Source organism: Myxine glutinosa, chromosome 3 (assembly GCF_964187855.1).
Source record: "Myxine glutinosa chromosome 3, kmMyxGlut1.1, whole genome shotgun sequence".
Taxonomy (NCBI): domain Eukaryota; kingdom Metazoa; phylum Chordata; class Myxini; order Myxiniformes; family Myxinidae; genus Myxine; species Myxine glutinosa.
In genome coordinates, this window is record NC_136263.1 from 192,060,646 (window position 1) to 192,132,734 (window position 72,089).

At 41.3% G+C, this 72,089-nt stretch overlaps 1 protein-coding gene and 1 pseudogene across 1 annotated transcript; both read left to right on the forward strand.

The window, feature by feature from the left end:
* Positions 1-11,617: 11,617 nt before the first annotated feature.
* Positions 11,618-45,531, forward strand: LOC144891240 (uncharacterized). The gene is made up of 5 exons (XM_078773647.1): positions 11,618-11,677; positions 11,974-12,092; positions 44,335-44,485; positions 45,112-45,317; positions 45,411-45,531. The coding sequence occupies exons 1-5, from the start codon at positions 11,618-11,620 to the stop codon at positions 45,529-45,531; spliced, it is 657 nt and encodes a 218-aa protein (XP_078629773.1).
* A 22,239-nt stretch (positions 45,532-67,770) lies between these two features.
* On the forward strand, positions 67,771-71,181 carry LOC144891241 (uncharacterized; annotated as a pseudogene).
* The last annotated feature ends 908 nt before the right edge of the window (positions 71,182-72,089 follow it).

Here is a 72,089-nt window from a genome sequence, read left to right on the forward strand (position 1 = left end):
ACCATTCTCAGAGAGCCTCCTCAGCGTCGACGAGTCTGGCATTTCACTCAGGCCAACTGGCACGGTCTTCAAGCAGCCATCAATCATTTGGACTGGTCTCCCATCTCTACTGCCTCTGACATCAACTCATCCTGGGAATTCTTTCAAAGTAAATTGCTCTCTCTCATGCACAGATTTATCCCATCTCGTCTTCAGTTGTCATACCCGTCCTCCCGTCCATGGTAGCAAAGGACTTCTGCGACTCACTGGGACTGACACAATCTGTCAATTTCCCGACCCGGATCTCAGTCAACGGAGCATCTTCTCTTCTGGACTTGGTTATGACTAACTTCCCTGAAAATGTCTGCTGCTCTTCTTCTGCAGCTCCCTCTTCTCCAATGGCTTGATATCTGATCATCAATTTGGTTTCAGAGGAATCCATCAATGGAATCCATCAATCTTGTGGTGAGGCCGTTGCCCTGAAACAACTTGCTTTCGTCTCCTGGAAAGCAAATCCAACGGAAGGAAATCTCATTTCCTTTCACAAAGCTCGAAACAAGTGTTTGTCCACACTCAGGAGAGCCAGGAAACAATATCTCACCGTTCTCAAGACCGAACTCTCTTATCTGTCTCCCTCTTCCAAATCCTGGTGGCGTCTGGTCAAATCTGTTTCTGGTGTTTGTTCCCTCTCCATCCCCTCCCTCACCTCAAACGGCTTAACGGCTGTCTCCGCACGTGAAAAAGCTGAATGCCTCAACTCTGTGTTTGCCTCTAAATCTTGTGTCCCAAACCCATCCCTCTCTGTACCCACCGTACCCAGTCGTACCCAGCTGCTCCTGGACTCTGTGTCCTTTCCTCCTGACAAGGTGGAAAAGTTTCTGTCAACCCTCGACTCTGATTCTGCAACTGGTCCTGACGGCATCAGCCCACGGGTCCTAAAATCATGTTCTTCCGCTCTTTCACTCCCTCTTTCTGTTCTCATCACCCTCTCTTTTGCTCAAGGTCATCTGCCATCTGCTTGGAAATCAGCCAACATCACCGCTTTGCACAAAAAAGGTGCAAAAACAGATCCTTGCAACTACAGACCAATCAGCCTTCTCCCAATTATCAGCAAAGTCATGGAATCCATCATTGCTTCGGATATGAAATCTTTCCTCTTCTCCAATGGCTTGATCTCTGATCATCAATTTGGTTTCAGACCTGGTCACTCTACTCTGGACATGCTGCTTCTGCTTTCTCAACAATGGATGGAGGTCCTCAACACCAAACAGGAAATTAGAGCTGTCTCCCTTGACATTTCACGTGCCTTCGATACGGTCTGGCACCCTGCTCTGCTCACCAAACGCTCCTCCTTTGGTATCCATGGAAATCTCCACGCATGGCTGGTGGACCTCCTCTCTGGTCGTAGTCAACGTGTGGCCCTGAATGGGTTTCTCTCATCTCCTCTTCCTGTTCAGGCTGGAGTTCCCCAAGGTAGTGTTCTGGGCCCTGTGCTTTTTCTGGTCTTCATCAATGATCTCTCTGACTCGCTTGAAAATCCTCTCTATCTCTTTGCTGACGACTCTACTCTCTGTCGCTCCATTCCTCATCCCTCAGATCGGCAGTCTGCAGCCTCCTCGCTCTCTGCAGACCTGGACAAAATCACAGACTGGGCAAACAAATGGAACATGTCTTTCAATCCTGATAAATCTCACACTCTTACGATGTCTCTCTGAAAAGACCGACTGGACAACCCTCCCATCCACTTTCTGAATAATCCTCTCCAAGAAGTTCTGTCACTCAAGCTTTTGGGTCTCACTATTTGCCATGATCTTTCCTGGGAAAACCACATTTCAAATCTGGCCTCCAAAGCCAGTCGCCGACTGGGCATCCTCCGTCGTGCGAAGTCCTTCCTTGACACACCTGAGCTCCTCACCACATACAAGGCTTTCATCCGCAGCTCTATGGAATACTGCTCTCCCCTCTGGTCTGGTGCTCCTGCCTCACACCTAGCTCGTCTTCACACTGTTGAAACCAAAGCGTTCAGAATCATTGGAATCTCCCGCGATGAAGCTAACTCCAAGGGCCTTTCACTCACTCACTCACTCACTGGTGGTCTTTCCGTCTTCTACCGACTCCTCTCTGGCCTTGCCCCCCCCCCCCAGCTCTCTCTGGGCTCTGTCCCCCAAATATTCCTACAGGTCGCACAAGATCTGCCTGCAACCCTCTTATGGTTAAACTGCCAAAATCAAGACTTTCTGCTCACCTTCACTCCTTCATTCCTCTTTTCTCCCGCCTCTGGAACAAACTCCCTCACTCTCTTCAATCCCACTCCACCCTCCAGGTCTTTAAAACAGCTGTTCACCACCATCTCTTATCCTCCCCCATCCAAAACCTTGATCTTTTCTACCCCCGCTAATTTCGGTCCCCTTGTGTTTTATACCTCTCCCCCCCCTCCCCCCCCCTTCCCACGCCTCCTCCCCCCAAGCCCTCTCCCTCCCACACTTCTCCCTGCTCTCAAATGTTGTGGTTGTGTGCTTCCCCTTCTCTCCCCATCTTGTCTTCCGCTCCCTCTTTTTGTATATTTTGTTTGTCTGGTTGATTTGTTTGTGAAATAAATGTTAGCTCTTTCACGAGCCTCGATTCAGTATACAAAAAAAAAAAAAAAAAAAAAAAGTCCCTAAAGACCCAGATGACCCAAAATTAATTAATGACCCAAAAGCCCCCAGGACCCAAAAATACACAGATGACACAAAAGGCCTTGATGACCCAAAAGTCCCTGAGGACCAAAAAGACTCAGATGACCTAAAACTCCCCCGTGGACCCAAATCACCCCAAAGTCCCCAAGGACCCAAAAAGTCCCTGAGGACCCAAATCATGTAAAAGTCCCCAATAACCCAAAAAGTCCATGAGGACCCAAATCACCCAAAAGTCCCCAAGGAACCAAAAAGTCCTTGATGACCCATAAGGACCCAAAAGACCCAGATGACCCAAAAGTCATTAATTACCCAAAAGTCCCCAAGGTCCCAAAAGACCCAGATGACCTCAAAGTCCTTGATGACCCAAAAGTCCCAGAGGACCAAAAAGACCCAGATGACCTAAAAGTCCCCAAGCACCCACATCATCCAAAAGTCCCCAACGACCCAAAAAGTCCTTGATGACCCATAAGTCCCCAAGGACCAAAAAGACCCAGATGACCCAAAAGTCATTAATTAACCACAAAAGTCCCCAATGACCCAAAATAGCCAGATGACCCAAAAGTCCTTGATGACCCAAAAGTCCTTGAGGACCAAAAAGACCCAGGTGATCTAAAAGTCCTTGATGACCCAAATCACCCAAAAGTCCCCAAGGACCCAAAATACCCAAAAGTCCCCAAGAACACAAAAAGTCCATCATGACCCAAAATTCCACAAGGACCCGAATCACCCAAAAGTCCCCGGGGACCAAAAATACCCAAAAGTCCACAAGGACCCAAAAAGTCCTTCATGACCATAAGTCCCCGAGGACCCAAAATACCCAGATGACCCAAAAGTCTTTAATTACCCAAAAGTCCCCAAGGAACCAAAATATCCAAAAGTCCCCAAGGAACCAAAAAGTCTGTGATTACCCAAAAGACCCGAGAACCCAAATCACCCAAAAGTCCCGAGGACCCAAAAATCCCCAAGGAACCAAAAAGTCTGTGATGACCCAAAAGACCCAAGGACCTAAATCACCCAAAAGTCCCCGAGGACCCAAAAGTCCCCAAGGACCCAAAAAAACAAAAAGTATTTAATGACCCAAAAGTCCCCCAGGACCCAAAATACCCAGATGACACAAAAGGCCTTGATGACCCAAATGTCCCTGAGGACCAAAAAGACAGATGACCTAAATGCCCCCATGGACCTAAATCACCCAAAAGTCCCCAAGGACCCAAAAAGTCCCTGAGGACCCAAATCACCCAAAAGTCTCCAATAACCCAAAAAGTCCATGAGGACCCAAATATCCCAAGGACCCAAATCATGCAAAAGTCCCCAAGGATCCATTTAGTCCTTGATGACCCAAAAGTCCCCACGGATACTAATCACCCAAAAGTCCCCGAGGACCAAAAATACCCAAAAGTCCAGAAGGACCCAAAAAGTCCTCGATGACCCAAAAGTCCCCGAGGACACAAAAGACCCAGATGACTTAAAAGTCTTTAATTACCCAAAAGTCCCCAAGGACCCAAAATACCCAAAAGTCCCCAAGGACACAATAAGTCCTTGATGACCCAAAAGTCGCAGAGGACCCAAATTATCCAAAAGCCCTGAGGACCCAAATCATCCAAAAGTCCCCAAGGACCCAATAAGACCTTGATGACCCAAAAGTCCCAGAGGACCAGAATCACCCAAAAATCCCCAAGGACCAAAAATACCCTGTAGTCCCCAAGGACCCAAAAAGGTATTGATGACCCATAAGTCCCCAAGGACCCAAAATACCCAGATAACCTAAAAGTCATTAATTACCCAAAAGTCCCCAAGGTCCCAAAAGACCCAGATGACCCAAAAGTCCTTAATGACCCAGAAGTTCCTGAAGACAAAAAAGACCCAGATGACCTAAAAGTCCCCAAGGACCCAAATTATCCAAAAGTCCCCAAGGACCCAAAAGACCCAGATGACCCAAAAGACTCTGAAGACACAAAAGTCCCCGAGCACTCAAACGACTCCGAAGACCCCAAAGTCTCCCAAGTCCGGCAGGCAGGTATGCCACAAGGCCGTAAAGACCAATTAAAATTTGGTCCAGTGGACCAACGAAGCGCCCTAGTCGTGTAAATGATGGCATGAAGCAACTAACTCTTAAGTCATCTCTCAAACAAAATCACAAACTCCAATGCAGTACTTTCTTTTCCAGGAGCCTCGACAATGTCAACAAACAAACAAACAAAAAATGCTCCAACTCATTCCTGAATCGTTCTCTCAAATCAACTCACCCATTCCTTCACCTTTCCTTCTCCTTTCCACACTTTTGTAGTCAATGATCACAAGGAGTTCTTATTCACGATTAAAAGGTCGGATAATTTGGGGGATTGCACACATTGGAAACAATTTTGTGGTTTGTGGTTGCTGACTGTGATGAGGGCTCTTCACCATCCACCATTGCTGACCGTGACCCATTCTAGTTCCCTGGGTCTGGCGGGAGAGGAAGGAGTGGCCGGCTACTCCAGGTTACACAAATAGGAGTTGGCGTGGTGGGTCAAGGTACAGTCACGTGAAAAAGTAAGTACACCCCTTGTAAAGTTTTGACTTTTTCAACATATTTCAACATACAGCTATTTGATCTTCATTTCAACAATATTGATAGATAAAGGTGATATAAGATAACAAATATCATGAAACATTTACATTTTGTAGTCCATTGTATAATTTAAATAAACATAAATGCAAATTTCGCATGTGGAAAAAGTAAGTACACCTCAACATTTATCACTACTTCAAATACCTAAAATTAGAATCAGGTGCACCAGCTCAGGTGCAAATGATTAGAACATCGTTAGAGAGGATCTTGGAGGAACCTGTCTTATTTAAACCTCAGACATTTAGTTTGGTTTGCTCTTTGTTGTTGAAGTGTGCGGCGTCACCATGCCTAGATCAAAAGAGCTCTCTGAGGCCTTCAGAAAGAAGGTTATAGATACCTATGAGTCTGGTAAGGGATTTAAAAAGATCTCCAAACAATTTGAAATCAATCATTCGACTGTCCAGAAGATCATCTACAAGTGGAGAAGATTCCAAACAACTGCCAACTTGTTCAGGCCAGGCCGCCCCAGCAAGTACAGCCTGAGAGCAGACCGCAAGATGCTGAAAGAAGTCTCTAAGAACCCCAGAATGTCATCATAGGACCTACAGGTAACTTTTGCCACTGTTGATGTCAAAGTGCATGAGTCTACCATGAGAAAGAGGCTGCACAAATTTGATCTACATGGGAGGTGTGCCAGGAGGAAACCTTTGCTGTCCAGAAAGAACATCAGGGCAAGACTAAAGTTTGCCAATGCACACCTAGGCAAAGACCAGCACTTCTGGAACAATGTGCTCTGGACAGATGAGTCAAAGGTAGAGCTATTTGGCCACAGTACCAGAAGACATGTTTGGCAAAAACAAAAGACAGCATTTGATCACAAGAACCTGATACCAACTGTAAAGCATGGTGGTGGAAATATTATGGTTTGGGGCAGCTTTGCTGCATCAGGGCCTGGGCAGCTCACCATCATAGAATCCACTATGAACTCTTCATTGTACCAGAGGGTGCTTGAGGATAATGTGAGGCCATCTGTCAGAAAGTTGAAGCTCAACCGAAAGTGGACCTTGCTACATGACAATGACCCTAAACCTACCAGGAAATCCACCAAGGAATGGCTGAAAAGAAAGAAATGGAGGGTTCTGGAATGACCAAGTCAAGGCACGGATCTAAATCCCATCGAGATGTTGTGGGGGGATTTGAAACGAGCTGTGCATGCAAGAAACCCCTCAAACATCGCACAGCTGAAAGAATTCTGCATGAAGGAGTGGGAAAAAATTTCTCCCAATGTCAGAGACTGGTAGACAGTTATAAGATACGCCTACTTGAGGTTGTTTCTGCCAAAGGGGACAATACCCCTATTAGAGCCAAGGGTGTACTTACCTTTTCCACATGCGAAATTTGCATTTATGTTTATTTAAATTATACAATGGACTACAAAATGTAAATGTTTCATGATATTTGTTATATATACCACCTGTATCTATCAATATTGTTGAAATGAAGATCAAATAGCTGTATGTTGAAATATGTCGAAAAAGTCAAAACTTTACAAGGGGTGTACTTACTTTTTCACGTGACTGTATATATCTGCATGGCTGGCCATGCTATGTGACCCAACCGGTCACAATTTTAACACCTCACCAGGTAAGGTGCATACCTCCTGAATTCTAAATTGTCAAAATTTCATTAAAAGAAAGAGACTTTACATCAGGATGGATTTCCTCGATTCTTTCAGATGATTTATTGCTGTAGATTTTTAAACATCAATATAATGGTTACATTTTTGATTTGGCAAAAGCAGTGTAACATTTTGTTGCAAATGTGCATCCCAATATTCCATAAGTGATAAAAATAACAGCAACTATCTTTGTTGCCGTGGAAAACTTTCCTTGCGTGCTGCTGTACGCAGGAACAAATGCAAGAAACACCAGCATTGAAAACAAGATGCCAAAACAAATGAACCTCGCTTCACTTGACTGTGTCGGAATCTTTTGTGCTTTCATAGCAAAAACGTAGCTAATAATCGTTAATAATCCCAGGTAGGCCAATGCAGAAACAACCCACAAAGGTGAAGGCCCACCACACTCCAAAATGATGACGCCCACATGGGCAGTAACATTGAACGTTGTGTGAGGTTTCCCCACAGTTATCCAGATTATACAAAATGCTAATTGTGGAAATGTAAGAAGCAGACCAATACATTTGGAGATAATGCTGTTTGAAATGAAAACTGATGATTCATCTGAAAATTAAACAAAAGGAAAAACACATTCATGAAAATTACAGACAGGGTTAAATCAATTGTTCTTTTCAATTTTCCCTTCAGCAGGTGGTTTTTATTAGGTAGTTCGGATATGTTACGTATTGGACTCTAACCTTTTGAAACCGTGGGGAAATTTTTTTACAGAGATTTTTTAAGATTTTTTTTTAAAGATATGTTGTTCATCGTTTGCCTTTCAACATCTACCAATCTTTTATAATACTTTTCTTCCATTTCTCTCAAAAAATCTTCAGACTGTCAAAACTTTTTCATCTCACATGACACGAACACTCTAACTTTCGTTGGAGATCCTCCATCAGCCTCTCAAACGTGAGGGGATGGGAGGGAATTACAGAAATCATACTTCCACATTTGATGCAGTTGTCTACAATTAAAGAAAGATTTGAACAGGCACATTTGATTGAGATGAAATCACTAAGAGTACACAGATTCCCATTCATGTATGGATGCATTTAATCAGATTCATCTGTGCGTCGGTAACAGGTCTGCATTTCCTGAATCTTCAATACCATCAATTTGAATTTGTCTCAGGCAGATCATGTCTCAAGTCTGGCTGTAGTATGAAGTTCTCTCAACCTGGTCAAGTTCTTCCTCTGTCATCCTCAGTTCACCTTGGTGTTCAAGGCTGTAATCCAGACAATTCTGCATTGTGGATTACTGGAACTGGTCCACGTATTTCCTCCCTTTAGATCAATCAATCAAAGCCTTTCCTTGACATTCGTACAGTATATTACGACAGAAGCCTGACTTTGTTTCCTTCTTGCTCACCGCAGGCAAGTGTGTGGCTCTGCAATGTTTTTCACCAGCTGAACATCACTCTACCACCTGGAACTCCATCCACCTTTCATCTGCGACTCCTTTCCTCATTTTGTGCTGCACCTGCATATTTTGTCCCATTTCACTGATTCTAGATGACCAGTCCACTGTGTTTCTGTTGACCCTTTGGTCCCCTTGTTCAGGTGTTCAGTGACATTCAAAATCTGCACATAATAAAAAGGATTTGGGTTTTGACCCCACCTGGGAGCGAATGACAGGACAGGACTATATTTGCAACCATGTAAGAATTTGTTCTGCAAGTGATGTCTGCATGTTCTTCCAGGAACTTTAAAGCAATTTAAGATGAAACAGAAAAGTCAAATAGATGTTAGTTGTTGCAGAGAGAAGACGAGCTTGAGAAAGGTTTGAACAGCATTTGATAATCATGAATGTTCTTGTGAACCAAAAGGAAATGAAGGATTAAATTATCTTGTGAAAATGGCATCAAAGGTTTTACCATTTACCTTCAAACATTTGCAAAGTCACAGTGATCACAGACCCAACAGTAAGTGTAAGGAACACAATGTTTGTGGTGTCTCTGAGTTTGCAGATCAAGTCCGATGGAGGTCCCACGTACAACAGGTTACCGACAATGCACCCCCAGAGTGACAGTAACAACAATCCACTGATTTGTGGGTTTGAGTTTTCAACATTGTGGCGTTTTCTGTACAAATACAAAATAAGAGCCACAGCAAGAATATTCACCAACCCAAGGAGCATTAAAGAGAGCAACGTGATCACCAAGGGGTCGGAAAAAGCGAGGAACTCCTTTGGCATTGGGACACACATACTGCTCCTCTCAGATGACCACATCTCTGGTGCACACCTCTGGCATTCATAGGAGTCTTTTAGAAAAGAAATGTTACAGGATGCAGTCAAATTCATTATGCTCGAACTTGTACAATCATGCAAAATATTATACATTCTCCATTTGATTGAAGTTCCAAACCTGTAATGTTGGAGAAGGTTCTTGCCGTGCAGGGCATGCAATGAAAGCAGCAAATTGGTTCCCCTTTTATTGCAACTTTCCGAGTTCCTGGCGGGCACGGTTTGCTGCACACAGACTCAGGAATCTGAAATATTGTGATTGATTTAATCTCCCAAGCCAATGGATTATCATCATCGTTATTATGCATCAGTTACATTAAATATCATGGAAGAAAGTGCTTTTATTACCTCCACCACCAAAGGTGGACGAAGGTTTTGTTTTCACCCCTGTTTGTCGGTTTGTGAACAGGATATCTCAAACAGTTGTGGACGGATTCGGATGAAATTTGGTGGAGAGGTTCGGTGTGTGACGAGGACGAAATAATTAGACGTTTGTGCCCAAGAAAATGGTGTCAGAGAAAATCCGAGAATTTTAAAAGTGATTCTTCACCAATCGAGTGACAGGGCTAAAAACGATATATAGCACGACATCTCAAAAACTTATGGATGGATTAGGCTGAAAATTGGTCGACGAGTTGGTTAGGCAACGAGAAAAAGCTCATTGAATTTTGTTTCAGATCCAAATCCAGATCTAACCTACCAGTGGAAAACAAAACATAAACTGTTCAGCCTGACGGAGGTGTGCTCTCTACTGAGTGCCGTTCCAGTTCCCATTGAAACAATTCCCTGAAATTCGCGTATTTGAGATTCGCGGCAGTTTTCAAGAACATATCCCCCACGAATGTCGGGGTTTTACTGTATTTTTAACGCTTTTCCAGGGTTTGAGCTGCTGGATGGAACTATAGTTTGATGGAGTGAAGCCTCACCCACCACCCCTTCTGCCCCCTACACAGAGACACACACATAAAATAAATAATCATCGTGGTAGATGTAAATGTAAAAGGTTCTGTTGAGGATGTTTACATCTATTACATTTAGAACAAAGATATTACAAGAGGTGTACTTTTTCAGGGCATCAGGAGAATTGGGCAAATACACATGGTCTGTGTGATATGAAACTGCGTTCTCTGCATCATGCGACAAAGGTTCAAATCAGAACGTTCCTGAATAGCCCCCCTGTCCTCCCCCCAATTCAGTTAAAAGTCAGGAAATCATTTTTAAAAAATAATAAAACACTTACTTTATTTTCTCCACCTTTCCATTTAATCTTGTCTTTCTGGATGTGCATTTTTTCTTCCTTGACTGAATTTGATTCATAAATTCCAACAACAAAAGTCTCAATTTCTTTTTCACGATTCATTTGCCAATTGAGAAGCTCGTAAATTGGAGGTGGATCTCCATTTTCATCAAAACTCAACACATTTCCCATGTTGTTTTGAAAAGACACTTGTCGCAAATAAATTAATAACTGCAATTACATGAAAAAAGTTCTAAATTTTGATCATAATACAATGTTAAACTTCAGAGATAAAAATGGAAGTTTTCATAAATGTTAGATTCAATTAGTGAACTTCACTGAGAACTTGCCTGGGATGCAACCCTAACTTGGAGTGATTGTCACCCATGCTTCACTTCAAATGTTGTACTTTGATAAAAATGCCTTTCTCCTCGATTCTGCTGTTGAAATGTTGGAATGTTTTATCCACTGTGAAAGACAAAAGGGTTCTGACGTTTCAGGCATCAATCACCCTTTGTTGAAGAAAAAGAGAGGGCAGCACTCATTTGCTTCGGCAAAGGGTTTAGGCCAGAAATGGCAGCATCTTTTTATTTTTCATGGCAGATAAATCAATTGTCATTTCTCCTGCCACCTGCTACACCATTCCAAGAGAGACTTTCACCATGAAGCTTGGGTTTAGAGTTTTACGGTAACTAATCATCATTTTTCATCCCTGGAGGTATTTTGTTTTCGGGTTGCCATCCATTTGTACGTTCATCCGTTATAGGTTTTCGTTAGCACGATAACTTAAGAACAGCTGAAGTCAAACTTTGTGCAAGTATGTATAATGATGTAAAGATAAAGGGATTGGATTATGGGGTCAAGCAGTCTAAGGTCAGAGGTGCCAGTAGGGGGGAAATGGGGGGCCTGGGACACATTTAATTTAACATTGAAGTCAATGGGGCGATTAACTCACACCTGCATTTAACTTATTAACTCTCCCCATTTTTCATTATACTCATACAGAGACCCGACGAATATTTGTTTATGTTTCATTTTTAGACAATAATTTAATTCTCTCAAAAGAACAATCACCATCTTGAGCTAACATTGCATCATTTCCAGTTAAGGCATTGCATTGCATTGCCCAAGCTTGCCGTGGGAATTTCCAGGGCAATTTCCACAGGAAATGACACGCACCAACCATTCTTATAAAAGGCACCGACCACACAGGCTTTTTAAAAACAGAATTCCTGCTTCTCTCGAGAATGGCTACTGCCCCTAGCTTGAGTGGGATGATTGTGGCCTACCTTGTGGTCCTACTACCTGTGTGGAACTAAACCTTCAGATTGATGAACTGGACTCGAACCTCTTATTAATGGAGGTGTTTGTTTGTTTGTTTCTTTATTTGTTTGTTTGTTTATTTATTTATTTATTTAATTATTCAATTTGTTTTTAAATATTTAATTATTTAAAAAAAATTCTTTAAAAAAAAAATAGATTGAGACTCATGCAAGAGTTAGCAAAGTTTCTTTTAATATTCACAGAGCTTGATTTATCCATATACTAAACTTGTTTTAAATTAATACATTGTTATTTTCTCTCACCGGAAATTGTATCTGAGATACAAAATGAAAGTACTGCTTTCAACACAACTTGGAATGAAGTTATTGATTTGTTTGAAGACACTTTGAATAACCAAGACCCAGAGAACGAGTTCTACTTTGATAATCCAACGAAAGAGTTTTACCTTGGAGGCTCTTTGGATTCTAAAGCAATGAACAATGTTCTTTGTATGATGACGTCTGATTTAAGGTAAGTTCAGTTGACTAAAAATCAATTAAATTATATATGTTATTTAATTCAATATTAGATAAGTAATATATATATATATTTTAAAATTTATTTTAGCAATATCAAGAAAGTTCGGGGAAGAAAATGCTGGAAAATTCTTTCTTCCCATTTCTACTTCTTCAAACTTGAAAGCCTTGCAAGACAGAATTGGAAAGAAGAGGAAAAAAAAAAGATTGAATTGTTTAAAAATCTTTATCATTGAATTGTTTTAAAAAGTTGGAAAAAGATGAATAGAATTGGAAGGTTATACAAAGAGATGGAGTTAAGAACTTTTTATATGGTTGATGTAATGGATACAGTTGTTTAGACTTACAAATTTGGTGTTTTAATGTGGGGGTTAAGGGTTCAGTTTTTCTCACACTAAACAAAAACCAAAGTATACACCACCTTCTATACACAGGGTTGGGGTTGGGTTAGGGTTCGTATATTATTATGACTCACTCAAACACACACCAACAAACAAAATTGTGTGCAGAAGTTAATCCCCAACTGAAAAGTTGAGGGATTCTGTGTTTGGGGTTCACAGATCTCAAGATCGTATCACCATTGCACACACACAAAAGTAAAGCCCCAACTGAAAAGTTGAGGGATTCTGTGTTTGGGGTTCAGAGATCTCAAGAACGTATCCCCATTACATTTTATTATTTATTTATTATTTTTAATGCACCCTCAAGTGTCCATATGTGGAGGATTGTGAAGCGCCAGCCCATTGCTTTCAAATCTGCTTATTTGTGTCTTTTGTAATTCTTGTGAATAAAATGAACCCAAGATTTCTTCCCCATTCAAATCATATAATTTGTATGTCAAAGGGACGGTACCCATTACATCAACGATTTTAAAAAGTTCATTAGTCCATCTCTTTGTATTTTGACTTTGTACCTTTCTGTACCTTTCTGAACCAACGTGTACCTTTCTCAAAATGACTTTTCCATCTGTATATTCTTACAATATCACCAACTTTGAGCTTGGGTTTTCTCAAATTAATCTTCTTTTCATATTCTAATTTTGTAATTGATTATGAAAGCACCGATTATGGTGAAGATGATTTTTAGTTTAAGTAATCTTTTACTAGATAAATATGATAAATCCAAACGACATACCAGATATTGAGCCTCTTAAATTCCCTGATTCTCCAAATGATAAATTAGAGAATTGTCCGGCTTGTGATAGAGTGGGATTAAATACAGAGTCAAAAGCCCATAAACAATGTTTATTCTGTGATTATCTTTTAATTAATGATGATAAAATATATAAAATATATATATAACTCTTTTAAATTAGAACCAAAAATGAATTACTTTACAAGATTAATAAGAGAGATTTTATTCAAAAATAAGATGATATTTTTGATGATGATGATTTTTGATGATTTTTGATGATGATATCAATAAGATGATATTTATTATTCAAAATATTTTTAATGGAAATGTTAATACAAGATACTATTGTTACATATTTATGGGAATGTATGTGAATTCCTATTCAGGTCTTTGCTTATCAATGTGTAGTCGATTAAGGGTTGTTGTGGTTGGAGGGTCAGGAGCCCTTCTGGAAAAAGAGACCGGAAACGGAAGAAGAAAGACACGAGGGAGAGAAGCGACGAGGAGTCTTCTTCCTCGCCCCGCTCCGACGAGAGGTGGGACCGATATTGAGCCGTGTGGAAAAGCGGCGTTCCTGAGCCCGTCTGGCGAGATGAGTTACCGGGACGGATACCTGCCCGGTGGACACGTCAAGCTACCGTGTGGCCGTGCACCGACCCAGCGTCTGGCACCGTTCGCGGCACCGTCTACAAAGACGCGTACGGGTCGCACGTTGGGGCCTAACCCGCGTTGCAAACGGCGTGTGGCTTTTGCCTGCTGTACAGTACCCGCTTCGCGTGGCCAAGAGGGAGCTGCAACCTTGGTTCCCGGTACGATACATGCCCGGTGGGAAAACGTCCACCCGGGGTTCGTTCAACCGCCAGAGAGCGGCGAAGCAGACCATCATCTTGGTCAGGAGGGGCCCAGAGACATTCTGAGGGACAGAGACCAAAGGGGGTCGTGAGTACAAAAGGGGACACACGTATGTAAGATGGCCATCTTATTCATCTAGGGGATTGATTGATTGTTGAGTGTGAATTGTGGATGGTGGATTGCTCGGGGAATATATCCTTGATTGTATCATTGAAATTGTATGGTATCATTACCCTTGAAATATATCATTGAACATCAGTTTTCTCTTGGGTGGAATTCATAGGGATTGCGTTGCGAAAGCGCATATATAATACTACTTTCTGGCAAAGTTCCTCTCACGGTCCGGGGGTCACCGAGACCAGGTAGTCACCGAGGGGACCACGTAACAGAATTGGGGGCTCGTCCGGGATCTAAAATTGTATAAAATAATAAAATAATATTTTTATTAATTAAAATTTATTAATTAAGTATTAATTGGTAAATTTTTGGGGAAATTGGGGGTAAAGTATTGGGTGAAGGTTAACAGGTGTTAACGATAGGCACCATGGCGTTTGTGGCACAGAACTTTGCGGTAACCCCGAGTGAGGCACAGTTCCGAGCGTTACTAAAGTCGGACCTCTTGAAATTGGCCAAACATTTTAACTTGGAGGTCCAAACTAATTTGAGGAAGGCAGAGTTGCAGGCCACGGTGATACAATCTATGGTGGGATTAGGAACATGGGACGAGTTAGCCTGGGAGTGGCTACCCGAAGAACCAGAAGACGTTGAGCTCCGGAAACTGGAGTTGCAATTACGGAGCCAGGAACGGATCAAAGAAGAAGAAAGGAAAGCAGAAGAGAGGAGAGAAGAGAAACAAGCAGAGGAAAGGAGAGTGGAACGAGAACTCCAGGAAAGGTTAAAAGAAGAAGAAAGGAAAGAGCAGAAGAAGAAAGGAAAGCAGAAAAGGAAAGAGCAGAAGAAGAAAGGAAAGCAGAAAAGGAAAGATCAGAAGAGGAAAGGAAAGCAGAAGAGAGGAGAGAAGAGAAACAAGCAGAGGAAAGGAGAGTGGAACGAGAACTCCAGGAAAGGTTAGAAGGGAGAAAAGCAGAGGAGAGGAGAGCTGCAAGGGACCTCGAAGCAGAGGAGAGAAAAGCGGAAAGGAAATTAAAGGAACGTGACATGGAGCTTCAGCAAGAAATTAAATTCAAGGAGCTGGAGTTAATGAGAGAACGGGGAGAGGCACCACCCTTGCTGACGGGGTCGACACCTAACCAGAAAACCTGGGATGTGGGCAGACATGTGAGGCTGGTTCCACCGTTCAGTGAAAAGGAAGTCGCGAAATTTTTTCCACACTTTGAGAAAGTGGCTCGACAATTAAACTGGCCGGAGGAGGCCTGGAACATACTAGTGCAAAGTGTGCTGGTGGGAAAAGCTCAAGAGATTTATTCGGCGCTACCAATGGACCAATGTGCAGATTATGAGGTACTGAAGAAGCACATCCTCAAAGCCTATGAGTTGGTTCCGGAAGCTTACAGGCAAAAATTCAGGAATGCCAGGAAGAGGGAGAGTGAGACCCATGTGGAGTTTGCCAGAGTGAAAGAAAACATGTTTGATCGGGGGTGTGAGTCAAAAGGAGTCGGGAAAGACTTCGAAACATTGCGGGACTTGATCCTGGTGGAGGAGTTTCAGCAGTGTGTCCACGAGGACATCAAAGTGTACCTGCAGGAAAAGAAAGTACCAAAGTTGTGGGACGCAGCCACCATGGCAGATGATTATGCCTTAACCCACCGAATAGGGGTCCACGAACCTAACTCCTCGCCTAGATCTCCGCAGGGGAGGTGGGGAACAGCAGGTGCGGAGAACGACAACACATGGCGGCGGCCTCGGGAGGATTATGGGGACAACGCGGATACCCCACCTGTTCGAAATCAGAGGGATGCGGGCCCAAGACAAACTTATATTTCGGGGGGCCCGAGGCAGACCACGAGTTTTTCCTCCGGGCCTACTTGCGCTTTTTGCAAGAAACCTGGACACTTGATGTCCAGTTGTTACCGCATGAAAAGGGAAGACCCAGAGCGGAGTCCGACTATTACGACTCCAAATGCAATGGCCATTGTGAGAAATCGCCATCAAAAGGGTTACCAACCATTTATTTCAGAGGGGTTTGTGTCACTGGATGGAGCCTCGACTAACCGGAGACCGGTTAGGATATTGAGGGACACAGGAGCACATCAATCTTTAATGCTTGAAGGCATTTTGCCATGGTCCGAGGAGACGGCAACGGAGGATAGTGTTCGTTTACAGGGGATCGGGGGCGGTGTTAGTGCTCCACTTCATGTCATCCATTTGGAGTCCGATTTGGTGTCAGGACCGGTCACCGTCGGTTTACAAGCCACGCTTCCTGTAGAGGGTGTATCTGTGGTTATCGGGAATGATTTGGCCGGGGGTCAAGTTTATGGTAACCTGAGGGTTGGTAAAGAGCCCAGCAGGGAAAATAACACCACACCAGCTCGGGATGGCGACAAAAGTACCAAGTTATTTGTAGGGGGACTGAACTTCAAAACAGAGGAAGAAGTTCTGACCTCTGTCTTCAACAGATATGGGCCGCTGGTGGAAGTGCGGTTGGTAAGAGACAGGGAAACGCAACAGTCAAGAGGGTTCGGCTTTGTCACGTTTGCAAGCACAAAAGACGCCAGAGAGGCAGAGAAGATTTGGAATGGCAAGGATTTGGAGGGTCGGACCATAACAGTAGGGAAGGCATTTCGTAGGCATCGAGAGGTCTACAGGAGAGGACAACTGGGCGGTAGTTTTGGTGGTGGCCGCAATCAATATTATTATGGAGGCTCCCTGAGTTACGGCAGCTCCCGAAGGAAGGATTGTCAAGGTAGTGGCCGAGAAGGAGACCGCTATTCATGGGACTACAGGGACAAGCGGTCCCACCATAATTATTAGGGAAGTTCTGAGAAGTTGAAGCACTGAATGCGGCGGAGCCGCCGAGCCAAGATTCCTACACAGATTAACCGTGAACGCCGTTCCTAAAGGCGTCCATGTAGTGAACTTTCATGCACGGACTAACCGTGAACTCCACGTTCCTCAAGGCGCCCATGTAGAGAACTTTCCTGCATGGACTAACCGTGAACTCCACGTTCCTAAAGGCATCCATGTAGTGAATACTCGGCTTGGCCTCCCGGAAAAAGTGCTATCGAGTTGCTTAACTTTGGATCTTTGATCAACCCCTTAACCTTCATTCACAAGAAACTGACAGTCAAAGTCAGAGGGTCATGAGATGGAGTTTGGCTTGGCAGGAGTCCAACGGGAAATTGAACATGTAAAGGGCAGGGACAATGTCGTTGCTGGTGCTTAGTCCAGAGTGAGTTAATCTGGGGGGGTTGTGGTGAAATTTTGGTTGCTTTATTTTTAAGTGATAACTGTGCCCGGGGGGAACTGATAATGTGGGGGGGGGGGGGGGGGTTGAGTTATCTGGTTGGTTTATCCAAGTTGGTCGGCAAAGAAAGTTTTCGCTGGGTTCAAACTTTCTTTCTTGAAGGGGGGGAGTGTTACATATTTATGGGAATGTATGTGAATTCCTATTCAGGTCTTTGCTTATCAATGTGTAGTCGATTAAGGGTTGTTGTGGTTGGAGGGTCAGGAGCACTTCTGGAAAAAGAGACCGGAAACGGAAGAAGAAAGACACGAGGGAGAGAAGCGACGAGGAGTCTTCTTCCTCGCCCCGCTCCGACGAGAGGTGGGACCGATATTGAGCCGTGTGGAAAAGCGGCGTTCCCGAGCCCGTCTGGCGAGAGGAGTTACCGGGACGGATACCTGCCCGGTGGACACGTCAAGCTACCGTGTGGCCGTGCACCGACCCAGCGTCTGGCACCGTTCGCGGCACCGTCTACAAAGACGCGTACGGGTCGCACGTTGGGGCCTAACCCGCGTTGCAAATGGCGTGTGGCTTTTGCTTGCTGTACAGTACCCGCTTCGCGTGGCCAAGAGGGAGCTGCAACCTTGGTTCCCGGTACGATACATGCCCGGTGGGAAAACGTCCACCCGGGGTTCGTTCAACCGCCCGAGAGCGGCGAAGCAGACCATCATCTTGGTCAGGAGGGGCCCAGAGACATTGTGAGGGACAGAGACCAAAGGGGGTCGTGAGTACAAAAGGGGACACACGTATGTAAGATGGCCATCTTAATCATCTAGGGGATTGATTGATTGTTGAGTGTGAATTGTGGATGGTGGATTGCTCGGGGAATATATCCTTGATTGTATCATTGAAATTGTATGGTATCATTACCCTTGAAATATATCATTGAACATCAGTTTTCTCTTGGGTGGAATTCATAGGGGTTGCGTTGCGAAAGCGCATATATAATACTACTTTCTGGCAAAGTTCCTCTCACGGTCCGGGGGTCACCAAGACCAGGTAGTCACCGAGGGGACCACGTAACACTATATAAATAAAATAATGGATTATCTTGAAATTAAACCTGAACTCAGGATAAAATATAGAGTTTCTAAAAAAGCTCATAAAAAATTAGATGACTTGTTTTACAAATATATAAATGAATGATTTTTTAACCGTTTGGGAAATCAAGGTAAAATTTAACAACCATAAAAATCTCCCAAATTCATTAAGATGTCTAATAGTTGGTTCAAGCGGATGTGGAAAAACCTGTTTGCTTTTAAAGATGCTCGCTCCTTACACCCAACTTTTTAGATTATGATAATTTAATAATTTTCACAAAGTCAAGTTTTCAACCCGAGTATCAACTACTCTCACAGGGTTTTAATGCGGGCCTTTGAAAAGAAGATATAATCGGTTTATTTAAACTTCAAAAAAAACGAAATGATTATAACATTGAAGATATAATACAACTATTTTGTGATACACAGAAATCAAAACCGAAACCAAAACCCATAACTTGTATTCTCAGTGATAATACGGATGATATACCTTCACCCCAAGATTTAGATAAATCAAAAAAGAACCTCGTCATCTTTGATGATTGTGTAAATGAGAGAAACCAAACAGTAATGGATAGCTACTATACAAGAGGGAGACATTCTTCTTGTAATTGTATTTATCTCAGTCAATCATATTTTGAACTCTCTCGTCGCTCAATAAGAAACAATGCTAATACTTTTATTTATTCAAGTTAAATTGAATAGATGTAAATAATTTTTGGAGAGACAATTGTTCAACGTTATGTAGTAAAAAAAGAATTTGAGGCTCACACGAAACACACGATAGGAAAATATTAATATATTGTTGTGAAACAAGATGAGATACTAAATGATATTTTTCAATAAATAAATACAGGAAATGAATGCACAAGAAAGAGCAAGAAGATTTAAGGTACATCAGGAGTTAGTTTCAAAAGTTGTAAAGCATTTCGTCTGCAGTTCCTGCGATAGAATATGCTCCAAAAAAACTTCAAATGCTCAAAGATTTTAGTCAAATGACGGAGCAAGAACTTGGAGATATAGGAGAATTAGAATATGATGATGAAGGATTATTTCAGCAACTTGAGGAGGTAAATCAACCTCCCAATTATATTGTGGAAGCTCTTCAAAACAATGAATATTCGGTGGATTCAAAAACCAGAGCAGGCCTCATTCCAACAGAAGAACCAGCACAGTTCTATCTTGTGAAAGAAAAGGTATTGATATTTATTGATAAATTGATGTTCTTAAGCTCTGCTCAAGCAAATGTTAAATTAACCCCTAGATTAATGTTTCTTCTAACAAAAGATGGAAAACAAGCAGCAAGTATGAGAGGTGATTCAACATATTTCAATGAACCATTGAATATGAAAAATGAAGATGATAGGGTATATATTGATTTACTAAACTCACTTGATTTTGGAGTTTCTGTTTCTGGTAAAAGTAAGAAGAATGAGAAGGAAAAACATATTATTGATGCTTTAAGCAAGCTTGGTTTAGCCTCGGGTTCGGGTGTTCGCTTTCTTCCAAATGACCCATCACAATTAGTTAATAGGCTATTATTGTTGTTAGGTAGTAAGAAGGCTGGGAACAACAACTGTTTTAATGAAGCATCCGCCATTTTAGATCAGTTGATGTCTATGAAAATAATTAATAAATGTCAATACAAAGATATTTTATTACATATTAAATAAGATGAGAAGCACAATTCTTGGTTTTAATTTCACAACGAGTGATTACACAGCTTCATTCCCTTACCAACTACAACTTGACCCCACAAAAGAATATGAGGCTTCTTTGTTGTCAATGGAGACTTACAATACCCTTTTTAATATCACAGAGAAAAATAACAAGTTTAGTTATGATTCAGGAAGTATAAAAAAAAAAAAAAACACCTTTAGAGGCCATTTTTCCCCGCAAAGCGGGGGTTGGCCTTTTTCGGGCACCGTGGTTGTTGTTGTTTTTGTTGGTCCCCTTTTTGAAGCAATGTTTTACGGCCGGATGCCCTTCCTGCCGCCAACCCTGTTTGTCGCCTTTTTACAACACACAGGGAATTACCAGTGAACTGGTACTCAATTAGCCGACCTCGGAAGGAATGACAGGCTGAGTCAACCCCGCTGGCGTTAATTCAGTGATCGACCGGGATTCGAACCCAGGATCCTAGGATATCCTAAGCTGGCACCCTAGCCGCTACACCAACACCAGGATTCAGGAAGTAGATACAAAACTATAACAGTTTCACCGGAGCATACGAGATTTCTCAAATATCTTCTGAAATTTCTCGCCTTATGAAAGAACAAGGTGATGAACCAAAAAATATTGTAATAGATATTCAAAAACATACTTCAAAATCAACTATTAAACTTAGAAATAATTACAAAGTTGATTTCACAATTGAAAATTCATTCAGAGAGCTTTTTTTTTTTCTTTTTTTTTTCTACACTGAATCGAGGCTCGTGAAAGAGCTGACAACCGCAAGGGAAAGACAGCACAGGGGGACCACGAGGGAAAGACAAAGACAGCACATGGGGACCGTGAGGGAAAGACAGCACAGGGGGACCATGAGGGAAAGACAAAGACAGCACATGGGGGCCGCGAGGGAAAGACAAAGACAGCACATGGGGACCGCGAGGGAAAGACAAAGACAGCACAGGGGGACCACGAGGGAAAGACAAAGACAGCACATGGGGACCGCGAGGGAAAGACAAAGACAGCACATGGGGGCCGCGAGGGAAAGACAAAGACAGCACATGGGGACCGCGAGGGAAAGACAAAAACAGCACATGGGGACCGCGAGGGAAAGACAAAGACAGCACATGGGGACCGCGAGGGAAAGACAAAGACAGCACATGGGGACCACGAGGGAAAGACAAAGACAGCACATGGGGACCGCGAGGGAAAGACAAAGATAGCACAGGGGGACCACGAGGGAAAGACAAAGACAGCACATGGGGACCGCGAGGGAAAGACAGCACAGGGGGACCGCGAGGGAAAGACAAAAACAGCACATGGGGACCGCGAGGGAAAGACAAAGACAGCACATGGGGACCGGACCATGAGGGAAAGACAAAGACAGCACAGGGGGACCACGAGGGAAAGACAAAGACAGCACATGGGGACCACGAGGGAAAGACAAAGACAGCACATGGGGACCGCGAGGGAAAGACAAAGACAGCACATGGGGACCGCGAGGGAAAGACAAAGACAGCACATGGGGACCGTGAGGGAAAGACAAAGACAGCACATGGGGACCGCGAGGGAAAGACAAAGACAGCACATGGGGACCGTGAGGGAAAGACAAAGACAGCACATGGGGACCGCACATGGGGACCGTGAGGGAAAGACAAAGACAGCACATGGGGACCGCACATGGGGACCGTGAGGGAAAGACAAAGACAGCACATGGGGACCGCACATGGGGACCGCGAGGCTATTAGGTTTCTCTTCAAAAAAAGATTGAAACTAACGGGACGTTTTACAGTGATAATGTTATTCAAATATCCTCCGGTATAAATTCGGTATGAATTCATTGTGATTTGATTGATGGTGCTTATAACGATGGAATAAGAACAAATACAATATTTTCATTCAGCGCATACTCAACCCCGATTGGTTATAAATTCAATATGGAACCAAAAAATCTTGTCTATTTACCTGTGTCAGGAAAAACCATATACAGAGTAAATTTTAGGATAACCGATCAAGATAATCATATGATTTCCTTTAATGAAGAAATTATATCCATCAGATTTCACCTACGTGAAGTTTTCCAATAAATAAATAATGGTTATTGTGAGGAAACACGAGTTGGGAAAATATAAAATAATTACAGGCTCAGGCATGTTCCTTTCACGATACTATAAGGGTGAAGGTATGTTTCTTGGTAGAGGATACTATAAACCAAAGAGACAACGGGGTGTGGGGCATCAATTCAGAAATAAAGGAGATGGGATAATTGATACTCTAATGGGTATTGGTTCAATTGTAGCGGTTCCCGCTGAATGTACACAATCACCTTGCACCTGCCAGGACGCGGCCAGGGCGCGATCGCCATGCCGGGCTCGTCCGGACGGGCCCAGACGCGCCTCTCCTGGGCATGCCCGGACTCGCTGTTCCCGGGCACGCCCGAACCTCCCGGGCATGCCCGGTCTCGTCTTTCCTGGGCATGCCCGCTCTCGCCTTTCCAGGGCTCGCCCAGAGCGCCCGGGCACGCCCAGCCTCGACTTGCCAGGCCGCGTCCAGTACGCCCGGGCATGTCCAGACTCGCCTTTCCAGGGCTCGCCCAGAGCATCCGGGCATGCCCGCTCTCGCCTTTCCAGGGCTCGCCCAGAGCGCTCGGGCACGCCCAGCCTCGACTTGCCAGGCCACGTCCAGGACACCCGGGCATGTCCAGACTCGCCTTTCCAGGACTTGCCCTTGACACCCGGGCATGCCCGGTCTCGGTTTTCCCGGGCAAACGCCCCGGCATAAATGTGTATATATATTGCTGCCAGATAAATGGGCTTGTCAGAATACCTGAGCTGTTTTGTTTCAATGAAACAACTCGGACGAATTCCGTCTTTGGTCGCGTCAATTCTTTCGACTCGCGTTGGAGCGCAGCTCCTTCACTGGTGACCTACCGACATGTACACGGCAGTGACTCTTAAACTGCCTACCTTCTGGGAGGCTCACGCGGCTGTTTGGTTCGCCCAGGCGGACTCCCGGTTCGCCCTGCGAGGCATCACCGCGGACGACACCCGCTTCCACCACGTCGTGGCAGCGCTCGGTTCCGCCACCGCGGCCCGCGCCCTGAGCCTCCTCGAGCACCCGCCGGCTGCTGACAAGTATGACGCGCTGAAGATGCTCCTCCTCGACGCTTTCGCCCTCTCACCGGCGGCACGCACACGGCGTCTGCTCGTCCTGCCCGAGCTCGGCGACATGCGCCCGTCCGAGCGCATGGACTATATGCTCTCGTTGCTCGGTGAGCACTCTCCGGATTTTCTGTTCCGCGAGCTGTTCCTTCGCCAGCTGCCTCACCTGGTACGCCTCACCCTGGCTGGCACGTCGATCACCGATCCCCGCGCCCTCGCCAGGGAAGCCGATAAGATCTCCTCGGTGGGCTAACACATCGGCGCGGCTACCTGGAGCCTGCCGCCGTCCGAGGCGATGCCCACGACGCCCGAGCACCCTGCGCGGTTGGAGGCCGAACTGCCGGTACAACTGGCGGCCGCCACGCCGCGCCGACCGCTTCCGACACGATGGCCGGGGCCTCCACCTGACCAGGCGTGGTGTTATTACCATGCCAGGTTCGGACACAAGGCTCGGACGTGCCGACCCCCGTGCACTTTCGGCAAGTCGGGAAACGGCCGGGCCGGCGTTCATTCCCAGCCATGAGCGCCGGCCACTCGGGCAACTTGCTTTTTATTCGGGACAAAGCGTCCGGGCGGCGTTTCCTTTGTGACACCGGCGCCCAACTGAGCGTCATACCCGCCTCCGAGCAGGACAGGCGGGACGCCGTTTGCGGCCCCTCTTTGGTCGCTGCTAATGGCTCGGCCATACGCACTTTCGGCCCGCGTGACGTCACCCTCTGCTTCGGCAGCCAGCGCTTTCAGTGGACCTTTGTGACCGCCTGCGTCCCCATGGCTTTGCTGGGCGCCGACTTCCTCTGCGCGCACGGGCTGCTGGTCGACGTCAAACGACGTCGCCTTGTCAACGCCGAGACCTTCAGCTCCCTGGCGTGCACGATGAGCAGCTTCGCGCCGACCGAACTAGCGTGCGCCCTCCCGACGGCGAACGAGTTCGCTCGCCTGCTCGCGGAATTCCCGGCCCTCGCGCGGCCGACGTTTTTGGCCGTCGCAGTGCGGCATGGGATCGAGCACCACATACCCACTACGGGCCCGCCGGTCTACGCCAGGGCCCGCCGCCTCGACCCGGCCAAGCTCGCCATGGCAAAGGCCGAGTTCGACGCGTTGGAGCACCTCGGCATCGTGCGGCGCTCCAATAGCGCGTGGGCCTCACCACTGCATATCGTGCCAAAGCCGGGGGGCGGATGGCGCCCGAGTGGCGACTACCGCCGCCTCAACGACGCTACCACCCCCGACAGGTACCCGATCCCGCACATCCAGGACTTTTCCGCCCGTTTGGCGGGACGGGTCATATTTTCCAAAATTGACCTGATATGGGGATACCACCAGGTACCTGTCCGGGTGGCCGACGTCCCAAAGACGGCCGTCATCACGCCGTTCGGCCTGTTCGAATTTTTGAGGATGCCGTTTGGCCTCAAGAACACGGCCCAGGCGTTCCAGCGCTTAATGGACGGCGTGCTGCGCGACCTGCCATTTCTTTTCGTCTATCTGGACGACATCCTCGTCGCCAGCACGTCCCACACCGAGCACCTCCTCCACCTCCGAACACTGTTCGGTCGCCTCAGCGAGCACGGCTTAATTGTCAACCCGGCCAAATGCCACTTCGGCACAACGACCGTTGACTTTTTGGGCCACCGCATCACCAAGACCGGGGCCGTGCCGCTGCCGTCCAAGGTCGAGGCCATCACCACGTTCCCGCGTCCCCGTTCCATCAAGGCCCTACAAGATTTCCTCGGCATGGTCAATTTTTATCATCGATTCGTGCCCCGCGCTGCTCAGCTCATGCGGCCCATTTACGAGGCCCTCCGGGGCAAGCCGGCCAAGCATGACATCGTTTGGTCCGCGGCCATGGACTCGGCCTTCGCGAGCGCAAAACGGGCTCTCGCCGACGCAACGCTGCTGGCTCACCCGGTGCTCAATGCGCCCATCGCCCTCACTACGGACGCCTCCAACTACGCGGTGGGCGCCGTCCATGAACAATGGGTGGACGGGGTTTGGCAGCCACTCGCTTTTTTCAGCCGGCAACTCCGGCCGAACGAGTTAAAATACAGCACGTTCGACCGCGAACTGCTCGGTCTATTCCTGGCCGTTCGCCATTTCCGACACCTCCTGGAGGGCCGCCCGTTCACAGCTTTCGTCGACCACAAGCCGTTGGTCTACGCGATGGCCAAAGTCACGTAACCGTGGTCGGCCCGCCAGCAGCGCCACCTCTCCGCCGTGTCGGATTTCACCACGGACATCCGGCACGTCGCCGGAAAAGACAACGCCGTGGCCGACTGTCTTTCTCGGGCCAGCGCGAATGCGGTCCACCTTGGCGTGGACTTCGCGCTCATGGCGGCCGACCAGACCACTGACACCTCGGTGCAGGCCCTCCGGGCGGCGGACACGGGCCTCTGCCTGGCCGACATCCCCTTCGCGGGCACCGTCCTGCTCTGCGACGTGTCCCAGGGCCAGCCTCGCCCCATCGTGCCCGTTTCCTGGCAGCGCCGCATCTTCGCCTCCATCCACGGCCTTTCTCACCCGGGCCGGAAAGCTTCTCAGAAGCTGGTGTCGGTGCGTTTCGTCTGGCACGGCCTTCGACGGAACATCCGCGACTGGGCCAACGCCTGCACGGCCTGCCAGCGGGCCAAGGTCCACCGCCACACCCAGGCCCCCCTAGCACCTTTAACCGTGCCTGCACGGCGTTTCGACCACGTCCACGTGGACCTGGTGGGTCCCCTGCCCCCATCGCGGGGGTTCACCCACCTGCTCACCATGGTGGACAGGACCACCAGGTGGCCGGAGACCGTGCCCCTCACCTCCACCACCACCGCCGACGTGGCGCAGGCGTTCATCGCCACCTGGGTCGCGCACTTCGGCGCACCGGCGGACATCTCGTCCGACCGCGGCCCACAGTTCACGTCCGAACTTTGGGGCGCGGTCGCCCGCTCATTGGGGGTCACGCTGCACCGCACCACGGCCTACCACCCCCAAGCCAACGGGTTATGCGAGCGGTTTCACCGCTCCATGAAGGCCGCACTCATGGCCGGCCTTCAGGACGACGGTTGGACCGACCGGCTGCCGTGGGTCCTTTTGGGCCTCCGCACGGCCCCCAAGGAGGACCTCCGGGCGTCCGCTGCCGAGCTCGTCTACGGCCAGCCGCTCCGCGTCCCGGGCGAGTTCATGCCCGACGCTACCAGTCCCTGGTCCGCCGCACACCAGCGCTCGGACCTCCAGGAGGCCGCCCGACGATTTGCCCCCGTGCCAACGTCCCGCCACGGTGGCCCCCAGTCCTACGTCCCCCCGGCGCTTCGCACAGCGGAGTACGTCTTTGTGCGTCATGACGCGCACCGGGGGCCACTCCGGCCGCCGTACGACGGGCCCTTCCGGGTCCTGCGACGGGGCGACAAGTCCTTCGTCGTCGACGCCGGCAGCCGGTCGGACCGGATCTCTGTGGACCGCCTCAAACCGGCGCACGTGGACATCGACCGACCACCACGGTTGGCCCTTCCTCCGCGGCGAGGCCGCCCCCCATCCACAGTTCCTCCCGCTCGACCAACCACCACCGGATCGGACCCCCCCCCACGACCCTCCAGGGGTCGCTTCGGCCGGGTCATCCGGACCCCCCTTAAATTGACCCTGCCGGTGCAGGTCGATTCTTGAGGGGCGTGTGTAGCGGTTCCCGCTGAATGTACAGAATCGCCTTGCACCTGCCAGGACGCGGCCAGGGCGCGATCGCCATGCGGGGCTCGTCCGGACGGGCCCAGACGCGCCTCTCCTGGGCATGCCCGGACTCGCTGTTCCCGGGCACGCCCGAACCTCCCGGGCACGCCCGGTCTCGTCTTTCCCGGGCATGCCCGCTCTCGCCTTTCCAGGGCTCGCCCAGAGCGCCCGGGCACGCCCAGGCTCGACTTGCCAGGCCGCGTCCAGGACGCCCGGGCATGTCCAGACTCGCCTTTCCAGGACTCGCCCTTGACACCCGGGCATGCCCGGTCTCGGTTTTCCCGGGCAAACGCCCCGGCATAAATGTGTATATATATTGCTGCCCGATAAACGGGCTTGTCAGAATACCTGAGCTGTTTTGTTTCAATAAAGCAACTCGGACGAATTCCGTCTTTGGTCGCGTCAATTCTTTCGACTCGCGTTGGAGCACAGCTCCTTCACAACCATTCTTAAGCATAAAGACCTAATTGGTTCAACCGCTTCCGCTGTGGGAAATGTAGCATGTGCTATAAAGAGTATAAAAGATGCTCAAAAGGAGTCTCATAAATTACAAGCAATCAAAGAAATAAAAAAAGGCAAAACTCAACTATCTTCACAGAACGACAAAAAAATCATTCAAATACTTGGGTCAGGGTTTCAACGATTTTAATGCTATATAAATACAAGTATGGAAGCAATTGATAGTATCTATGATTTGGATGATACGATTATCATTTCAAACTCCACTAAAAAGGAAGACTATTTTAAGGTAAATGCTATAACAGGAACAGACTGGAATTCAAATGGAACAAAAAGTTTTAAAATAAATAATCAACAAACTTACTTGAATCTAGCTGATAGTTTCTTGTTGTGTAAATTTAAATTCACTAAGGCTGCGAATAACACTAATGCCACATTCGTAAATGATTTCTTCTGGAAAATGTTTCATCGTATTGGTTTGTATATTGGAATGCAAGAAGTGGAAGCGGTTGATTATGTCTCTGCTACATCTGAAATGATGAAATTCACACTATATTCGTTTAGTGATAGATTGGGTAAAGGGTCTGTTGAAGGTTTTATTCCTATGACAACTGGAACAAATGCAGACCCTGGTTATAGTCCAAATAGGCAATGTATAATGATGAAACAAAAGCAGAGAATAGTTTTACCGTAGCAGTACCTCTGAAAGGTATATTTGAATTTTGTGATTATGATAAAAGTTTTGTATGGTCTTAAAATTAGATTTCAACTACAAAGGAATGATAATGTAAATGGATTGCTTTTTGGGACTGCAAATGCTTTCGGTGCTAATAATAAATTTGTTATTAATGATTTGTGTTGGTCTATCAGCGAATATACTCCTAATCTTCAAACGGAAGAGATGTTGAATAGAAGACTTAACTCAAAGAAACCCCTGAATGTATCATACCTTAAAAGAAGATGTAAACGTTAAACTGGAACACACCACCTACACTTGGAATTTACGTGTTCTTCAAGGAAAGCCACGATACCTAAGGCTCATTTTTAAGAAACCAGATGGAGATGAAGGTACTGATAAGAATAATGTGCTGAGTGATAATGCTAAGGTGAAACAACTTCGGGTTTCTCTGGATGTAGGCTATGAGCCAGACCCTCAAATTTTCGACATTATGCTCAATCAGAGGGAGGATGGCTAACAGTTATTTTTGGCAAGGCCAGGGACCCTAGTGCTGAAAAAAATGTGATAGCAGTGTGAAACTCTTAGCCGTATCTGTGTTATCATCACATTTGTCAGACCACCCCAATAACGCTTTCGGTAATTTTTCCGCCTAAGATTTAGGGGGTAGGGTTCGTTTTGGGGCTTTCAAATAATATCTCCTATATGTATCAGTTAGTGTTGTATACCAGGTGAAAGGTAATTGAATTATCTTTCACATGATGTATAGAAAGTGCCTGTGTGATATATAGTAACCTCTTTATGATCATTAAAACATAATTATTTCCGCCAACCCTCAAAAATTTATCACAAAATCCCCAATGAAAACAAAATTAGGCAAAAATTCAGTTTGGCGGATATTAAATGAATTTTTGAATTTGAGAAACACACAGTATGATTAAAGTCAAATTTGGGCCTTAAATCTCATACACCTTGATAAAGATGAGAAAATCCAATATACAGTAGTTGCTGTAACCATGACCTAAAATCCATAAATGTATATCTTTCCGCTCTTATGATATATTGATTTACATTTTACGATTTTTGACCGACAGCATGTATATAGTTTGTATACCATTATTGGTCTAAAAATAGTATATATAATATTGGGATGTCAGCCATATATAGGCCAAAAAGTACTGAAATTGGTGTCAGAAATGTCTAATTCTAAAAATATGAAGGCATTATGACCAAACTGTATGTGGTGTTCTTGAATATACCACAGACGTATGATGCATGTGATGATTAACCTACTCCATGTATATGTATGTATCCTGATGTACCCTAACTTGGCGAGATAATTTACATCATATTCATGCAAACGTTTTTAGTCTTGTAGTGTTGTATGGTTCTCTTATATTACCAGCTATACATAAAGTAAACCAAAGGAAAACAATGTACTTTCTATTTAAGCAACATATATTTATAGACATCATACCATAAAGTACACGAGTTATCAATTCAGCGTACACCATATTTGTTACACATATGTACATGATCTTTCTCCATACAGTTCTACAATTCAGAAGTTATCCTCGTCATCGTCATCGTCTTCTTCATCGTCTTCTGCCGAACTGTCATCACTCTCACCATACACTCTCTGGTTGTCACATGTGGTGAGTTTGCACATGTCTGTGCACTTCAAACCACTGGCCATGCAGACACACATGGGTATTGTGCATCTTTTCGAACAGGTGCATGCCAGTAAATCCAGAACCGCCCGTGGTGCGGGCTGTCCTTGCATCCAGTCGACTGCCAGCTGCACGCGACCATCCTGGGTATCCCAGTGCCATCCTTTCCCGATTGGACTCGGTACTGCTGGATCCATCTTGAGACTCCTCTTCCAAATAGCGGCTTGATAGTTGGCTCGCTGTGCATGTTTGGTTAAGCAGTCTTTGCACGGAGGTAGCTGGTGACTGTCGATCTCTCCCCTCTTGGCACAGAACAGGTGATATCTCAAGTCATTCACCTTCACTGTCCCCGACTTCGGTGCGTACATGAGACAAGTGAAGTTCTCCAATTTATCCATCAGTTCCTCACTGACGTCCCAGTCCTCTCCCAGCTGTGTACATGCATCCTGCACATCTTTGTTGGTTCTGATGAGTTTTAGTGCAGTCAGTTTTCCTTGTCCAGCGAACGTGCTGACTGTGTCGCATCCGGTATAGGCATGCATTCCAATTAGGGCCTGACATACATTTGTGCCGACTGACTTTCCTATTTTCCCTATGTCTAGGATTTTAGCCCTTGCTTTGGTGCCACATTTCTGAAACAACTTGGCATGAATCTTGGTATGAAATGCCAAGCCAATGACAAGTACGTCGGTGTCATCTGAGCTAATAAGCACAGACTGGTATCCATGTGCGGCAGCATGGGCAGCATGCAAGAACAGACGACCACCTGCTTCCTCGTGTGTGCTTTCCAGGGCCACTACTTCTTGGCTAGCATCAGATGTGATCTGATAACACTTGTCATCGCATGTTACAAAGAGAACCTTTCCCTGTAGGTGTCTGATGTACTCTGGTTTCTTCCACTCTTCGACCAGGAACATGATAAGACTTGACTTGTTCCCAACATAGCTGAGAAACTTGCGCCATTGCCTTACAATTTGAGATGCCGTGATGTTTTTCAGCTCAAGTCCAAGTTCTTCCCCCCTGGTTAACCGTTCGCTGTTTTTGATGGAAGTCTCCTTGTAGGTGTCAAAGACGACATCGATCCTCTGGCTACTGCATCCATCCTTCAGGACCATGGATAGGACAATCATGGCCACTTCGGCAAATGTAGTTTGATCACCTGCCACCTTCTGTATAAGGAGCATCCTGTCAATAATTGTTGCCGAATTGTCGGGTATCCTTTCAGCCGGGGTCACAGTCCTTTGCAAGGCCGTGGCTCGGGCAGCTTTGTTGGTTTTCCGTAGAAGGCCTTCGGGTGTCGCCAGGGCCCATGGCAAGGGACCTAGAGGATGAGATAGCACCTCTGCCATGTGAAGATCTCGGCCCTGTGCCATCACGATAATTCTACCAAATAGAGCTCTGTCTGCTTGAAGAATTACTGCCCTGCCATTGCTTCTGCATTCCTTATTCTTAGTGAGGTTGCTGAAAGTCTTCAGCTTGTTCAGTTGCAAAGGGTCGTGGAATTTCTTGATTGGTGGGTTGCTCTCAAGTCGCTCAATCTTGAAGTTTGTGTAGCACTTGTGTCCGACTTCCCATGCTTTCTCCAGGTCCTTGGCAATATTTGGAGGGGCTGCGCGTGCGGTGGAAATACTGATGAGAGAGCTGGCCATAGTGAATGGGTTCACCCAACTCTGGATCAGAGTTATCAGTGATGATACAGCGTCCTCATCTTTCTTGATCCGTGTTTGCTGCAGATCCGCGTGTTGTACGTGTGTGTTGCTCACATTCACCATTTCCCTCATCTGGCGGAGAAACGCACTCCTGTGTTCGGATGTGACATAGTAGCGCTTCACTGCTCCAGATTTCAAGTTGAACCTGGTAGTGCCACCTGGTGTCTGTGTGTCTTTGTTGACAGTGACCTCAGTAGTTTGGTCAACTGGAATGCGTCCAAACGGATTGCTTTTTGACATTTGAACTGAGAAGTACCCATCCGAGAACGCTTGGAAGATGCCAGGGTGCTGCGTTGGAAGGTTTGTCATTTGTGCGTAGTATGCTGATAAATACCGTGCATAGTTGATTTTGTCGTATGCAAAGCACCAAGGAATCATGGCTTGGATAGCAGATAGATGTAATGGCCAATTACCTTCTCGGGAAGCGCGCAGTAGAGCAAGCAAGACCGTTTCAACGATATCCATGTACGACATCCAGAATGACGACAATTCACCATTATCATGACGAAGGTGATGCAGGAATTGCTTCCAAACAGCCTGAACTTCTTCACACGATTGATCTTCCAACAGGTTGTTCCACTGGCTCTCATCTTGTCCCAATTCAGCAACTTCTGCTAACAACGTAGTGACCGTCTGTGTTGCCTCTGGTCGCATCTTTTCCAACCAAGGGAGAAATTCAATCCACGCAAGCCTCATGAATGCTTCGTAGATGCTCTTATGTACACGGACTGCTCGGTTGTACATCTTCCCCTCCATAACCCGATTGAGTGAGCCTTCTGCGACGATTCCTGTTTCGATGCAAAAGTCTCTAAGACCAGCATCTTGGAAACGAGCACCAAGAATCGACATCACATTGCAGATTGTGTGGAACGTGCCGAGGTGAAGTACGATGTTAGCATATGTGTCTGTGTGTTTCCAGACGATCTCGGCAGCCTTAGCATACAGGGCCTGATCCATGACGACGACGATGTCCTGCAAGTGTAGGATCTGTCGGACGCTTTCAGACTGCTTCAAGATTTCTGCGACTGTGGACATCTCTGTAGCTGGTGCATTTATTGTAGGCATATATCTAACAATATCCTGAGAGACGCTGATAGATGCCCTGACGGTGATGTTGAATCCTGTCCAACTTGGTGTTTTTTGTATTACTGGGTCCACCTGACGGGCAATGACCCAAAGAAGATTCTTGATTTGAGCAACTTCCATAGCCATCTTGTTTTCCGCTGCAGCTGTTGATAATGTTTGTAGTGGATGAGGCCCAACATGTTCACCTGCAATGTAGACAGGCAGTGTTTCTTCTGTTATGCAGACTGTTCTTTGCTTGAGCTTCTCGATCTTCGGAAGTGGCTCCTTTGGAAGGTGTGGTCCATACATTTTGGCCTGCACTGCAATGCCATTGACTCGATGTGTTGTTCCTTTCCCGGTCAGCGTCTCTTCCAGTCTATCAATGTTATCCCATGCCAAGTTTGTGAATACATACGGCTGGATGCTGCTTGGTAGGACTGTTTGCTCATTTAAGTTTGCTGCAAGTTTTTGAAGACATAGTGCAGTGTCATTTTCCTCCAGTTGAGTGTAGGATATTGCATGTCCAAGATGGTTCAATGTGCGAATTAGTTCTACGTTCCCTGTGAGAGTCTTAACTGCATATGGGAGCAACATGTGTTTCGGAGGCTTTTGTTGTCCACAGCTCACTGCATAGATAATGTCCTGGCTGAAAGATTGCATCAGCATGATGACCCTGTTTGATGGAAGCTCGTTTTCCGGATCTCCAGTCAAGAGGCCAAGCATAAAGCGCTGGAGATAGACGGGAACGACGAAAGAGTCATTGTCGAAGTCGGCTGGATGATAGGGCCATGGAGTTGGTTTGTTATTTTTTTTTTTTTTTTTTTTTGTTGTATACAAGATCGAGGCTCGTGAAAGAGCGAACATTTATCACACAGAAAGACAAACCGACAACCGACACATAACCGACAAACCGACACATAGAACAAATAACATCGGGAGCGGTAGACAAGATGGGGAGAGAGGGGGAAGGACACAAACACAACATTTTAGAGCAGGAACCGAGAGACATGGAGACATCGAGAGATCTGTGGGAGGGAGAGGGCTTTGGGGGGGAGGCATGGGAAAGGGGGTGGGAGAGGCATAAAACATATGGACACTGCCAGGACTACCAGGAAAGAAGTTGGAATTACAAACAAGGTGGATCTGGGGTGAATTAGTGGGGGTAGAAAAGATCAAGGTTTTGGATGGGGGAGGATAAGAGATGGTGGTGAACAGCTGTTTTAAAGACCTGGAGGGAGGAGTGGGATTGAAGGGAGTGTGGGAGTTTGTTCCAGAGGCGGGAGAAAAGAGGAATGAAGGAGTGAAGGTGAGCAGAGAGCCGAGATTTCGGCAGTTTAACCATCAGAGGCTTGCTGGCAGATCTTGTGCGACCTGTAGGAATATTTGGGGGACAGAGCACAGAGAGAGCTGGGGGAGCAAGGCTGGAGAGGAGTCGGTAGAAGACGGAAAGACCACCAACCTGCCTGCGGTGAGTGAGTGAGAGGCCCTTGGAGTTAGCTTCATCACGGGAGATTCCAATGATTCTGAATGCTTTGCTTTCAACAGCGTGAAGACGAGCTAGGTGTGAGGCAGGAGCACCAGCCCAGAGGGGAGAGCAGTATTCCATTGAGCTGCGGATGAAAGCCTTGTACGTGGTGAGGAGCTCAGGTGTGCCAAGGAAGGACTTCGCACGACGGAGGATGCCCAGTCGGCGACTGGCTTTGCAGGCCAGCTTGGAAATGTGGTTTTCCCAAGAAAGATCATGGCAGATAGTGAGACCCAAAAGCTTCAGCGACAGAACTTCTTGGAGAGGATTGTTGAGAAAGTAGATGGGAGGGTTGTCCAGTCGATCTTTTCGGAGAGACATAGTAAGAGTGTGAGATTTGTCAGGATTGAAAGACATGTTCCACTTGTTTGACCAGTCTGTGATTTTGTCCAGGTCTTCAGAGAGTGAGGAGGCTGCAGACTGCCGATCTGAGGGAAGAGGAATGGAGCGGCAGAGAGTGGAGTCATCAGCAAAGAGATAGAGAGGATTTTCCAGAGAGTCGGAGAGATCATTGATAAAGACCAGAAAAAGCACAGGGCCCAGCACACTGCCTTGGGGAACTCCAGCCTGAACAGGAAGGGGAGATGAGAGAAATCCATTCAGGGCCACACGTTGACTACGACCAGAGAGGAAGTCCGCAAGCCATGCATGGAGATTTCCATGGATACCATAGGAGTAGAGTTTGGTGAGCAGAGCTGGGTGCCAGACCGTATCGAAGGCACGTGATATGTCGAGGGAGACAGCTCTGATTTCCTGTTTGGCATTGAGGACCTCCATCCATTGTTGAGACAGGAGAAGCAGCATGTCCAGAGTAGAGTGACCTGGTCTGAATCCAAATTGATGATCAGAGATCAAGCCATTGGAGAAGAGGAAAGATTTCATATCCGAAGCAATGATGGATTCCATGACTTTGCTGATAATTGGGAGCAGGCTGATTGGTCTGTAGTTAAAAGGATCTGTTTTTGCACCTTTTTTGTGTAAAGCGGTAATGTTTGCTGATTTCCAGGATGCTGGCAGATGACCTTGAGCAAAAGATAGGGTGAAAAGAACAGAGAGAGGGTGAGATAGAGCGGCAGAGCAGGATTTTAGGACCCGTGGGCTGATGCCGTCTGGTCCAGTTGCAGAATCAGAGTCGAGGTTAGACAAAAACTCCTCCACCTTGTCAGGAGAGAAGGACACAGAGTCCAGGAGCAGTTGGGTTCGACTGGGAAAGGTGGGAACAGAGAGAGATGGGTTTGGGACTAAAGATTTTGAGGCAAACACAGAGTTGAGGCATTCGGCTTTGTCACGTGCGATGTCAACTGTGTGGCCATTTGAGGTAAGGGAGGGGATGGAGGGGGGAACAAACACCAGAAACGGATTTGACCAGACGCCACCAGGATTTGGAGGAAGGAGACAGGTTTGAGAGTTCGTTCTTGAGTGAGGAGAGATAGTGCTTCCTGGCACTCCTGAGGGTAGACACACACTTGTTCCGAGCTTGGTGGAAGGAACTGAGATTGCCTTCAGTTGGATTAGCCTTCCAAGAGGCAAAGGCAAGTTGTTTCAGGGCAACTGCCTCACCACAAGATTCGGTGTACCATGGATCCTTCCTTCCTTATCATCGATCTGATGTGTGTCGATGTCTGATCAATGACTTTGGACATGTTTGATGATTTCCCTTTCCAAATGCTCAGTTGTTGTTTAAGTGTTTGTATTTCTTTGACAGCATCTTGTAGTGTTACATTATCAGGTACGACAATCAGTTTTCCACTGTTGTCTTGAAAGATGTGAACGCTATTTCCAAGATCAGTTTCCAGTTTCCGTGCGAGGTTTTTTCTTGTAGCAGTTCTTATCCCATGCAACCCTCTTGATGTCATTATCGATTGTAGGTGCTCTACCAGCGTTGTCATCCTAACAATTTCCTTATTCGGGATTATATGGTTCCGGATGTATACTAGCAACTCATTGTATGCTTCTTCTTCAGTGTAGTCAGATTCGTTTGTGGCGGCCGTGTTTCTGTCATGTGCATCTTTAGTGCTTGGTCTCATGTAACTTCTGTAGCAAGAGAAATGGTATCGTGCTTCAGCTGCCACAATGTCTCTACTTGTGGCAGCCATGATTTTCGTGTCACATTTCCGCATGGCGCTGTTTCGCAGTGTTTCATCTGCTCTCAGATCAACAGCCTTGCTCAACTTTTCACGGGATGACGTTCCCTTGCACCACTTGGTCTTTCCACAGAATATACAATCCGGTTCATAGATGCGTGATTCCGAAGATGCCCTTCTGGCTTGTCTCTTGCTCGCTGAACATGTTGCAGCAGCATCGTCGGTTAAATTGGATTCAGCTTTTCGTTTCAGTGCTTCCAAATCTCGCTTCATGGTGAACACGCTCCTGCACTGCCTGTGGTAGAATACTCGGGGAATCTCCTTCTCTGGCAGCGACTGAGCAAGGTCGAGAATGGGTGCATGGTTCCGTATTTTGGCCGCATCCAGCAATGTAGTCCACGAATCGAATGTTTGAGGGCTTATGAGCGGATCTTCTGGTTTGACATCTAACGATAGCTTATGAATGATACAAACGTCCTTGGGAACTTTCTGAGTGATCGCAATCTCCATTGCAAGTATTTGTTCAATTGTCTATCTGCGGTACACTCTGTTTCACCACCACCAATATCACCACCACCGTCTCACCTGGAAAGACACATAATATCGAATGAGACCACCACCACCACCACTACTACAAATTAGCATCAGTTGCTATAGTTGCTTAAAAATGTATTCTGCACCAACAAATCTACAAAGAGAAATACATTAGATGTCGTGCACCGCTGTCATGGTTGCAAATCACCTAAAATATAATGAAAATATTGACATTGATGACAACATTCGTATTAGCATGTCTACACATATTGCATTGAATTTCATAGCACATCATGATCATATGTGTGAGGATATTGACTCTAATTATACTGTATGTGTGTCTTAAATCGAAACATACCTTTTACATACCTTTTGATTTTTGCCTATTTTTGTTCCTAAAATTGGGGATTTTGTGATGAAGTTTTGAGAGTTGTTGGAAATAATTATGTTTTAATAATCATTATAAAGAGGTTACTATAGATCACACAGGCACTTTCTATACATCATTTGAAAGGTAATTCAATAACCTTTTACCTGATATACCACACTAGCTGATATATACACGTGATATTATTTGAGAGCCAAAAAACTAACCCCACCCCCTAAATCTTAAGTGGGAAAAATGACCCGAAAATCGATAAATGGGTGATCTGACAAATGTGATGATAACACAGATACGGCTAAGAGTTTCACACTGCTATCACATTTTTTTCAGCACTAGGGACCTTGGCCTTGCCAAAAATAACTGTTAGCCATCCTCCCTCTGATTGAGCATGGTCGACCCCTCGGCTCATAGCCTAATGGTACATTTTACCAGCGAGATAGATTGAAAATTGATTGGGAAAAAAATGATTATGCAGAAGCCTACAAGTCTTACCAAAAGGTGCGTGAAAGCAACGGTAATCAAGGGCCCATTTTGGATATGACTGCGTTTCAAAAACTTAATACGATCTACGCAATTGACCTGAGTTCTCAAAAGGAAACTATAAAGTCTAATAGAGTGGATACTTCTCTTTACATTGAAAGTGCGGAGAGTGAAGAAGTTGATACATATTATTTGCTTTTGGAAGAAACAGAATTGCAGAGTAATACAGATAATGGTGTTATGATTAATATCACATAGATTTTTCTAATAAATAAATGAGTGCAAAAGCATCAACTGATGTACAGTCATGTGAAAAAGTAAGTACACCTCATGTAAAGTTTTGACTTTTTCAACATATTTCAACATACAGCTATTTGATCTTCATTTCAACCATATTGACAGATAAAGGTGATATAATATAACAAATATCATGAAAGTTTTACATTTTGTAGTCCATTGTATAATTTAAATAAACATAAATGCAAATTTGGCATGTGGAAAAAGTAAGTACACCCTTGGCTCTAATAGGTGGTATTGCCCCCTTTGGCAGAAACAACCTCAAGTAGGCGTTTCTTATAACTGTCTACCAGTCTCTGACATCGACTGGGAGAATTTTTTGCCCACTCCTCAATGCAGAATTATTTCAGCTGTGCGATGTTTGAGGGGTTTCTTGCATGCACAGCTCGTTTCAAATCCCCCCACAACATCTCGATGGGATTTAGATCCAGGCTTTGACTTGGCCATTCCAGAACCCTCCATTTCTTTCTTTTCAGCCATTCCTTGGTGGATTTACTGGTATGTTTAGGGTCATTGTCATGTTGCAAGGTCCACCTTCGGTTGAGCTTCAACTCTCTGACAGATGGCCTCACATTATCCTCAAGCACCCTCTGGTACAATGAAGAATTCATCGTGGATTCTATGATGGTGAGCTGCCCAGGCCCTGATGCAGCAAAGCTGCCCCAAACCATAATATTTCCACCACCATGCTTTACAGTTGGTATCAGGTTCTTGTGGTCAAATGCTGTCTTTGGTTTTCGCCAAACATGTCTTCTGGTACTGTGGCCAAGTAGCTCTACCTTTGACTCATTTGTCCAGAGCACATTGTTCCAGAAGTGCTGGTCTTTGCCTACGTGGTCATTGGCAAACTTTAGTCTTGCCCTGATGTTCTTTCTGGACAGCAAAGGTTTCCTCCTGGCACACCTCCCATGTAGATCAAATTTGTGCAGCCTCTTTCTCATGGTAGATTCGTGCACTTTGACATCAACAGTGGCAAGAGCTACCTGTAGGTCCCGTGATGACATTTGGGGGTTCTTGGAGACTTCTTTCAGCATCTTGCGGTCTGCTCTTGGGCTGAACTTGCTGGGGCGGCCTGGCCTGAACAAGTTGGCAGTTGTTTGGAATCTTCTCCACTTGTAGATGATCTTCCGGACAGTCATGTGATTGATTTCAAAATGTTTGGAGATCTTTTTAAATCCCTTCCCAGACTCGTAGGCATCTATAACCTTCTTTCTGAAGGCCTCAGAGAGCTCTTTTGATCTAGGCATGGTGACGCCGCACACTTCAACAACAAAGAGCAAACCAAACTAAATGTCTGAGGTTTAAATAAGACAGGTTCCTCCAAGATCCTCTCTAACGATGTTCTAATCATTTGCACCTGAGCTGGTGCACCTGATTCTAATTTTAGGTATTTGAAGTAGTGATAAATGTAGGGGTGTACTTACTTTTTCCACATGCAAAATTTGCATTTATGTTTATTTAAATTATACAATAGACTACAAAATGTAAATGTTTCATGATATTTGTTATATTATATCACCTTTATCGATCAATATTGTTGAAATGAAGATCAAATAGCTGTATGTTGAAATATATTGAAAAAGTCAAAACTTTACATGGGGTGTACTTACTTTTTCACGTGACTGTTTATGTTAATAAAATCAATCTTGATAAACTATCGTCTTGTATTCAAAATCAAAAGCCTTGTATTATTAATGTTAATACAATTCAAAGAAAAGGAGCAGTAATAATTGATGTTTTGCTCACAAGAGAGCAGGTGAAAACACTAAATGATACTGGCTCACTTAAATTTAAAATGACAAAACCTATGTTAAAGGAATATTCAATAATAGAGACGAGAGGAGGATTTCTCCCATTTCTAATTCCTTTATTTGCTGGTTTAAGTGCGGCGGGGCATTTGGCGGGCGGTATTTCAGCTGCAGTAAAAACTGCTAACGAAAGGAAGGCACAACTCAAAGCTCAAAAATAATTGGAAAGACATAACAAGGAGTTAGAGAAACAAATTAGTGGAAGTGGTGTAATTGTAGATTTTGCTGAAAAGCTTGAAAGCCTACCTGATAAAGCGAGATTGTTAGTTTGAGATATGCTTTCTTCTATTGCACAGGCAGGTGTTAAACTAACTAAAAGGGGTAATGGATTATATCTTTCTCATAAATAAATGGATAAATGGTTTAAACTATTTGGAAAGAATACAACGTCAAATATAGAACTTGGTATTGTAAAAAACAAAAAATTGATAATGTGGTTATTTGTATGAGAGATGAATTAACAAAGTTGCCCAAGAATACAAAGAATATTATTATGAATTTAGACACACATAATGGTTCTCATTGGGTTTGTATTCATAATAGTCAGGATAAATATTATTTTGATAGTTATGGTCTACCGCCACCTGTTGAAGTAATAAAATTCTTACAGAATGGTGTTTATCAAACATTTCAAGTACAAGACATTAATTCTAAATGTTGTGGTCAATTATGTTTATATGTATTATTTCAACTAAATAATAATGAAAATTTTTATGATGTAATTTTTAATCTAATATAAATGACATATTGGAAAAGATGGTTCTTTGGAGAATCCCTTCAGGATATTGATTTATCAAATTATTATACAAAGGCACAGGCTGAACGACAAAAATATAATATAACAAAAAATGTTAATATGAAAAATACTTATAAATTAATCAATTATCCAAGCTCTACCGATGCTAATGACTTAATTAGATTAAATGATTTATCGCAATATATATCTTTAAATAAAACAGCACGTTTTGTTAAACAAGTAAAATTTACAACCACAACACCTTGTTATACAGACCATACAACTTTCCTCATTAAATTTAACTATCTGCTTACAATTGAATTTTATAAAGAAGGACATATAGTTAATATGCGAATACATAAGTGGGGGTATGATGTGCCTGATTTAGGGTATAATTGGTCTTTTTCAATAAACTTTGGAGACCTACATGATTTTAATCAGTCTCGTAAAGAAGAATATTATCCGCTTGGTGAGGATAAGGAGTTATGTGGAAGTACAATTAGCAAACAACAAATACATGATTTCAAGAATAGAAAATTATATGACGGCAAAACAATAGTTTATATGACAAAGAAGGAAGGTAATGAGATAAATATAGAAAGCCGAGGAATACAAACCGATTTGGTAGTGTGAAGATGGGGTGGTATTACCTGTCATAATATTAATCTCACATATATTTCTGATACATAAATGGCAGGGAGAAGACTACAAGAGAATTATAATTTTTGTATTCAGGGATACCTACATGAAAAGGGTGCTCAGTTTTACATATCTTATGAATTGGAACATATACATGGGAATTTTGTAATGAAGAACTGGCCTAAACAAACACTTAAATATTGCTAAACCCACAAATGGAGACTTCATTAAAATATTAAATAAAAATGAACTTCTCAAAGTTATGACATATAAAACTCTTTTAGAAATCATCAACAAATATTATTGGTATCCTATTATGAGAAAAATAATTACAGATACAAGAGAGAAAGTTGATAGGTTTATCGTGAAAAAATTGATAAGTGCTAAATTGAAGTTGGGACTTGGGGTTGGTATTCCAGATGTTTCACCCTCAAAAAACTAGAAAGCTCTGATGATGACATCAAGACTGAGGAGCTTTTGGCTAATGAATTACATAGACCAGTAATCACAAAGTTTAAAAGAAGGAAGGTATATTCTAAAGGCACCGACCACATTTGGTCCGCTAATTTAATTGAACTAATTAATGATAAGGGATACAGGTATGCTTTAACCGTTATTGATTTGAGGAGTAGATATGCTTGGGTTGCTCCTTTGAAAAACAAAAGGGGTAATACTCTTATGTTAGCTTTCAGTGGAATATTTAGTAAAAGTAAAAGAAAACCAAAGAAGTTATGGACTGTTGAGGGAACAGAGTAATATAACAAAATATTTATAAAATTTCCTAAAGATAATGGCATTAAATTATACAGTACCTTTAATGAAGGAAAGGCAGTTGTTATTGATCGTTTTAAATCCACACAACAATAAAAAATTCACACAACTCGGTTCTCAACAATGGGTACCTATAATTCAGGACATTGTAGATAATTACAATAATACAGTTCATTCATCAACAAAATCAAAACCATCGGAAACTGTATTACAATAATACAGTTCATTCATCAACAAAATCAAAACCATCGGAAACATTTACAAAATTAGAATATGAAAAGGAGATTAATTTGAGAAAACCCAAGTTCAAAGTTGGTGATATTGTCAGAATATACAAATGGAAAAGCCATTTTGAGAAAGGTTATACAAAGAGATGGACTAATGAATTATTTAAAATCGTTGATGTAATGGATACAGTCCCTTGGACTTACAAATTATATGATTTAAATGGAGAAGAAATCTTGGGATCATTATATTCACAAGAATTACAAAAGACAAAGATAATGAGAAATAGAAAGAAAAATTCAAAAATTGATAAAAATTTTGAAAAAAATTTTGAATAAAATTTGGAAAAAAAAATTTGAAAAAATTCCAAAAATTTTTGATTTAAAAAAAAAAAAATTTGGGGAAATAAAATTTTTGAAAAAAAAGGAGTAGGTGAAAAATGTTGCTTCTGGGACACCTCCGTTTAACATGGGAAATCCCTATCTAATGTCATTTACCCCCTTGTCTTTTTCAAAAATCATAAACACCTCTATTTCTCCCTCTATGAACCTATAATCCTTCTCGCCTTATGAACCTATGATCCTTCTTGCCTTATGAACCTATGATTTTCTTCCTTTATGAACCTATAATCCTTCTAGCCTTATGAACCTATGATCATTCTCACTTCCATGTAAATTTCCCTCTCACCATCACTTTTCTTCATTTCCCCTTAACACCTCTATTCCTGACCCCCTTGGTCTTATGGGCCTTTTTCTCTTACTATCAATGATCATTGTTGTTCATTAATCATTGATTATGTTCGGGTCCTGTGCCACACACTTTTTGTTAAGCTCCACGCCACTTTTTGCTAAGCTCCGCCCACTTTTTGTTAAGCACCGCCCACTTTTTGTTAATCCCCGCCCCCTTTTGGTAGGCCCCACCCACTTTTTGGTAGGCCCCGCCCACTTTTTACTAAAGCCCACCCACTTTATAAACTCTCCAGCATTACATTATTTTTAGTTAAGACATTACATCATTTTCTGTTGAAACATTACATCATTTTCTGTTGAAACATTACATCATTTTCTGTTGAAACATTACATCATTTTCTGTTGAAACATTACATCATTTTCTGTTGAAACATTACATCATTTTCTGTTGAAACATTACGTCATTACCTTCGCAAAAGCGGAAGGTTATGTTTTGATCGCTGTGTATTTATTTGTATGTCTGTGTGTGTGTATGTTAATCGCATAACTCAAAAAGTATTCAACCGAATTGCATGAAATTTGGTGGGATGATTGGTTATTATACGGGACACATTTGATTAGATTTTGGGAAACAGATTTGCTCAAATTCTGACTATTTTTAACTCGATCGTATTTCACTCAAAGTTATGAGCGACTGAAGAAGAAGATGTCCATCCAGGACGTCATCACTATAACGCGATCTCCCGCGATCATTTCAACCTCAAAAAAAATTATAATTGCAGATTTGACAATAGATGAGGCATATTAACAAACGAATGAAACAGATTTGCTCAAATTCTGACTATTTTTAACTCGATCGTATTTCACTCAAAGTTATGCGCGACTGAAGAAGAAGATGTCCATCCAGGACGTCATCACTATAACGCAATCTCCCGCGATCATTTCAACCTCAAAAAAAATTATAATTGCAGATTTGTCAAGAGATGAGGCATATTAACAAACGAATGAAACAGATTTGCTCAAATTCTGACTATTTTTAACTCGATCGTATTTCACTCAAAGTTATGAGCGACTGAAGAAGAGGATGTCCATCCAAGACGTCATCACTATAACGCGATCTCCCGCAATCATTTCAACCTCAAATGAAATTCAAATTGCAGATTTGTCAATCGGGGAGGCATATTAACAGACGAATGAAACAGATTTGCTCAAATTCTGATTTTTAAAAATCGATCGCATTTCACATAAAGTTTCACATCGCATACACTCCCATGCCAAGTACAGAACAGTAGCTGCGGCGAAGGTATGCGCTCTACCGAGTGCCCGGATTCTAGTTTTCTGTTGAGACATTACATAATTTCCAGTTAAGACATGCCCAGACTTGCCCACACTTGCCCAAGGGAATTTCCACAGGAAATGACACACCCAGTCTTTCTTATAAAAGGCACTAACCACACAGGCCTTTTCAAACACACTTTCTGCTTCACTTGAGAATGGACTACTATGCTGAAAAGGAGTTGGATAACTTTGACATTCCTTGGAGTCCTACTACCTGTGTGGAGCTCAACCTTCAGATTGATGAACTGGACTCGAACCTCTTATCAATGGAGGTAAGTTTATTTATTTATTTATTTATTTATTTTTTTTTTGTATTTTTTTTTTTTTTTTTTTTTTTTTTTTTAAGATAAGACTCGTGTAAGAGTCAGCAAAGTTTCTTTTAATATTCATAGAGCTTGATTTATATAAATAATAATATTGTATTAAATTAATACGTTGTTATTTTCTCTCACAGGAAATTGTATCTGAGATACAAAATGAAAATACCACTTTTGCCACAACCTGGGGTGAAATGATGATTGATTTGTTTGAAGACCTTTTGAACAACCAAGACCCACAGAACGAGTTCTACCTTGATGACCCAGCCAAAGAGTTATACCTTGGAGACACTAAATTTGGGAAAAACAAATTATGAGGTCTGCCTAGATGGTTCTAACTGTGGAGCCTACCTTGGAGACTCACTAAATTTCATAAAATTAGGAAAAGAGTTTTACCTTGGAGACTTTGAAAACTGGTTTCGTTTTGGAGACTCTAGCTGTGTGGAGCTAAACCTTCACCTTGATAAACTCGATTCAAATTTCTCATCAATGAAGGTAATATTTTATTTTAATATACATATAATAATTGTGTATTAAATGTAAAAAATAATTAATTAATACGTTGTTATTTTCTCTCACAGGAAATTGTATCTGAGATTCAAAATGAAAATACCACTTTTGCCACAACCTGGGGTGAAATGATCGATTTGTTTAAAGACCTTTTGAGCAACCATGACCAAGAGAACGAGTTTTACCTTGATAATCCAACGAAAGAGTTTTACCTTGGAGGCTCTTTGGATTCTAAAGCAATGAACAATGTTCTTTCTTTAATGACGTTTGATTTAAGGTAAGTTCAGTTGATTAATAATCAATTAAAGTATATGTTATTTCATTCAATATTAGATAAGTAATATATTTCTTTTTTTTACATGTATTTCAGCAATATCAAGAAAGTTCGGGGAAGAAGATGCTGGAAAATACTTTCTTCCCATTTCTACTTTTTCCAACTTGAAAGCCTTGAAAGACAGAATTGGAGGGAAGAGGAAAAATATATATATTGAAATACGTATTAAAAAACATTTTAAAAAAATATTGAAATACGTATTTAAAAAAAGAAAAGGAAAAAAAGATTATGCTAGGGTTAGGGTTGGGATTTTGAATGTGAGGGTTAGGGATGGGGTTGGGTTAATGGGTTAGGGATGGGTTGGGTTAGGGTTGGGATTTTGAATGTGAGGGTTAGGGATGGGTTGGGTAAGGGATGGGGATGGGTTAGGGATTGGGTTGGGTTAGGGTTCTGGATGTGAGGTGAATTTTTGAATGAATGTCAAACCTCACAGACTCATTTATCTTATATTATCATTGAATTGTTTTAAAAAAGTTGGGAAAAGATAAATAGAATTGGAAGGTCATACAAAGAGATGGAGTTAAGAACTTTTTTAAATGGTTGATGTAATGGATTCAGTTGTTTTGACTAACAAATATGGTGTTTTAATGTGGGGGTTGGGTTAGGGTTTGTACATTATTATGATCCACTCACACACACACAAAAGTTAAGCCCCAACTAAAAAGTTGTGGGATTCTGTGTTTGGGGTTCACAGATTTAAAAACGTATCCCCATGATACACACAAAAGTTAAGCCCCAACTAAAAAGTTGTGGGATTCTGTGTTTGGGGTTCACAGATTTAAAAACGTATCCCCGTTATACACACAAAAGTTAAGCCCCAACTAAAAAGTTGTGGGATTCTGTGTTTGGGGTTCACAGATTTAAAAACGTATCCCCATTATACACACAAAAGTTAAGCCCCAACTAAAAAGTTGTGGGATTCTGTGTTTGGGGTTCACAGATTTAAAAACGTATCCCCATTACATTTTTTTATTTATTTATTATTTTCAAGGGTTATCAGCTTTGTTTTTTGTAATTCCTGTGAATAAAATGACCCTAAGATTTCTTCTCCATTTAAATCATATAATTTGTAGGTCCAAGGGACTGTATCCATTACATCAACGATTTTAAATAATTCATTAGTCCATCTCTTTGTATAACCTTTCTCAAAATGGCTTTTCCATCTGTATATTCTTACAATATCACCAACTTTGAACTTCGGTTTTCTCAAATTAATCTCCTTTTCATATTCTAATTTTGTAAATGATTCTGATGGTTTTGATTTTGTTGATGAATGAACGGTATTATTGTAATTATCTACAATACCCTGAATTAAATACACCCATTTTTGAGAACCGAGTTGTGTGAATTTTTTATATAGCCTCTCTTTCAAAGTACGATTAAAACGCTCAATAACAACTGCTTTTCCTTCATTAAAGGTGCTGTATAATTTAATACCCTCCCCCTTAAGAAATTTCATAAATACTTTGTTATAGAACTCTGTTCCCTCATCGGTCCACAGTTTCTTTGGTTTTCTTTTATCCCTATAAAATATTAGCTTAAAGGATAACATTAAAGTATCACCCTTTTTATTTTTTAAAGGAACAACCCAGGCAAATCTACTCCTCAAATCAATAACAGTTAAAGCATACCTGTATCCCCTGTCATTATTCAATTCAATTAAATCAGCGGACCATATGTAGTCAGTGTCTTTGGAATAAACCTTCCTTCTTTTAAACTTGGTGATTATAGGTTTGTGTAATTCTTCAGCCAAAAGCTCCTCAGTCTTGATGACATCATTAGAGCCTAATAGTTTTTTGAGGGTGAATAACCAAGACCAAGTTTCAATTTAGCATTTATCAAATTTCTCACAATAAACCTATCAACTTTCTCTCTCAACGTTGGATTTTGTATCAAAGACAAATTATACAACATTTCTCTGTCGGCTTTATGTTTTTCAGTCAATGTAGTGGTTTTTCCATAAGCAATATCATGCTTCATACACACTTCGTCAACCCTATTTGTAGGTTTAGACCAAGGTTTAGGATTGTCAGCCTCATCTAATCTTTTATCCAAGTTTGTTCCTGGGCCACAGAAAGAATACCCTGGAAGGTGTAATTCCCCTGGAATTCCAGTTGTTGTAAATTTGCTACCTGACAAAAACTTTTGTATGTCTCCTCCACTTTTAGGAGAGATGAATTGACACTTTTTAGAGCCACACACTTGACATATTCCTTTTTGATAAACTCTATTATTTTTAGCTTTAACATGAGTTATTTTTAGATTTAGTTTTCTTTTTACATTTGAGACAATAACTCATATTTATTTATGAGAAAAAGTCCTACATAGTGCCAAAACCTTTTTGGTTTTCAACATATACATTTCTATCTTGATTTTTAAAACATAAAGAATCCTTAGAAATGGCTTCACTCTCTCCTCCATTTATTTACAAATAAAACTAACTAAAGTCAATAACACCAACATCATCAACTATATGTTGTATATCTGCTCTCTGAATTCATTATAGCAAATTTAAAAACCAATATGTTCGTAAGAGTCATTAATTCTTTATTTTCCTCTTCAGTGCGTTGAGATTTATTTATTTGCCGTAATACCTTCAATCTTTCATTAATCTCAGGAATGGTCATATTTTTATATTTTTCCACCCTCTCTCTTTCCTCCATCTCCTCCTTCTCCTTCTCCTCCTTCTCCTTTTTCTCCCTTTCATCCTTCTCCTTTTTCTCCCTCTCCTCCTTCTCCTTTTTCTCCCTTTCCTCCTTCTCCTTTTTCTCCCTTTCCTCCTTCTCCTTTTTCTCTCTTTCCTCCTTCTCTTCTTCAACTCCTTCCTCATCCCTTGCTACCCTTGAGCTTGAGCCCCAAAGAATATTATACATATACTCATCTGGATTTTGAGATATTCTTGTATCTATAATTATTTTTCTCATAATAGGATACCAATAAGATTTGTTGACGATTTCTAAAAGAGTTTTATATTTCATAACTTTGAGAAGTTCATTTTTATTTAATATTTTAAACAAGTCTCTATTTGTGGGTTTAACAATATCAGTATAAGGCCAGTTGTTAATGACAAAATTCCCATGTATATGCTCCACATCATAAGGTATGTAATACCGAGCACCCTTTTCTTGTAGGTATCCTTGAATACAAAAATTATAATTCTCTTGTAGTCTTCTTCCTGCCATTTATGTATCAGAAATATATGTGAGATTAATATTATGACAGGTAATACCACCCCATCTTCCCACTACCAAATCGGTTTGTATTCCTTGGCTTTCTATCCTTATCTCATGACCTTCCTTCTTTGTCATGCTAACCATCGCTATACTATCATATATTTTTCTTTTCTTAAAACCATGTATTTGTTGTTTACTAATTGTACTTCCACATAAATCCTTATCCTCGCCAAGCGGATAATATTCTTCTTTACGAGACTGATTCAAATCATGTAGGTCTTCCAAGTTTATTGAAAAATACCAATTATACCCTAAATCAGGCATATCATACCCCCATTTATTGATTCGCATATTAACTATATGTCCTTCTTTATAAAATTCAATTGTAAGCAGATAGTTAAATTGAATAAGGAAAGGTGTATGGTCAGTATAACCAGGTGTTGTGGTTGTAAATTTTACTTGTTTAACAAAACGTGCTGTTTTATTTAAAAATATATATTGTGATACATCACTGAATCTAATTAAGTCATTCGCTTCTGTAGGGTTTGGATAATTGATTAATTTATAAGTATTCTTCATATTAATATTTTTACTTATACTATATTTTTGTCGTTCAGCCTGTGCCTTTGTATAATAATTTGATAAATCAATATCCTGAGAGGATTTTCCAAAGATAGAACCATCTTTTCCAACATAAGTCATTTATATTAGATTAAAAATGATATCATAAAAATTTTCATTATTGTTGAGTTGAAATAATACATATAAACATAATTGACCACAACATTTAGAATTAATTTCTTGAACTTGAAATGTTTGATAAACACCATTCTGTAAGAATTGTATTACTTCAACAGGCGGTGGCATACCATAACTATCAAAATAATATTTATCCTGACTATTATGAATACAAACCCAATGAGAACCATTCTGTGTGTCTAAATTCATAATAATATTCATTGTATTCTTGGACAACTTTTTTAATTCATCTCTCATACAAATAACCACATTATCAATTTTTAGTTTTTTACAATATTTAGTAAGTTCTATATTTAACGTATTCTTTCCAAATTGTTTAAACCATTTATCCATTTATTTATGAGAAAGATATAACCCATTACCCCTTTTAGTTAGTTTAACACCCGCTTGAGCGACAGAGGAAAGCATATCTCCAACTAACAATCTAGCTTTATCAGGTAGACTTTCAAGTTTTTGAGCAAAATCTACAATTACACCACTTCCACTAATTTGTTTCTCCAACTCCTTGTTATGTCTTTCCAATTCTTTTTGAGCTTTTAGTTGTGCCTTCCTTTCGTTAGCAGTTTTTATCGCTGCTGAAATACCACCAGTCAATGCTCCCGCCTCACTTAAACCAGCAAATAAACTAATTAGAAATGGGAGAAATCCTCCTCTTGACTCGTCTATTGAATATTTCTTTAACATAGGTTTTGTCATCTTAATTTTAAGTGATCCAGCATCATTTAGTGTTTTCACCTGCTCTCTTGTGAGTAAAACATCAATTCTTACTGCTCCTTTTCTTTGAAATGTATTAACATAAATAATACAAGGCTTTTGATTTTGAATACAAGATGTTAATTTATCAAGATTGATTTGATTAACATATACCCCTACCATTTATTTATGAGAAAAAACCTATGTGATATTAATCATAACACCATTATCTGTATTAATCTGTAATTCTGTTTCCTCCAAAAGCAAACAATAAGCATCAACTTCTTCATTCTCTCCTCTTTCAATGTATAGAGAAGTATCCACTCTATTAGACTTTATAGTTTCCTTTTGAGAACTCAGGTCAATTGCGTAGATTGTATAAAGTTTTTGAAACGCAACCATATCCAAAATAGGTTCATTATTACCGTTGCTTTCACACACCTTTTGGTAGGACTTGTAGGCTTCCGCATAATCATTTTTTTCCCAATCAATTTCCAATCTATCTCGCGGATAAAATGTTCCATCAAGAGAAACCCGAAGTTGTTTCACCTTAGCATTATCACTCAGCGCATTATTCTTATCAGTACCCTCCTCTCCATCTGGTTTCTTAAAAATGAGCCATAGGTATCGTGGCTTTCCTTCAAGAACACCCAAATTCCAAGTGTAGGTAGTGTGTTCCAGTTTAACGTGTTGACATCTTCTTTTAAGGTATGATACATTTAGCGGTTTCTTTGAGTTAAGTCTTCTATTTAACATCTCTTCCGTTTTAAGATTAGGAGTATATTCACTAATATACCAACACAAATCATTAATAACAAATTTATTATTGTCGCCAAAAGCATTTTCAGCCCCAAAAAGCAACCTATTTACATTATCATTCCTTTGTAGTTGAAATCTAATTTTAAGACCATACAAAACTTTATCATAATCACAAAATCCAAATATACCTTTCAGAGGTACTGCTACCGTAAAACTATTCTCTGCTTTTGTATCATCATTATACATTGACTTCCTTTGACTATAACCAGGGTCAGCATTTGTTCCCGTTGACATATCAGGAATAAAACCTTCAACAGCTCCCTTACCCATTCTATCACTAAACGAATATAGTGTAAATTTCATCATTTCAGATATAGCAGAGACATAATCAACCGCTTCAACCTCTTGTGTTCCAATATACAGGCGGACACTATCAAACATTTTCCAGAAGAAATCATTTACGAGTGTAGCATTAGTATTATTCGCAGCCTTAGTGAATTTAAATTTACACAGCAAGAAACTATCAGCTATATTCAAGTAAGTTTGTTGATTATTTATTTCAAAACTTTTTGTTCCGTTTGAATTCCAGTCTGTTCCTGTTATAGCATTTACCTTAAAATAGTCTTCCTTTTTAGTAGAGTTTGAAATGATAATCGTATCATCCAAATCATAGATACTATCAATCGCTTCCATACTTGTATTTATATAGCATTAAAATCGTTGAAACCCTGACCCAAGTATTTTAATGATTTTTTGTCGTTCTTGTGAAGATAGTTGAGTTTTACCTTTTTTAATTTCTTTGATTGCTTGTAATTTATGAGACTCCTTTTGAGCATCTTTTATACTCTTTATAGCACCCGCAACTGAGCCCACGGCTGAAGCAGTTGAACCAATTAGGTCTTTATGTTTAAGGATGGTTGAACCAATACCCATTAGAGTATCAATTCAATTATCCCATCTCCTTTATTTCTAAATTGATGTCCCACACCCCGTTGTCTCTTTGGTTTATAGTATCCTCTCACAAGAAACATACCTTCACCCTTATAGTATGGTGAAAGGAACATCCCATCCCCTGTAATTATTTTATATTTTCCCAACTCGTGTTTTCTCACAATAACCATTATTTATTTATTGAAAAACTTCACGTAGGTGAATTCTGATGGATATAATTTCATCATTAAAGGATATCATACGATTATCTTGGTCGGTTATCCTAAAATTTACTCTGTATATGGTTTTTCCTGACAGGTAAATAGACAAGATTTTTTGGTTCCATATTAAATTTATAACCAATCGGGGTTGAGTATGCGCTGAATGAAAATATTGTATTTGTTCTTATTCCATCGTTATAAGCACCATCAATCAAATCACAATGAATTAATACTGAATTTATACCGGAGGATATTTGAATGACATTATCACTGTAAGACGTCCCGTTAGTTTCAATCTTTTTAGAAAAGAACCCCAATAGCTCTCTGAACGAATTTTCAATCGTGAAATCAACTTTATAATTATTTTTAAGTTTAATAGTTGATTTTGAAGTGTGTTTTTGAATATCTATTACAATATTTTTTGGTTCATCACCTTTTTCTTTCATAAGGCGAGAGACTTCTGAAGATATTTGAGAAATCTCGTAGGCACCGGGTGAAACGGTTATAGTTTTATATCCACTTCCTGGATTATAACTAAACTTGTTGTTTTTCTCTGTGATATTAAAAAGGGTATTGTAAGTCTCCATGGACAACAAAGAAGCCTCATATTCTTTTGTGGGGTCAAGTTGTAGTGGGTAAGGGAATGAAGCTGTGTCATCACTCGTTGTGAAATTAAAACTAAGAATTGTGCTTCTCATCTTATTTAATATCTAATAAAATATCTTTGTATTGACATTTATTAATTATTTTCATATTCATCAACTGGTCTAAAATGGCGGATGCTTCATTAAAACAATTGTTGTTTCCAGCCTTCTTACTACCTAACAACAATAATAACCTATTAACTAATTGTGATGGGTCATTTAGAAGAAAACTAACACCCGAACCAAGCTTACTTAAAGCATCAATAATATGTTTCTCCTTCTCATTCTTCTTACTTTTACCAGCAACAGAAACTCCATAATCAAGTGCGTTTAGCAACTCAATATACTCTTTATCTTCCTCTCTTTCCATATCAAGCGGTTCATCAAAATAAGGTGAATTAGAATGTCCATCTTTTGTTAGAAGAAACATTAATCTTGGGGTTAATTCAACATTTGGTTGGTCAGAACTTAAGAACACCAATTTATCATTAAATATCAATAACTTTTCTTTCACAAGATGGAACTGTGCTGGTTCTTCTGTTGGAATGAGACCTGCTCTGGTTTTTGAACCCTTCAAATATTCATTGTTTTGAAGAGCTTCTACAATATAATTGGAAAGTTTATTTACCTTCTCAAGATGTCGAAATAATCCTTCATCATCATATTCTAATTCTCCAAGTTCTTGCTCTGTCATTTGACTAAAATCTTTGAGCATTTGAAATTTTTTTGGAGTAAATTCTACCGTGGGAACTGTAGGTGAAATCGTTTGTTGAGTTTTTAAAAGTGGTTTAAAAAATTTCTCTTGTTTTCTTTCAAAGGCTTCTTCACCAGTTAGTTTCTGTCTCCTTTTCTTCTTTATGTCTTCCTGTTGCTTTACAACTTTTGAAACCAACTCTTGATGTTCTTTAAACTTTCTTACTCTTTCTTCGGTATTCATTTTCTGTATTTATTTATTGAAAAATATCATTTAGTATCTCATCTTGTTTCACAACAATATATTTATATTTTCCAATCGTGTGTTTCATATTATTTTCAAATTCCTTCTTACTACGTAATGTAGAACAATTATCTCTCCAAAAATTATTTGTATCTATTGAATTTAACTTAAATAAAATAAAAGTATTAGCATTGTTTCTTATTGAGCGCCGAGGGAGTTGAAAATATGACTGACTAAGATAAATACAATTACAAGAAGAATGTCTCCCTCTTGTATAGTAGCTATCCATTACTGTTTGGTTTCTCTCATTAACACAATCATCAAAGATAACGAGGTTCTTTTTTGATTTATCTAAATCTTGAGGTGAAGGTATATCATCCGTATTATCACTGAGAATACAAGTTATGGGTTTTGGTTTTGATTTTGATTTCTGTGTATCACAAAATAATTGTATTATATCATCAATATTATAATCATTTAGTTTGTTTTGAAGTTTAAATAAACCGATAATGTCTTCCTTTTTAAGACCCGCATTAAAACCCTGTGAGAGTAGTTGATACTCAGGTTGAAAACTTGACTTTGTAAAAATTATTAAATTATCATAATCTAAAAAATTAGGACTAAGGAGCATCTTTAAAAGTAAACAGGTTTTTCCACATCCGCTTGAACCGACTATTAGACATCTCAATGAATTTGGAAGATTTTTATGGTTATTAAATTTTATCTTATTTTCCCAAACGGGTAAAAAATCATTCATTTATATATTTGGAAAACAAGTCATCTAACTTTTTTTGAGTTTTTTGAGAAACTCTATATTTTATCCTGAGTTCAGGTTTAATTTCAAAATAATCCATTATTTTGTTTATATAGTATCTTGTATTAACATTTCCATTAAAATTATTTTGAATAATAAATATCATTAAACCCTTATACATTTCCTCAATACAAATAGTCTCTTCCCTTGTAAGAAATGGTGTATTATCACCATAATACTTAACATTCATCTCTCTTATTAATCTTGTAAAGTAATTCATTTTTGGTTCTAATTTAAAAGAGTTATATATTTTTCTATATTTTTTATTATCATTAATTAGAAGATAATCACAGAAAATACATTGTTTATATGCTTCCGATTCTGTATTAAGCCCCACTCTACCACAAGCCGGACAATTCTCTAATTTATCATATGGAGAGTCTGGAAATTCTAAATATCCTTCAGAATTTATCATATTTACAAAGTAAAATTATACTTAAAACAAAGTGCCTTTTTTAGAGGCTTTTTTAAAGATGAAACTGTGCTTAAAGTAAAACACCTTTGAGCTTTTCAACTCGTTTTATGTATATAACTTTACTTAAACTAAACGCAAATTTATTAGCTAATAAATACAATGTTTCAAAACACAAAAGACAAATTTCAATCAATCTCTACTTCGGTGGAAGATATAGAAAAATATGTCAAAGATGTTAAATTGAACAAAGATAAATATGGAAATTTTTGGATTAAACCCATAATGGAGAATAACATGTGTCCTTTTATTAAATTTACGGGACAAGCTATGTTAATTAATAACTCTATTAAAGTAAATTTGACAAAAGTTTCTCCACTACTACTAACAATTTACTCAAAGCTTGAAAAGGTCATTGATAAAGAAGCTTTGAAAATGAATGATAAGACCATCAACGATTCTAGAGGAAACATTTGTATATTCTTTAATAGACCCAAAGATGTGGGTGAAATTAATAATATGAATATTAGTGGTGAACTATCATTCCGTACTCTGATTATTAGAGATTATTTGAAAATAACATTTAATGTAAAAAATATTGTGGTTATTAGTTCTAATGAAAGAAAATATATAGATATTGATGGAAGTTTAATGGTATGTAAATGAGTGATATTAACAGTCAATACTCTGAGAGTTATTATACTGAGAGTCTAGGATCTGAAGATAGTTATGATACTAATAGTTTGTGTTCAAATGATAGTTATGAGAGTAGCTTTATTGATGACTCAGATAGTGAAATTGAAATTGATGAACTAGAGTATCTAAACTTTCTGGCTAATACATAGACGCTTTACTTTAAGTAAAGTTATATACATAAAACGAGTTGAAAAGCTCAAAGGTGTTTTACTTTAAGTAAAGTTATATACATAAAACGAGTTGAAAAGCTCAAAGGTGTTTTACTTTAAGTAAAGTTATATACATAAAACGAGTTGAAAAGCTCAAAGATGTTTTACTTTAAGTAAAGTTATATACATAAAACGAGTTGAAAAGCTCAAAGATGTTTTACTTTAAGCACAGTTTCATCTTTAAAAAAGCCTCTAAAAAAGGCACTTTGTTTTAAGTATAATTTTACTATATAAATAAATATGATCAAAGCAACGTATTGCGACGTTTGTGAACAAGAATATAAACAATACAAAAGACACCTTAAAACTAACAAACACACATTTAATCTACTTCACCTACTATCTCCTATTCAGAAGGAAACAAAACACTGTTCTGCATGTAATAAAAATATCCTCAAGAAAGGCTTCGAAATACATCTTAAAACAATTCTACATTTATCAAATTTTATCACAACTAAAAACTCTGATGGCGCATTCAAAGGACATATTAAAATAAGAGTCTTTAACTTCAAACCTCCTGAACCAGAGTCTATAGTTGATGCTGTAGAAATAGTTAAACCTGCTGTTCAAACGTTGATTGAAAAAACACTAAAAGAAATGAAACCACTTAAATTTTATATGGGAGTAAAATTAGAAATGACAAAGGACGAAGGAGTTATAGATACACCATACATGAGAACTGAGCCACACTTTATATCTTCATATCAAGATTTTAAAACATCAGGAGTCTATGATGAACTTATAAAACAAGAGCAAGATGTGGATAATTCAATCGTAGGAAGTGGATTCAATATAGGAAAAATTATTTACATAGACATTTATATTCTTAAATCAGATCCTCTAAAAGCTTCTTCCTACATTGATTTACCCAGTGTTATCAAAAATAGAAAAGCAGTTATCAATATCAAAAATAAAGACAATAAATGTTTTCTCTGGTCTATTCTAGCACACTTACATCCTCCACATTTTCATGATGAAAGAGTATCTCATTATAAAAAATATGAGAATACATTAAATACGAAAGATCTAAAGTTTCCGATGGCTTTAAATGATATTCCTAAATTTGAAAAGATAAATAATTTATCAGTTAATGTTTATGGTCTAACAGAAACAAACAGCATTCAGGTTTTAAAGCTTTCTGACAATTGTAAACAAACTCATATTAATCTTCTATATTTTAATTCAGAGGAAAATTCACATTATACATACATTAAAGATATTGCTAAATTAATAAAACCACAAGTATGTAAAAGAACAAATAAAATATATATTTGTTTGCGTTGTCTTAACTTCTTCCATACACAAGAAAGATTAGATAAACATTCAAATTATTGTGGTGAACATAAATCAACGGTAATCAATATGCCTAAAGAAGGCTCAAATATCACATTCAAAGATGAAAAGAAAAAGATCAAACATCCATTTGTTATATATGCTGATTTTGAAAGTATTCTAGAAAAAATAGATACTGCTTCTCCAGATCCAAAAGATTCATACACAAATAAATATCAAAAACATACTCCTTGCGGTTTTTGTTATTATATCAAATCATCCGTTGGTGATAAATATAACAAGTTAGAGGAGTATAGAGGCTCAAATACCCCAGAGGAGTTTGTGAAACGACTAGAAAAAGACTGTTTCCGATTAACCAAGATAATGAGAGAAACTAATAAACCAATGTCCTTGACGAGTGAACAGAAAAGGGAATTTAGAAAAAACAATGTTTGTCATATTTGTGAGGAAAAAATTGGTGAAGGTCTAAAGGTTAGAGATCATTGTCATCTCACTGGTAAATATAGAGGTCCAGCTCATCAAAGTTGTAATATTAATTATCAACTCCCCTCTTTCATTCCTGTCTTTCTTCATAACAACGCTCATTATGATACGCATCTATTTATTAATGAACTTTCAAAGACATCTGGACACATTTCAGCAATTCCTAACACAGATCAGAAATACATTTCATTCACAAAAACAATTCACACATCTCCTATTACTCATATCAGATTTCTTGATACATTTAAATTCATGGCAAGTCCATTGGCTAACTTGGTTCAAAATCTAAAAGAGTTTCCATGTCTTTCAGAGTATTTTTCAGATAAAGATTTTCTAACACAAAAGGGAATTTACCCCTATGACTATATGGACTCATTTGAGAGATTCAATGAAACACAACTTCCTTTAAAAGAAAATTTCGATAACAAATTAAACAACAGTCATATATCTGATAAAGATTATGTACACGCACAAAATGTTTGGGAAAAATATAACATCAAGAATCTTGGTGAGTATCACGATTTGTATCTCAAAACTGATGTGCTTTTATTGGCCGATGTATTTGAAGCCTTTAGATCTGTTTGTCGCACTGGATATGGATTGGATCCTGCTCACTACTACACAGCACCTGGATTGGCTTGGAGCGCGATGTTGAAAATGACAAAACAAGTTTGGATTTGATAACCGATGTCGATATGCTTTTGATGATTGAAAAGGCAAAAAGAGGTGGAATTTCACATGTATGCTCGAGCAGATACGCAAAAGCAAATAACAAATATCTTCCAAATTATGATTCAACGAAAGAGAGTTCTTACTTGATGTACTATGACGCAAACAACTTGTATGGCTGGGCAATGTCTCAAGCTCTTCCTTATGGGAAACTAAGATGGGTAAAGGAAAAAGACTACACAAAGGTTTTACAAGATGTATGTATCTCTACACAAAAAGAATTGGATGATTCAAAGGTTGGTTATTATTTTGAGGTCGATTTAAAATATCCTGAAGAACTTCATATCAAACATAAAGATCTTCCATTTGCTTGTGAGAAAGAAAGTCCAAAGAAAGAATGGTTGAGTGATTATCAACGATCGTTTGATATAGGTGAATCAACAGAAAAATTACTTACTACATTATATAACAAGAAAAATTATGTACTACACCAAAGAAATTTGCGACAATATTTATCAAAAGGTCTAAGAGTAGAGAAGATCCACAGGGTTCTAAAGTTCAATCAAAGTCATTGGTTAAAGGGGTACATTGATTTTAATACACAAAGAAGAACAGAGTCAAAAACAGATTTTGAGAAAGACTTTTATAAATTGATGAATAATGCGGTCTTTGGTAAGACCATGGAGAATGTGAGGAAAAGACAAAATATCAGACTAGCAACATCTTGGGAACAAGCATCAAAATTAATTAATAGACCGAGTTTTACTAGAGCTGAGGTCTTTACTGAGAACTTTTGTGCGATCCATTTGGTTAAAGAGAGTATTGAAATGGACAAACCTATTTACATTGGAACATCAATTCTTGACTTGTCAAAGTCATTAATGTATGATTACTTTTATATTAATCTAAAATCAAAGTATAAGGATAATGTGTCATTGTTGTATATGGATACTGATAGTTTTATTTTGAAAATTAATACTGATGATGTTTATTCAGACATGAAAAAGGACATTAATATCTATGATACAAGTAATTACAGTCCAGAGAGTGAGTTGTTCTCTTCTAAAAATAAAAAGGTGATTGGAAAGTTCAAGGATGAATTGGGAGCAAATGTTATGAGTGAATTTGTGGGATTGAGGTCGAAGGCTTATGCTTATAAATACAGTGTGAATAACGTTGAAAAGACTGATAAGAAGTTAAAAGGTGTAAAGAAAAATGTCATTAAAGAAACAATAAACTTTAAGGATTATTATAACTGTTTAACAACAAAGAAAGAAGAGTTTAGAACAGCGGTCGGGAACCTATGGCTCGCGAGCCATATATGGCTCTTCCGGTGACGGCATATGGCTCCCAGACAATTTTGAGTTGAAAAAATAAAAATAAAAATAAAAAATCAGTTTGGAACTGATTTTAAAATACTTGTGATATTTCTTAATAATACTGTGTCATTTTAAAGTAAACAGAAATTAGTTTTGAAGATAAATTTCACGGGTCACGGGTCACCCGTGGGTCGGGTCGGGAACCAATGGCTCGCGAGCATGTCCGCGTCATTGTAAAGGTGAAGAAATCAATTTTATCAGATAGCCAACTAGTTTATCCGCTTCAACCCTTGTAACGGAAAAGATGGCGAAAAGAAAAAAAGACGATGATTACCGTGCATTCCAGGCTGTGTGGACAGAGGAATTTGCATTTGGTGAGAGAGCAGGATCTGCGGTATGTCTAATAAGCAATGATAAAATTGCATCGATAAAACGGTCAAATATAAAGCGGCACTTCGATACGCACCATGCTTCATTTGCATCGAAATATCCAGCGGGGGACAGCAGGAAAAGGGCATGCGAGGAGCTACAGCGGAGAGTGCAGGCGAGTCAGCAGCAACTACGTGTGTGGACCAAGCAAGATGACGGGAATTCCGCTAGCTTTGCGGGTGCTTTGGCAATAGTAAGGAATGGAAAGCCATTCACAGATGGCGAGTATGCCAAAACATTCATGCTTGATGTGGCCAATGAACTGTTTGATGACTTCCCAAATAAAGACAAGATAATCAAACGAATAAAAGACATGCCCCTGTCAGCAAGAACTGTGCACGATCGTAGCATCATGATGGCAAATCAAGTCGAGGAAACACAAATTAAGGACATAAACGCCGGGACATACTTTTCTCTCGCGTTAGATGAGTCAACTGACGTTAGCCATCTATCTCAGTGCAGTATAATTGCCAGGTATGCTGCAGGTGACACACTGCGTGAGGAAAGCTTGGCTGTTTTGCCAATGAAAGGGACAACAAGAGGAGAGGATTTATTCACGTCTTTCATGGAGTTTGCTAAAGAAAAAAAACTACCGATGGATAAACTTATTTCTGTCTGTACTGATGGTGCACCCTGTATGTTGGGGAAGAACAAAGGATTTGTAGCGCTTCTCCGTGAACATGAAAAGAGAGCCATCCTAAGTTTTCATTGCATCCTGCACCAGGAGGCGCTTTGCGCTCAGACGTGTGGCCAGGAGCTTGGTGAGGTGATGTCGCTGGTCATTCGAGTGGTCAACTTTATTGTTGCCTGAGCTTTAAATGATCGCCAGTTTAAAGCTCTGTTAGAAGAAGTTGGGAATCATTATCCCGGTCTGCTTTTACACAGCAACGTGCGTTGGTTGTCAAGGGGGAAGGTGCTCAGCCGTTTTGCAGCTTGCCTGAGTGAAATCCGGACTTTTCTTGAAATGAAAGGCGTCAAGCATCCTGAGCTAGACAACACTGACTGGCTCCTGCAGTTTCACTATCTCGTGGACATAACTGGCCATCTGAACCAGCTCAATGTGAAAATGCAAGGTATTGGAAATACAATCTCATCCCTTCAACAAGCAGTGTTTGCATTTGAAAGCAAGCTGGAAGTCTTTCTCAGGGACATTGAAACAGGTCGTCTTCTGCACTTTGAAAGACTGCAACAATTTAGAGATGCATGCTTAGCAAGTGACTCCACTCAACATCTGGATCTCCAGCAGCTAGCTGGCTTTACGTCCAATCTCCTGCAGTCATTCAAAGCACGTTTTGGAGAATTTCGTGCGCGCACTGGGCTTTTCAAGTTCATCACTCATCCACATGAGTGTGCAGTGGACAAAATCGACCTGACATGCATCCGCGGGGTCTCTATCGGAGACTTTGAGCTGGAAGTTGCTGACCTGAAGGCATCAGACATGTGGATGAGTAAGTTCAAGTCACTTAATGGAGAGTTGGAAAGTCTTGCGCGACAGCGAGCAGAGCTGGCGAGGGAACACAAGTGGACAGAAATGAAAAATCTTCAACCTGAAGACCAGCTGATTCTTAAAACTTGGAACGAGCTTCCTGTGACATACCACACAATGCAGCGTGTGAGTATTGCCGTATTGACCATGTTTGGCTCTACATATGCATGTGAGCAGTCATTCTCGCATATGAGGAACATTAAGACCAACCTATGCTCACGTTTAACTGATGGAAGCCTCAACGCCTGCATGAAGCTCAACCTCACCACGTATGAACCAGACTACAAGGCCATCAGCAAAACCATGCAGCACCAGAAGTCGCATTAAAAGTAAGACATATTTAATTTATTATACGTTAAAAATACTATATGGCTCTCAATGAAATATATTTAGAAATATTTGGCTTTTATGGCTCTCCCAGTCAAAAAGGTTCCTGACCCCTGGTTTAGAAAGATTAATGGAATAAGAAGTTATAAACATCAATTATATTCAGAAGAGGTGAATAAGAAAGCATTGGGGGCTTTTGATGATAAGAGGTTTATTTTAGAAAATGGAATTGATAGTCTCCCTTATGGTTATATAAGTATATAAGTGATAAGATATATAAGTGATAAGATATAAGTGATAAGATATATAAGTGATAAGATATATAAGTGATAAGATATAAGTGATAAGATATATAAGTGATAAGATATATAAGTGATAAGATATAAGTGATAAGATATATAAGTGATAAGATATATAAGTGATAAGATATACATAAGTGATAAGATATATATATATATATAAGTGATAAGTTAAAAAGGGGGGTTAGGGATTTTAACGGGCTACCGCCGCCTTTTTTACTATTATATAAATGATAGAACCAAGTATCAACCAGACTAAAGAGTGGAGGTGTAATCAACCTTGGTATATAAATGGAAAACATAACGAATGTGAAAAATATCAGATTCAAGAGGTTGAGAGAATCACTGGTCAGAAGGTTCTCAAGACGGATAAACGTATTCATTTGTTAAGTGGGGTAATGGAGGGCGGGAAGAAAAATATATTAGAGTGGAGTGAGAACTTTAATGGTTATCAATCGGATAATAAATATTATAATTTTAAAATGGTATGTGGGAGAGGAGGAGGTCAAACAAGAACCCTCCGTGAAACATACCACTTTATACTTTCACAACAAAAGGTTAAGGAACCTGTATACTTTATAAATATACTTGATGGGGATGAGTTCTATAGGAGAATGGAACTCTTTAAAAAGTTAGAAAGAGATAATATATTTATAGGCTCATTAGTAGAGTGGTCTAAGGAACTACATTAAGGGGCTAGTGGGGGGAATAGGGTAAAAATTACATGGAAGTGAGAAGGATCATAGCTTCATAAGGCTAGAAGGATTATAGGTTCATAAAGGAAGAAAATCATAGGTTCATAAGGCGAGAAGGATCATAGGTTCATAAAGGAAGAAAATCATAGGTTCATAAGGCGAGAAGGATCATAGGTTCATAAGGTGAGAAGGATTATAGGTTCATAGAGGGAGAAATAGAGGTGTTTATGATTTTTGAAAAAGACAAGGGGGTAAATGACATTAGATAGGGATTTCCCATGTTAAACGGAGGTGTCCCAGAAGCAACATTTATCACCTACTTCCCTCAGGGGACTATGAATTTGGATCTGTGCCAAGAACTGATTTTTATTCTAAGCGAAAAAGTATCTATAAATTACCGCAATATTTTCATCAAGGAAATTTTACTTTAAGCACAAATATATAGATAAAAGGGAAGTGATTCTACCCGGATATTTGAAAAACCATTTTTACTTTAAGCACAAATAAACAGATAAAAGGGTAGTGATTCTACCCGGATATTCGAAAAACCATTTTTACTTTAAGCACAAATATATAGATAAAAGGGAAGTGATTCCAGCCGGATATTTGAAAACTATTTTTACTTTAAGCACAAATATATAGATAAAAGGGAAGTGATTCTACCCGGATATTCGAAAAACCATTTTTTCTTTAAGCACAAATATATAGATAAAAGGGAAGTGATTCTACCCGGATATTCGAAAAACCATTTTTACTTTAAGCACAAATATATAGATAAAAGGGAAGTGATTCCAGCCGGATATTCGAAAAACCATTTTTACTTTAAGCAAAAAAATATATAAATTATGAGATTTTCATCAAGAAAATTGTATTTTAAGCGCAAAAATATCTATAAAACACGAGATTTTCATCAAGAAAATTTTATTTTAAGCGAAAAAGTATTGTTGCGGATCTCGGAGTACGGCACTCCCCTTACCGAGGGGGGGTTAATCCCCTTGTCTATTAAGCTGGCCGTCCGAGTCCTGGAGCTATGACGTCACTTCCGGTCAGCACTGAATAGGGTGGTAGACCAATTGCTCCTATTACCTAATTACCAGCGCCTGCCGGTAAGCGAGGAAATGAGCCCCGCCCGAGCCGCGGCTGTAATGGACACGCCGAGCGAAGCGAGCCACGACTCAGGCCGCTAACAAAGACTAGACCCGATTATAAGCGGTTCCTATATCGTGCCACCGTGCCATTCAATTGGGAAAAGACTAAAGCGATCAGATGAGAAGAAATCAGATAAAGGAGGAACACAGAATTTATTGTACAAGAATGAAGAGGAAACGAAAGAGGTAATGTACAGTTGAAGAGGAAGAAGCAGATACACAGGGCAAACCTTATACACTCTTATATTATCACGCCCCAGGCAGAACAAACACACTCACACGAAAAGGTGGTGGTGGTGGTGGGAAGGGAGAGAAGGGTCCGGGCAGCTGGTAGGCATCGAGGTAGGCGGTGAGGTCCGGCTCCGACCTCGCGCTCCGGTCCACGCTCCGGGTGTTCACTTGTACCGCGGCACGAGCAGCCGGCATCTTCGCGTGGCGTTTAACGTGAGCGGACAATTATATCGCGGGGGGTAAGACTGGGCTGCGGCATACGTAATAAATTGTCCCTTAGCCTTCGGCCAGCTGTGCGCCTCCAATGGTCCGTGAAAACGGCAAGCAAGGACTCCTTTCTCATCTGTTCGAGTCGTTCTCCCGGGCACCTCTCCTCTCATCTCTGGCTCATCTCTTGAAGTAGTCCCACGCACCCGCTTATATTGCCCACTCGCGTATCAAGCCGCTTGCCTTTTGAATCCGCCTATCGGTGAGCTGGCCTCGGCCCTGACTGGTTGATGAGGGCTCCTTGGCTCCACCTTTGACAGCCGGTTGACAGGGGGCCACGCCTCCTCCCGGCGCTCCGCCCTTCTACTCCAAGATGAGCACATGTCTAATGGCGTTTTGTGCAGCAAATGCTGCTAATAAAATCACGTGAGAGCATTGGGAGGGACAAACCCCGACTGTAGGTGGTGCTACTGGCACTTTGGAGAGAGAGTGACTGACCTGACTGAGACTGACTGACTGACTGACTGAGAGAGAGTGACTTTGGAGAGAGAGTGATTGACTGGAGAGAGAGAGAGTGACCCCGACTGGAGGTGCTACTGGCACTCCCGTCCATGGAACACGGAATCTTGTGGTGAGGCTGTTGCCCAGAAACAACTTGCTTTCGTCTCCTGGAAAGCAAATCCAACAGAACGAAATCTCATTTCCTTTCACAAAGCCCGAAACAAGTGTGTGTCCACCCTCAGGAGAGCCAGGAAACAATATCTCTCCGTTCTCAAGACCGAACTCTCTTATCTGTCTCTCTCTTCCAAATCCTGGTGGCATCTGGTCAAATCTGTTTCTGGTGTTTGTTCCCCCTCCATCCCCTCCCTCACATCAAATGGCTACACGGCTGACTCCGCACGTGAAAAAGCTGAATGCCTCAACTCTATGTTTGCCTCTAGATCTTGTGTCCCAAACCCATCCCTCTCTGTACCCACCATACCCAGTCATACCCAGCTGCTCCTGGACACTGTGTCCTTTCCTCCTGACAAGGTGGAAAAGTTTCTGTCAACCCTCGACTCTGATTCTGCAACTCGACCTGACAGCATCAGCCCACGGGTCCTAAAATCCTGTTCTTCCGCTCTTTCACTCCCTCTCTCTGTTCTCTTCACCCTCTCTTTTGCTCAAGGTCATCTTCCATCTGCTTGGAAATCAGCCAACATCACCGCTTTGCACAAAAAGGTGCAAAAACAGTTCCTAGCAACTACAGACCAATCAGCCTTCTCCCAATTATCAGCAAAGTCATGGAATCCATCATTGCTTCAGATATGAAATCTTTCCTCTTCTCCAATGGCTTGATCTCTGATCATCAATTTGGTTTCAGACCTGGTCACTCTACTCTGGACATGCTGCTTCTGCTTTCTCAACAATGGATGGAGGTCCTCAATGCCAAACAGGAAATTAGAGCTGTCTCCCTTGACATATCACGTGCCTTCGATACGGTCTGGCACCCCGCTCTGCTCACCAAACACTCCTCCTTTGGTATCCATGGAAATCTCCACGCATGGCTGGCGGACTTCCTCTCTAGTCGTAATCAACGTGTGGCCCTGAATGGGTTTCTCTCATCTCCTCTTCCTGTTCAGGCTGGAGTTCCCCAAGGCAGTGTTCTGGGCCCTGTGCTTTTTCTGGTCTTCATCAATGATCTCTCTGACTCTCTTGAAAATCCTCTCTATCTCTTTGCTGATGACTCTACTCTCTGTCGCTCCATTCCTAATCCCTCAGATCGGCAGTCTGCAGCCTCCTCACTCTCTGCAGACCTGGACAAATTCACAGACTGGGCAAACAAGTGGAACATGTTTTTCAATCCTGACAAATCTCACACTCTTACGATGTCTCTCCGAAAAGACCGACTGGACAACCCTCCCATCCACTTTCTGAATAATCCTCTCCAAGAAGTTCTGTCACTCAAGCTTTTGGGTCTCACTATCTGCCATGATCTTTCCTGGGAAAACCACATTTCAAATCTGGCCTCCAAAGCCAGTTGCCGACTGGGCATCCTCCGTCGTGCGCAGTCCTTCCTTGGCACACCTGAGCTCCTCACCACATACAAGGCTTTCATTCGCAGCTCAATGGAATACTGCTCTCCCCTCTGGGCTGGTGCTCCTGCCTCACACCTAGCTCGTCTTCACGCTGTTGAAACCAAAGCGTTCAGAATCATTGGAATCTCCCGCGATGAAGCTAACTCCAAGGGCCTTTCACTCACTCACTGCAGGCAGGTTGGTGGTCTTTCCGTCTTCTACCGACTCCTCTATGGCCTTGCCCCCCCCCCCCAGCTCTCTCTGGGCTCTGTCCCCCAAATATTCCTACAGGTCGCACAAGATCTGCCTGCAACCCTCTTATGGTTAAACTGCCAAAATCAAGACTCTCTGCTCACCTTCACTCCTTCATTCCTCTTTTCTCCCGCCTCTGGAACAAACTCCCTCACTCTCTTCAATCCCACTCCACCCTCCAGGTCTTTAAAACAGCTGTTCACCACCATCTCTTATCTTCCCCCATCCAAAACCTTGATCTTTTCTACCCCCGCTAATTTCACCCCAAATCCACTTTTTTGAAATACCAACTTCTGTCCTGGAAGTCCTTGGTGTCCTTGTGTTTTATACTTCTCCCACCCCCCCCCCCCCTTCCCACGCCTCCTCCCCTCAAGCCCTCCCCCTCCCACACATCTCCCTGCTCTCAAATGTTATGTTTGTGTGCTTCCCCTTCTCTCCCCCTCTTGTCCTCCGCTTTCTCTTTTTCTATATCTTGTTTGTCTGGTTGATTTGTTTGTGAAATAAATGTTAGCTCTTTAACAAGCCTCGATTCAGCATACCAAAAAAAAAGAAGAAAAAAAAAGAATAAGAGAGATTGGGGGTAATTGAAGGGGCCTAGGTTGTTTGATTAATACAACGCAGATTCAACTATTGGAAACAGATCCTTAACTAGAACACATACTAATGAAATAACTAAAGAAGAGCCTATGCTGTCCTACGTGTTGCAATATGACCTAACTAGGGTGCGACCTTTGACCTTACACAAAAATGGGAATATTTACAGGGGATTATTTATAAGGGATTATTACAATATTTACAAAGTGGAGGGTTCTAAAAATCGCAACTGTATCGATAAATTACGAGATTTTGATCAAGAAAATTTTATTTTCAGCGAAAAAGTATCTAGAAATTACCACGAGATTTTTAGTTGAAATAAAGTTTTACTACATAAATATGGTGAATACAACGTATTGCGACGTTTGTAATCATGAATATAAATATTATAAAAACCACCTTCAAACCCACAAACACACATTTAATCGACATCATCTACTATCTCCTCTTGAGAGAGAAACAAAACATTGTGATGGCTGTTCTAAGGATGTCTTGAAGAAAAGTTTTCCCAGACACCTTCAATCAAAAAAACACAAGAAGAATGAAGAGACAGTTAGATACTCTATTAAAAACTCTGATGGAGCATTTAAGGGACATATTAAGATAATGGTTTTTTAGTTTGGAACTCCAGGACCAAAATCAATCTCTGAGGCGGTTGAGATGGTTAAACCTGCTGTTGAAACACTTGTAAAAGATACGTTGACTGAGATGAATACTTTAAAGTTTTACATGGGAGTAAAAATGGGTTTGGTAAAAGATGGTGTTGAAGAAACTCCCTTTATGAGAACAGACCCTCACTTTATCACATCATTCCAAGATTTCTTATCATCAGGTGTTTATGGTGAACTTGTAAAACAGGAGCAGGATGTAGATAATACTGTGGTGGGTAGTGGATATAGTATTAGTAAAATCATTTTCCGAGATACACACATTCTGAAATCAGACCCTCTTAAAGCTTCTTCTTACATTGATTTACCGAGGGTTATAAAACTTTAAAAAGCGGTTATTAATATTCAAAACAAAGATAACAAATGTTTCCGATGGTCTGTTCTCGCTCACCTTTATCCCCCACATTGGAACCCTGAGAGAGTATCTCATCATAAGAAATACGAGAATACGTTAAATGTTAGAGGTTTAAAGTTTCCAATGTCATTGATTGATATTCTAAAATTTGAAGAAATGAATAATCTATCTGTTAATGTTTATGGACTAACAAAAACAAACAAAGTTCAGATTTTAAAAATTTCTGATAACGATAAAAATGATGAAACTCATATTGACCTTCTTTGTTTTAGTTTAGAAGAAAATTCACATTATGCTTCCATCAAAAATTTGCCTAGATTAATCACCCCCAACCTTTAACACAAGTAGTTAAAAGAAAATATAAAACATATCTTTGTAAGCGTTGTCTTAACTTCTTTCATACGAAAGAACGATTAAACCAACATTCAAAATACTGTAGTGATCATAAATCCACCGTAATTAATAATCCAAAAGCAGGTGCAAACATATCATTTAAAGATTTCAACAAGACTATAAAACTTCCATTCGTGATATATGCTGACTTTGAAAGTATGCTTGAAAAAATAGATACTGCTTCTCCAAATCCAAAAAAATCATACACGAGTAAAGATCAAAAACATACTCCTTGTGGTTTCTGTTATTATATCAAATCATCCGTTGGTGATGAATACGACAAGTTGGAGGATTATAGAGGAGAAGATGCCCCAGATGAGTTTGTGAAACGACTAGAAAGAGACTGTGTTCGATTAACCAAGATAATGAGAGAAACCAATAAACCAATGTCCTCAACAAAAGAAGAAGAAACAGAATTTGGGCAGCCAAAGCCTGACTGTCATATTTGTGAGGAGAAAATTGGTGAAGGTCTAAAGGTTGGAGATCATTGTCATCTCACTGGTAAATATAGAGGTCCGGCTCATCAAAGTTGTGATATTAATTATAAACTCCCCTCTTTCATTCCAGTCTTTCTTCATAACAACGCTCATTATGATACACATCTATTTATTAATGAACTTTCAAAGACATCTGGAGACATTTCTGCAATTCCAAACACGGATCAGAAATACAGTTCATTCACAAAAAAAATTCAAACATCTCCTATAACTAATATAAGATTTGTTGACTCATTCAAGTTTCCATTATCTAACTTGGTATGAAATATTTAAAACTTTCCGAGTCTTTCAGAGTATTTCACAAATCAAGAAGAGATTGAACTCTTATCACAAAAGGGGATATATCCGTATGATTATATGGATTAATTTGAGAGGTTTAAAGAAACACAACTTCCCTCAAAATAAAATTTCTATAACGAATTAAATAAAAGTCATATAACTGATAAAGATTATACTCAAGCACAAAATGTTTGGAAAAAGTTTAATACAAAGAACCTTGGAGAGTATCATGATTTGTATCTTAAAACTGATGTCTTACTATTGGCTGATGTATTTGAGACTTTTAGAAGCGTCTGTCATAATAAAAATTCTGATGGATTAGACCCCGCTCACTATTACACTGCTACTGCTCCTGGTTTAGCTTGGAGTGCTATGTTAAAAATGACAAAACAGGCTTTGGATTTGATCAGTGATGTAGATATGCTTTTGATGATAGAAAAGGCTGAAAGAGGAGGAATATCACAAGTATGTTCGACTAGATATGCTAAAGCCAACAACAAATATCTTTCGAATTATGATGCTACAAAAGATAGTTCTTATTTGATGTATTATGATGCTAATAATTTGTGTGGATAGGCTATGTCTCAAGCCCTACCTTATGGAGAACTTAGGTGGGTTAAAGAGAAAGATTATGAAAAGGTTTTACAGGATATCGTTATCTCTACACAAAAATAATTGGATAAAGCTAAAATTGGATATTATTTGGAGGTTGATTTGAAATATCCCGAAGAACTTCATACTAAACACAAAGATCTACCTTATGCTCCTGATAAAGTAAGACCAAGAAAAGAATGGATAAGTGATTATCAACAATCATTTAATACAAAAAGTAAATGAACAGAAAAATTACTTACTACATTATTTAATAAAGGAAATTATGTTTTACACCAAAGGAACTTGAGACAATGTTTATCAGCAGGGTTAAAAGTGAAGAAGATTCATGGAGTTTTAAAGTTTAACCAAAGTCATTGGTTGAAAACATATATTGATTTTAATACAAAGAGAAGAACAGAGGCAAAGACAGATTTTGAGAAGGACTTTTATAAATTGATGAATAATGCTGTATTTGGAAAGACGATGGAAAATGTTAGGAATAGACAAAACATAAGACTTGCTACATCTTGGAAACAAACAACAAAATTAATTAATAGACCCAGTTTTCCAAGAGCAGAGGTGTTTTCAGAGAACTTTTGTGCTATCCATTTGGTTAAAGAAAGTATTGAAATGGATAAGCCTATTTATATTGGAGCATCAATTCTTGATTTATCAAAGTCATTAATGTATGATTACTTTTACAATAACTTAAGGAAGAAATATCAAAATGATGTTAATCTCCTTTATATGGATGCAGATCGTTTTATTTTGAAAATTGATACAAAAGATGTTTATTGAGATATGATTGATGATATTGATATATACGATACTGTGGGGGATACCCCATAGAGACATAATTCACTAGCACGGGACCAGTGGGTCTATTGACGGTATGGGCGTGGCGTGCGCTCGGGTGTTGGTGCCACGCCCCTGTCAGAGGATCGGGCGGAAGTCATGGGGGATATAAAGAGACATGAGTTCCGGTCGGGTTTGAGTTCTGTGGAAATAAAGGAGCCTTGAACAAGTCAAGAAGTTTTTACCCTCTTGTTGTCTGCAACTCCTACATTGGTGACCCCGTCTTGCTCTTGAACATTTTCGGAGCTTTGAACGAACATGGCGACAAGCGCAGTTTCGATCAAACTGCCGGAGTTTTGGGAACGACAGGCTGCCGTCTGGTTCGCACAAGCTGAGGCCCAATTCGCCATTCAGAGCATTTCTGCTGACGACACTAAATATTATTATGTGGTGTCTGCATTCAGCGGCTCCACTGCGACCAGGGTGGTGAGCCTTCTCCAGGATCCTCCGGAGGGCGGCAAGTACGAGATGCCAAAGGCCCTGCTGCTTGATACCTTCGAGCTCACTGAGGCCGAGTGTGCCCGTCAGCTCCCTTCTCTACCTGGGCTGGGCGACTCCAAGCCGTCAGAGCTGATGGACCACATGACCACCACATCTCCTGAACAGACACCGGCCATGTTTTCTCTTCAAGGAGCTGTTCCTGCAGCAGCTGCCAGGACAGGTATGGTCAGCCTTGGCCAACTCGCCCGTTAAGGGTTTCCGCGCCTTGGCCAGGGAAGCAGACAAGTTTTTCTCCACCAGACAGCAATGCAGTGCAGCTGCATGGGACCCCGGCCGCGTCGAGCCTATGCCGCTGGCGGGCACCATTGTGGCCGCCATTACAGCCCAGCGGCGGAAGCCCCCAAGCTTGTGTTTTTACCATGCAAGGTTTGGTCCCAATGCCAAGGCATGCCGGCCATCCTGCAGCTTCAGCAAGTCGGGAAACGGGGTGGCCAGCGCTCGTTAACTGCCATGAGCGTCGGCCGTTCGGGCAGTTTGTTGTTCATTTCGGACACCGACTCAGGACGTCGTTTCCTCTGCGACACAGGTGCCCAGGTGAGCGTTCTGCCTGCGTCGGCATTGGACCGGGAGGCCGGGGGACATGGCCCCGCCCTGGAAGCCGCCAACGTCAGTGCTATTCAGACTTTTGGTAAACGAAACGTGGCACTTAACATTCACAGCTGTGTTTTGGTGGGCAGCGGTTCACATGGGATTTTGTCACGGCGAGGGTGTCCACCCCCTTGCTGGGCGCTGATTTCCTCTGCGCCAACGGCCTATTGGTGGATGTTAAAAATCGGCGGCTCTTTAATGCGGAGACATTCAGTTCACTTCCACTTATGTTATGAAAGCTATTCAAAA

Bases quoted from the DNA above. Each gene is read 5' to 3' on its own strand.
- LOC144891240 (XM_078773647.1), top strand. From the start codon at position 11,618: ATGGCTACTGCCCCTAGCTTGAGTGGGATGATTGTGGCCTACCTTGTG. The intron at 12,093-44,334 runs GTTTTACCTTGG...CTAACCACACAG, and splicing joins TTTGATAATCCAACGAAAGA to GCCTTTTCAAACACACTTTC. The intron at 45,318-45,410 runs GTAAGTTCAGTT...CATGTATTTCAG, and splicing joins TTAATGACGTTTGATTTAAG to CAATATCAAGAAAGTTCGGG.